Here is a 72,089-nt window from a genome sequence, read left to right as displayed (position 1 = left end):
TGTGACTACACATATATTATAATACAAACATTTTCTAATAGAGTCACAAAGAAGCTGAAGCATATCCCAGCGAGCATCAGCAACAAGACTGGAACAATCTTTGGACAAGGCACCAGTCCATTGCAGTGAACACACAAACATCAGGGCCATTCAGAATTCAACAGAATTCCTCTTAATCTTCATGTCTCTGGACTATGGGAGGAAATCAGAGCAACCTGGAGGAAACCTACATGGACATGGGGAGAACATGTAAACACCACACATGGAGCACCTGGGACTTGAATCATAGTCTCATTGTTGCTACCTCAGCATCTATATTATCCATCCATCCATTTTCCAAATGGCTGAATCCGAATACAGGGTCACGGGGGTCTGCTGGAGCCAATCCCAGCCAACACAGGGCACAAGGCAGGAACCAATCCTGGGCAGGGTGCCAACCCACCGCAGGACACACACAAACACACCCACACACCAAGCACACACTAGGGCCAATTTAGAATCGCCAATCCACCTAACCTGCATGTCTTTGGATTGTGGGAGGAAACCGGAGCGCCCGGAGGAAACCCACGCAGACACGGGAGAACATGCAAACTCCACGCAGGGAGGACCTGGGAAGCGAACCCGGGTCTCCTAACTGCGAGGCAGCAGCGCTACCACTGCGCCACCGTGCCGCCCGCGCATCTATATTATATTATATTATATTATATTATATTATATTATATTATATTATATTATATTATATTATATTATATTATATTATATTATATTATAGGCACAGTGACACAGCAGTTAGCATTGATGCTTTAATGCTCCAGAATCTGTCCCCATGTCTTTGTGGCTGCTTATTCCTGAATTTCAGTTTTCTTATATAAGAGTCATAGTGACTATTAAAAGGCACCAAAAGAGTAAAAGTGGTTGTATACTGTATGTTAGTCTAATATTCAATTGACTGTGGGACCCCCTTGCATCCAGTGTTGCTGGGAATGGACTGTAGACCTAGCAACCCTTAACTGGATTTATCTGATTTGTCAATGGGGTTGAGTATACTTTTGGCCATATAATCATTTGCCAGTTGATTGTTTTGTTCTGTCTTGCTTTCCTCTCTAGCCATCTGACAATAGCAGACATCATCATGTTAGCCATTGCATTTTACCATTTTAAACATTAGGAAATTAGAAACTGGGTGTTGTTCTGTTTTACCACTTTTACAATTCAAAATCTTCTTTTATTATTTATAAGGTGCATTGAGCTGCACTCATGTATTAAAAAGTGCAATATAAGTAAATGGTGTTGTTGTTAATCTAGAATAATAGATGGATGATTGTATTATATTATATTATATTATATTATATTATATTATATTATATTATATTATATTATCCATCTATCCATTATCTAACCTGCTATATCCTAACTACAGGGTCATGGGGGTTTGCTGGAGCCAATCCCAGCCAGCACAGGGTGCAAGACAGGTAAAACAAACCCCGGGCAGGGCTGCAGCCCATTGCAGTATATTATATTATATTATATTATATTATATTATATTATATTATATTATATTATATTATATTATATTATATGGAAGCAAAGGGTTTGTCCTATAAATGGTTCGCAGATGGGTCATAAATAGAAAAAAGACCAAAAAAACTTAAATAAAGGCTGTTTAGAGGTTTTGATTGGATGGAATGTTTGCTTTAAAGCTGTCTTAAGACATCAAGGACACTTGTTTTTGCCAAGTTCCAAGAATTGTGCAATTTTATGTCATCCGGTGTACACTGGGATTTATTTTCTGTTTAAGATTACATTACTTTCACTGTGATGGTATGAAAAGTGGCAAATCCGGTCTTGCGAACCTTATGAACATAATTGCAAAAAGGCAAATAAAAGTTTAACTTGCTGTGTTTTTGGCACAATCTGTAATAGAGCCTAGGGCTGCTAAGACTTTTTTTAATATTGATCTAAAACTCAAAGAAATGTACAACATAATAGAACAGAACATATTTCAACATGGGATGTAAAAATAATAGCTATAATTACACAATTTGAGGTTGAAAGTGCAGCTAATGAAGCGTCCGTGTGTGCCTTCATAAACCAGCTTAAACCATTTCAGTGCCATGGAGGTCAGAACCTTTCCTGGCAGCATCAGGTATAAGCCAACAACTCGACTCACTTATACAGTACATGTCTCAAAACATCTATCTTTGGAATGTAGGGGGGGAAACCAGAGGACCTGGACAAAGACTCCCATAATAACATGGACAATGTGTTAACTTCATACAGACTGTGATCAGGCCAGGCTGAAGGTCAGTGCTGCTACCTCAAAGTTCCATATCCCTGACTACTGTACTACCCTGCCACCATTTTGTAAAAGACACTTGGGAGTTCTGGTTCTAGAGAAGACCTAGCCAGACAATGTAAAGACATGATTCAAAAAGACTGGAGAATATTCATTTATAGCAAATACTACATGTCAATTTTAAAGTGTATAACACACAGAAATCCTCTGTGTATTTTTTTTTCACAATAACAAATAAATATCAAATGGTAATGACCTGAGAGAAAATCAGAGAAAGAACGAAGCAGTTGAATCTTTCAGCCTTATCAAGCTGAAACTTTGAAGAGACCTAATTACATTTTTGAAGTTGTAACTTACCTTATGTATAAAAGAGGAATTCCTTACCAATAGAAATTCACCAGGCTAATACAGTGGAGCACTTTAAAAAACTACTAAAATATCATTTTAACATGGCTTTCTCATAGCTTCATTTTAGTGTAACCCTGATATTCTGTTTATGCATTTAATTTTCTTTTTTTTCATGGCTCCTAAATCAGTACTAACCCCTACTTTGTCTGCTGTTCTTTTTCTGGTTTTCTGTGGTGGAGATCAGCACCACCACCACCTGATCAAGGCACCATGCAGTCCTTACATTGATGGATTGAAGGCCAGTGGTCCACATGTCCATCATCATCTAATTCTTCTATGTGAAGCCTGAAAACCATGAGGACTGATTGAGATCATTTATGTTTGGTAAAGTGCCTAGAGGGGGCTGGGCTGTCTCCTGACCTTGGAACCCCTGCAGATTTTGTTGTTTTTTCTGTCCTCACCTGGCCATTAGTCTTTACTTTTTTTCTATGTTAATTAGTATTGCCTAATTTTATTTTTATATTTTGTCTTTTTTTCTCTTTCTTATCATGTGAAACACTTTGAGCTACATCATTTGTATGAAAACATGTTATATAAATAAATATTGTTGTTGTTTTTGCAACCCCATGGAAATACAACCCATTTATTCAGTGATACACCACGATAGGGAAGCATTGCATGACAGCTCAATAAAAGTATGGTGTTAGGATATTCAGTATCAGTGCTAAGTCTGCATTAAAGAGCCTTTGCCTTTTCTTTTTAAACAATTATTTTTATAATTTTCTATCTTGTGCCCAATGTAGTATATGAAATTACCTTTATGGTAAGTGTTGCAAGCCTTTTACCCATTTGAGGGTCTTGCAGTGTTTATACCCTTGAGTGCAGTCATGTACATGTCCAACCTAAACTTACCAGTTTAGCGATGAGGCTTGAAGGTTATCACCTGTGTTCCAGTTGTTGTTGTTTACTGTTTAATCAGGTGTTTGCATTTTCTGTTTAAGCCTGTTCCAGTTGAGGCTTTGCACCACGTGTCAGGGGAGAGCTATGCTCTCTTACAGAGCACCTTGATTTTCACGCAATTATCTAAGAGCCACCATGCTAAAGTTGAAAAAGCCAACAAGGAAGCCTATGTGTGCTCCTTCCACTGTGTTGAAAAGGGACTTAGTTTTTTTTAGAAGTACAGAATCCTTATGCAGAAAGAACAGGTATGTATGTAGAGAAATAACTATACAAACTGCATCTCTGTTGTTGGTCATTTGCACTAAAACATAAGTAACATAATAGTTATAATTTGTTACTAACCCTCACCTATTCTGTTTCTCTTCTCGGTACTCAAAGATGGAACTTAGTGCCACTGCCCACCTACCAAGTTGTTTTGCCTGTATAAGGTAAACTCATCCCTGATGGAGGATCGCAGGAATTGTGGGGTACAGGGGTCCTTTCATCGGATTGACTGGCCCAGCATTGTTCTGTTCTGTGTATTGTATTGTATTGACCCCCTTGTTTTTGACACCCACTTCACACCCAGCCTACCTGGAAAGGGGTCTCTTTTTGAACTGCCTTTCCCAGGGTTTCTTCCATTTTTTCCCTACAAGGGTTTTTTTGGGAGTTTTTCCTTGTCTTCTTAGAGAGTCAAGTCTGGCAATGCAGGTTGTTCCTCCTAGACTATAGAATTAAAAGGCAAACCTGCCGTGAAGTTTTACTCAGCTACAATGTAAAGGATAATGGCAGACAGACTCCTAAATGCAATCTAAACTCTGCTTAACTCCTTTTAATACAAGGTAACTATGCCATGTAATTTAAATTAGAGGATAATCTCATTACTGATTTTATCTTCATTTTTCAATACTTTTGCACATTTTTGAAATAAAATTAATTAAATGATTTACCATTCTTTTGGGATCTGATGATTTCTGCAGTTTTTATCTCTTATTTCAGTTCATATTTTGCTGCTTCTTGCTATACCATAGGCATCATTTTCAGAATGCATGTGGCCTTGTGTGGCGTCAAATTATAATTTTATATAAAGCAGGTGGCAAACCGAGTTCATTCATAAGACAGAGAAAGACACTACCCGTCAAGAGTAATACTGAAAGAAAGAAAGAAAGAAAGAAAGAAAGAAAGAAAGAAAGAAAGAAAGAAAGAAAGAAAGGAAAAGTTGTTTCCTGGAAATTTCTTTATTGTGAGATGGAAAATTTGGTAAGGATCTAGGAAGCAATCAAAAAAAGTCTTTGTTTTCCCGGTGACTACATCCCACCAAATGTAAATGGAAAATCTTTTGAGTTCTGTATTTGGAGATCTCTGGTTTTTAGGGAGGTGCTTTGGCTGGACATGAAACCCATTAGCTAGGGAAAGGAAAACTTTAGTGTTTGGAAAGAATAAAATCTAATAAAAACTTTAGTGCCTAGCAGAGAAAACAAACAGAGACAAACAGTGATTTATCAGGGAAAAAAATGGTGTTTGGCCAGGAGGCATACAAGAAGAAATGAAGGAAGGATCTGAAGTTTGGTGTGAAGGAAAATAAAAAAAAACATTTTTAAATTTTGGTGGAAGACTATTGCATAGGAGAAAAATCAAGGTGTGTGTATGCTAGACAATCTTCAGAAACTAATGAGAAAAAGAACATTAGGGAGCTTTTGTGTTTAGTAAGGAAAAAGAGTTAAGGAAAAAATGGTAAAGAACAAATGAAAAGTTACCATTTGCAGGAAGAAAAGAGCAAGGGGACCTTTAGAGCTTGAATAAAAAAAATAAGATTGACTGTACTGGTGCTTAGTGGGGGCTTTTATTGAGTAAATCTCACATTAACCTCAGTGCATGAAGCATAAGGAGAGTCTCGGTGTGTTTGGGTTTGCAAAGCACCAAAGAACACTGGCATGAAAAATGCAGGCATCACTTGAGAATGAAAAATGCTGACATTACATGGTTTGAGGAAAGGACACAAAACTGTTTTAGTGTTTAATAATGTCCAAATGAGAAAAGGCTCTGACATTGCTCCTGATTGGACTTTCTCAAGGAATTTTGTGTCTCTCTTTGCCCAAACACACCATGTATAACAGAATAATGGCTTCTGACTGTGACATATTCTGATATTAAATTTTGATTGCCTACTTACTTTGATTTTGAACAATTATTTGGTTCAAACTCCAACGCTGAAATGTCAGTTGAAATTTGTGTAGTGTCTATATTTTTCTTCTACAACACAAATGATTTAGTGTCCATTAAAGAATAATCTCCATTATTCCCCACAGAATATTTATTTTGTGAAAATACGTTTTAAGATTGTGAAGGAGACTATTACATTGCAAATACCTGTAGTTTCATTGAGTGTGTAAAAGTGATTTCAAACTCCAGTGCTCTTTTGATAGTAAGATAAGTCAAAACAACTACATTCTCAATTATCTCTGTCCACCTAGCGTTTTCACATATACCTGTATAAATAAATATCTCAGCCTCCAAAAAATGTCAGAAAACATATATGACATCAAATTTTATCCACAATAGGCATGCAGGTATCAGTAGAAAAACCCTCTAAGAGATGGCACTGCTGCTGGCCAGGGGGTTTATTGCAACAGTGTAGCAACCTGTAAATGATTTTACTTTTGCACATGTAGTGTTCAAACTGTGCAAAATTTCAATACACAAAGCACATCATAAATAAACTTCTAAATGTATACTATATTGGTTTTGCTTATGGTTTTCTTCCAAGAAGGGTGACCATTCAAGAAATGAGACATTGTAATTAGCAGGAACCAACTAAGGAACTACTACATAATAAGCACAAACCAGTCAGAGTGCAATTAGAGTCTGCATTTTGTTGTCATCCATCCACACTGCAAAACCAAGCTGCCATTTTCAGAAGGTTATGACTCCGGAGATTTTGAGGGTTAAAAATGCTAGGATAATGTGGATAACAGGTGAAAACAGAGGCTAATATGAACAAAAATGTAATAGCTTGGATGTAGCCTTAGTACACTTTTTTACTCATCTAACTCCAGTTTACTAAATGATTGTAGTCTGGCCAGTTGTGTCCTAGTCCACTAGGTGATTGAAGCAAAGTGACTACTAAAAATATTACAAGTCAAGTCAAGTCAACTTGGGGAGCATGCACTGGTACACCCACTACATGACAAAACAACTCGGGATCCCGTTGGCAACCCCCAAGGCAGACACGTGGTCCACTCCCACCCTCCAGAAATGACCCTCTATCTGCCAACAATCAGGATCTTACGAGCCGGATCACCCTTGGAGAAATGCACTACACGGCCATACTGCCGTAATTGATGCTCTCTCACAATGCAGGTAATGTGCCTAATTCAGGAATCCATTAACAACCGCTCATCCGACAACGGTACCCATGGATTTACCAGAAAGACAAAGTACCAAAGGAGTCCAGTCTTTGTCTCAGGTCACTGGATAGCATCCATGTCTCGCAACCATATAGCAAGACAGGAAGCACTAAGACTCTAAAGACATGGACCTTCGTCCTTTTGCATTGATATCAGGAGCGCCAAATACCACTTTCCAGTGACCTCATGACCCCCCATTCTCTCCCAATCCGTCTACTGACTTCATAGGAAGAGTCACCAGAGACATGAATGTCACTGCCAAGGTAAGTTAACCTCTCAACAAGGTCGACCCTCTCTTCGCAAACAGACACACTGCTGATGGCTGTGCCCAAGAGGTCATTAAAGGCCTGGATCTTGGTTTTTATCCAGGACACTCGCAAGCCCAGACACTCAGACTCCTCGCTCAGTCTTTCGAGCGTCCCAATCAGAGCCTCCATTGACTCCACCAAGATCACAGCATCATCAGCAAAGTCAAGATCCGTGAAACTTTCTTCACTAACAGATGCCCCACAGCCGCTGGACCCCACGACCCTGCCCAACACCCAGACCATATAAGCATTGAACAGAGTAGCAGCAAGAACACACCCCTGATGAACCACAGAATCAACTGGGAAAAACACAGAGGTTCTGCCTCCACTCTGCACAGCACTCATAGTACCAGTGTACAGGCCAGTCATGATATCCAGCAACCTCGAGGGGACCTTTTTGAGGCAGCCCATAAAAATATTAAATAAAGAGAAATTACTTTTTGATAGTCCCATAGCAGGGCGGCATGGTGGCACAGTGGGTAGCACTGATGCTTCTCAGTTAGGAGACCCGGGTTCGCTTCCCAGGGCCTACATGCATGGAGTTTGCATGTTTGCGTGCATGGGTTTCCTCCGGGTATTCCGGTTTCCTCCCACAGTCCAAAGACATGCAGGTTAGGTGCATTGGTGATTCTAAATAGTCCTGGGTTTGTGTGTGTCTGTGTGCGTGCGCCCTGCGGTGGGCTGGTGCCCTGCCCAGGGTTTACTTCCTGTGTTTGCTGGGATTGGCTCCGTGAACCTGTAGTTAGGATATAGTGGGTTAAATAATGGATGGATGTATGGATAGTCCCATAGCAGAATTAAGCCACTTCAGGCTGCAGAGAAATGATCATGTTTAAGTTTTTGTTAAAATGGCCCTGGTATGAGCAATCCCATGAGATGCCCCAAAAGTAGCTGGAAAATGAAATCACTAGAAGGTTAAGCCAATGTAGACCAAATTCCAGCTCATGCTCTACGTCAGACTTTCAATAGATTTTTTTTTTGTTTCTGTTTCATAAAAGAATGCATTAAGCTTCTTTTAAAATATTAAATGTAGAAGAAGAGAGAAAGAAAAGTAAAACATTCTGTGCAACAGAAGAGTGTATGACAAAGAGAAGCCTGTAGAAGAATAGTGAATGTACATAAATAGAAACTTCAGCTACCTCAAATGCACTAAAAATAAACCTCTCCAACACAATAGAAGATCCACAGACTGAAGGTCCTGTGATCAAGAAGATCATCTGCATGGAATCCTAGAATTTAGTTCAGTATTAATTAGAGCTTATTGTTTTATTCCGGCTTCAGCTAGTAAACATGGTTTTCTTTTGATTTCTGATGTGGATTCAGCATAACATTTCCTGATGATATTGCTAGTTGGCAATTAGAACAGTGTGGAAAGATGTAGGACTAAACAACAAATATGGCAAACATTATACAAATCAAAATTATATTTAATTCATTTAGTGATGGCCTGTGTAGTATGGTATAAGAGAACACACAGACATGAACTGCCTCTACCATCTGACCAGGTCCAGACCCTGTCCCTTAGGACATCAACACTATGACAATTTAAAGATGACTTGCATGGATTGTATTATTGATTTTTGATAGGGAAAATTGTTTTACTTTTTTATAAATTAAATAAGAATTTTCTTAATATCTTACAGTTCTGCGCATACAACCTGTATCAATTCATGCTGTGTACTGGCAGTAGCCTGGGCGCCACTTGATGGCCCATTGCTATTTTCTCTGCTCCTGTTTTTTTCCTTTTATTTGTGACTCCCACAGAGAGACCAACATAAGAAGAACTTTTTGCAGTTGTCCGCTTCAGTCAGTAATATCACAAGTTCACAATTACTGAAATTTCATTTTCTGTGTTCTCTCATGGTTAGTTATAAAGATGTCACTCAGGAACATGGCCAACTTTACACACTTATTAGGTCATGATTATTATAACAATGCCATATATGGTTATGATGGGCGGTGACAGGGAGTGGGTAAATGTATGTGCACAAGTTCATAATTTTAAATTGATTTGAGACTTGCAAAGGAACTTGGAACGGCACAAGGTACATGTGCGGTTTTATAAATCTAATTATTTTTTTGGGCATGCTCCATTTTTGCCTTTCAGCCGTAAAGTTTTATATAGAAAATGTTATACAGGAATTGGCTCCAGCAGACCCCCGTGACCCTGTAGTTAGGATATAGCGGGTTGGATAATGGATGGATGGATGTTATACAGGATGCCCAAGGTCTCAGAACACATATTAGACCCTCACTACACAAGTCACAAATTCAGACCCAGAACAGGCTGAGGCACAAAACAGTCTCAATTGGTGAATCTAAAATTAGGAATATCAGAAATCCTGGCTATGAAACACAGCAGTTAAAGTAAATTGCTTGCTTGAATCTAGAGCCTCTTTGGAGAAACAAGCAGGGAAGCCACTTGAAAAGAACGAGCACATACTGTACATCTCACAGGCACCACAGTCAGATATCAGACCAGAATACAGGGATGGGGGTATTACTACGAAGTGCTCACCTGTGTAGTCCTAATACTATCCGTAAAGTGGAGCATGGTGGTGGTAGCATCATGCTATGGGAGTGCTCTTCAGCAGCAAGGATAGGGTGACTGTTCAAAATTAAGGGAAGGATGAGTGCAGCCAAATACAGAGAAGTCATTGAAGAAAACATGCTCCAGAATGCATGTGACCATAGAAGGAAATTATAGTTCATCTTTCAACAACAAGAACAACAACATTTATTTATATAGCACATTTTCATGCAAATAATGCAGCTTAAAGTCAAACATGACAATGACCAACAGCATACACCCGATACAACACTGAAGTGGCTTCAGAACTAGTCTCTGACTGTCATTCAGTTGCCCAGTCAAGTCCAGACTTAAACCCCGTAGGACATCTGTGGAGAGACTTGAAGATGGCCATTTGCAGATGCTTCCCATCTAAACTAACAGAGGTTGAGAAGATCTGCCAGGCAGAATGAGATAAACGTCTTAAATGCAGGAGTGCAAAGTTTATAGAGACCTACACAGGAAGACTCAAAGCTGTAATTGCTACCAAAGGGGCTTCTAAAAAGTAATGAATTAAGCATCTGAATGCTTACAAGAAGGAGACATTGCCATTTTTTGATACTTAATAGAGTTTCAAACCACTCTGAAAATGTGTCTTCACTTTGTCATTATGGGATATTGAGTATAGATTGATGGTTAAAATTAAATGTACAACACAATAAACTGTGCAGAAAATGAAGGGGTCTGAAAACTGTCTGAATCCACTGTACATTAGATATAGCCTAAAAATAAAGATTGAGGAATAAAGTACCCATTATTTTAATAACATAATGCATCCAGTGCAAGGACCAGGCCCCCTCGGCCCCCCTGTAAACTCTCCTTGATGTACACACACATAGAACATGACTCCTGTTAATGTGTGGCATCACAACAAGCCATTTTAAGATATTGTTGCATGATGAGGCCACAAAAAAACTCAGGAAATGCTGAAAAAGTAATAATAACCAAGAATATAAGATCTAAACAAAAGAATAACACATTATTAATTATTGAATTATGACACCTTAATTATTGTGTGATATCAATTATGGTGTCTCAGGGATTTAGTGTTGTGCAATTTTCTCATTGTAATTTTGAAAATGAAATTGTCATTTATATCAATCACATTCTGCTGTATTTATCAATACCGTAAATTCCCATTTGCTTCACACATGTATTGTTTAATTACAAAAAATATAACTGAATGTCTATAAACTGAGAAACAATATAAAATTTCTTTACCTGTATGGAAATACATTATTGTGAACTCTGAACACAGCAAGTATGAATTTCAATTTTGCTGAGCCTACACCAACAAACTGTTCTGCAGGACAGATCTGGCCCATTATAAGAAACTTTCAGTCCGTTGAATAGCACTAAATTAGCATGTGTTAAATTGCAGATTCTGTCTTGTGTGGCAGAGGCATGGAGTTTTTCTTTGTAGTTAGCTGCCATTTTAACACTGATCTATCATTTAACTCATGCATTTCACTCTCTTAAAGCTGCTTAGAAATACAGAAGAATTTTTGCAGTCTGTTAACCTATGAGATCTAGAAAAGCTCTTCACTTGTATTGAACACAAATCTGTACTATAATACTCTGCTGTTAGGATATTCCAGACCTTGTCTGCAGGCCTCAGCCCAGACACCAACAAATTCCCCTCTTTGCCCAAATTTGTTAAAGGACTAGTGAGGGAGATAGCCAGAGAAGGAAGACACATGTTGAAACAGAAACAAATCAGTTCGTCATTACTAATGCTGTATATCATTTCTAGGGATTAGATGTAGAGTAAGCAAAGATACATAAAACATATCCACATTCAAACAAGCATGTACAGTCAGCCCAAATTAATCGACAGGTTAGGCATCCGTGAGTTTGACTAACTGCTGTTTGAAAATATTTTTAAAAGATGCAGAATATTCTCAAAAAAAAAACCATTTGAAATTCAGTGCTACCCACCTTATAACATTGCTGAGTCAAGGCATATCCAAGTCCAGAAAAACCTTGGCCCAGCTATTTCAGCACTTAGTGTTTGCTTCACGCACATAATGTTCTTTATGCTTTTATATAATTCCCAAGCATCTGTGGTTTCTGCACTTTTACAGAGGGGTTCTGGAACCATATAACCACAGATAAGGTAGGCTGACCTGTATAACCAGAAACATGATAGCAAAAGATTAAAAAACACAATAAAACAGAAGCAGTGATGAAAAGGCTTGATAACTGCAGCTCTAAAGGATAGTCAGGGTTACTTTAAAGAATGAAGCAAATGAACTTTACCTTGATCGACTATTACAGTATTAAACTGGATGTTAGCACATATAAAAAAGAAATGGACGAAGTACCTTAAAATGTAATGACAGGAATGTGCAATTGCAAATATCAAATAGTTAATAAGAGGATTAAATCTAAATCTAGGAAGCATGGCCAATGTTGCCATTTGACTTTATTTTAAGTTTGGTTTGCTTGCTTAATTTTATCATGCTTAACATTTATGGAGCTTTTTAAGGAGAGATAAACACATTAATCCAAAGCTTTACATTAATCTTTATGTTGTCATACATATGTGCTTGGGGAGTGCCTACACAGCTCTAACATGGTTAGACAGCTATGTGCAGTGTCAGGGCAAAAGTGATTGCTAACAACGTTTGTTCTTCTCCCCACAGACCAGAGAAGGAGTCCCAGGAAGGACCCTAACGCCATTGCCTCGACCACCCAAGGAGCTACTTATACAGTGGCATTTGGCACCCATTTGGACCACACTTGCATAGCGAATGCAGTTTCATGATGGAAAAAACTTATTTTTCAAGACAGAAAACACATGGGACATGAGATGCCCATTTTTTTACTACTGTCAGTTTTTCAAATTAAATGGGGTAACTGGCTGCTTCCCAACTCTTTATTGGCAGAGCTACATGTATAAATCTTTAGGTCTAAATATATTTGATACAAATCTCAATATAAAATGTTGGATTTTATATGTTATGTTTCTGTTTTGTGCTGGGTGGCATGGTGGCACAGTGGGTAGCGCTGTTGCCTTGTAGTTAGGAGACCCAGGTTTGCTCCCCCCTTGGAGTTTGTATGTTTTCCATGTGTCTGAGTGGGTTTCCTCCGGGTGCTCTGGTTTCCTCCCACAGTCCAAAGACATGCAGGTTAGGTGCATTGGCGATCCTAAATTGTCCCTAGTGTGTGCTTGGTGTGTGTGTGTGGGTGTGCCCTGCAGTGGACTGGCGCCTTGTCCAGTGTTTGTTTCCTGCCTTGAACCCTGTGTTGTCTGGGGTTGGCCCCAGCAGACCCCCGTGACCCTGTAGTTAGGATATAGCGGGCTGGATAATGGATGGATGGATGTTTTGTGCTTAAAAGAGTGCTACATTTGATTACAATGAATTCAATACCATTCCCTTTATCTAATTTTACTATTTTAAGTAATTTCTGAGCCATTTAGATTCTTGTTCCTTGGACAGAATAAGTAAAATGGATCGGAGTCATTTCTATCAAAGCATTGGACAGCTTCAGCTGAATTAAATTAAATGTCTACATATACTTAACTGAGGTATTAAAGATGGTCTGTCTTTGGTTTGTCTTGAATTAGCTGATGGGTTACAGTGCAGCTAATTAAAGGCATTAGAAAACCCACAGGCTTTTGGATGCCAAAATCCAGAACTGTTTCACCAAGTCATCTGAGAGCCTTCAGGAATATGCAGTGGGCAGCAAAGCAAAGATCTCCCACTTTATGGCTGATCCAATTGGCACTTCTGATAGAAACACATTCCTTACACACAGTTTGTTCTTTACACAAATGCCCAGGAAAGTGTTGGCTTTGTGTTGAGCTGTTCTTTCTGTTCTAGAGTAGGCTGGTAAAAGTTAAGGCAAAAGATATATTTCTTTTGAGACACAAAAGTCAGTTTTCTATCACAGAAAAGTAAATTCATTTTTAAAATTACACGCACTAAAATATTACATAACACTGGAAACTTTTGAGTCCATTTTCACTTGAACACATAGGTACCATATTTGATTGTGATACATTACTTGTAGTCAAAATCCACCACAAGGCTGATGGCAAGCAAGAAAAATATATGGCATCTGATATGCGTTAGGGTAAAATCCTCTAAAAGTGCAAGGCTAATGAATTTCTATGATAAAATAACAGATTATAACAGGCTCTGAAGGAACCCCATAATTTTAAAAAGTCAAAGAAAAGTTTTCTAAAAGCAGCAATGTCCTACGACATGTGAATCTACAAAAAAATAACACAGCACCCTTTGGCTTTGGCATCCACTGATTCCAGTAAGCAAGTTCAGTAAATGGATATATGGATGAAGAGATGTGTAACTCACACATTTTTTCTGTATTAAGATTCAGAATTGCATGGAATGGTGCAGCAGGATGTTCAGAAACACCATTGGGTTACAAATATTTTATTTGTAAAAATGAAAAGATGTCAGTGCTGAATACACACCTGTGTGGTTGGTTCTGGAAAGAAAATCTCATAAGAAGTCTTCTCTGTATATGCTCTGTTCTGTTCTCCGGTCATTGATATTTATTACCAGTTTGCAAGTTATCAGTGCTTCAATCACTTAAAATACAGAATCAATGCAGAAAACATTTTATGGAATAGGTACTGCTGTCTGTTGCCCCATTACGGGAGAACTTTCTGTTTGTGTCCTTCCTCAACTATGGATGTTGGAAGGTACTACGCACCTCAACGTTCAGTGATGTTTATATTGGTAACTAGGAGGTTCACCCCCTGCTCACTTCGCTTGGCAATCCCCCCTGGCCTGCTCTACGCGCCACCCACTTCACATCTCTGCCACTCGTGTTATGAAGAGGGGGGTTGAATGCACCCCCAAGGAGATGCCGTCACTCTTAAACGGTGATACAATGGGAAACAAATACATTTTTTTTCTACCTCCTCTTTGCTCAGTCAGCTGCTGGTTTGCTATTGCTGCCATGCCGTGTGATTTTCAAACATTTAAAAGCCTGTACACCTGCTGTCCTACTCTTAGTCTTTTATTTGCGGCCCTGGCTGTGGTTAAATCTCTTGGCACAAAGTCTCATCTCACAGGATGTGAGTTCTTGATATTTTTTAGTTTATAATTTAAAAACAAAATAAGAATCTGAAAATCTAACAACATCACATTAAAGTCCAATAAATTCTGAAAAGAATGATACCATACATATATATGTAGGTTTTAAAATAAGCCCGATTTAAAGTGTGGCAAAAAAAGTCACATAAAAACGTCACATAAAATCGTTGCACAAAATTGTTGCACTTTTAGCCTTAGGATTTTATATATAGAGTAGATATGTTTGTACCTTTTGATCAGCTCTGTTGTAAATATGGAGTTCCTTCAACAAATATATTTTGCTATGTACCAATTAGGAAGTTTGAAAAGAATTTGCCATTGATGCCCAGACTCACAAATATTTAACAAGTAAGGAGAACAATATTGACAAGGTTTCCAAACTTATCAAATATTGTCACCATTAGACCAGGAAAGAATATCTCATGTAAGGAGTGGAATTTGATCATTTGCAGCATTCATTCTACCTCTAATTGTACAAAACACCATTTAACTCTGCTGAAACGTATTCTCTGGTCACACCCCTCAAAATTAAAACTAATCTAAAATATGTCAGAAATTGGACGCTAATTGTAAAAAATGCTGACAGCTCTGTCCTCACTCAGGCATTTGTTTTGGGATTGTGCAAAGATTACTTCTAATATAATAGATAGTGTAGGGTTTACGATCATTGTAAATCCCTTCTACAGCAGTCTTTGGAGTTATTTTATATGAGTTTAGAGTATCTGGTGATAAACTGACCATTTCCTACACTACAGTTTTAGCCAATTGACTAATTCTATTCAATTGGAAAAATCCTAATGTCCTCTGAAACTCAAAAGGAAAATTATCTTTAATATTTTCCAAAATTAGAAACAATCAATCTTTCTTTTCATGAAACGGTACATAGCTTCTTTAGAATATGGTAATATTTAATAAATGTTATCCTAACATGAGTCTGCTAATCTCCTCTGTCTCTACAGAACTCATATTCCCTTAATAAATACAAGGTTTTATAACACAAAGGGCCTCATATTTTATTAATAACTAGCAGTCCCCTGTGGCTTTGCCCGTGTAGTAGTGAAACAGGACAGTGAGGAGGGCCCCACCCAGCTCCCTACTCCTGATGTCACACTTCCCTCTCGCCTCAGCCCGCAGCCTCTGTCTCAGATTAGTAGGAATATATCGCTCCTGCAAGCAAACTATGATGTTTGGTACAATGAGACAAGTCGTAAAATCAAAAGGAATGTTCATGCAAATTATAGAAAAAAACTCTAAAATCTAAAGCCATTAAGTAAATTTCTCATTCACTAGCTAAGCAGAGTTAAGGTACACCCCCTGAGGCTGGTGTGTGAGTGAGTGAGTGCTTGTTGTGAGAAGGACAGAAAGTTGAACTCTGTGGCCAAGGTAGCCTGCTGGATCAATTCATTTGTGATGTTGAGCTCTTGATTGAGTCCATAATCAAGCTTCATGACCCAGTGGTCTGTGAGTTTTTGCTTGAAAAACAGATAGCTCTTAGCATGTCATAAATATAGCTTAGGTCTCTGTTTTTTGAGTGAGGGAGGGGATTTTAGTGTTGTTAATGATTACAAATCTTGATTGTTTCTGTGATATTTGCGCCCAATTGTATGCCTAATTGAACAGACATTTCAAATCTTGTAGTTTTGTTATAATGAAACTTACACCTGACAGGCACAGATTTGGAGCAGATACAACTTAATTAAAAAATAATTAGGAATTGCAAAAATAAGGAAATACAGATAAATTTAATGCAGTCCCTTCACAAAACAACTACAAAGTAAAAAGTCCATCCATCCATTATCCAACCCGATATATCCCAACCACAGAGTCACAGGGGTCTGCTGCAGCCAATCCCAGCCAACACAGGGCGCAAGACAGGAAACAAACCCTGGGCAAGGCACCAGCCCTCCGCAGGGCACACACAAACACACACACCAAGCACACACTAGGGACAATTTAGGATCACCAATGCACCTAACTTGCATGTCTTTGGACTGTGGGAGGAAACCGGAGCACCCAGAGGAAATCCACAAAGACATGGGGAGAACATGCAAACTCCACACAGGGAGGACCCGGGGGGCGAATATGGGTCTCGTAACTGCGAGGCAGCAGCGCTACCACTGCGCTGCCCAAGTGAAAAGTCATGATAAGCAAATCAATACTAATAAAAGGCAAAGCCCTCACTGACTCACTAACTCACTCACTCACTCACTGACTCACTCACTGACTCACTGACTCATCACTAATTCTCCAACTTCCCGTGTAGGTAGAAGGCTGAAATTTGGCAGGCTCATTCCTTACAGCTTACTTACAAAAGTTGGGCAGGTTTCATTTCGAAATTCTACACGTAATGGTCATAACTGGAACCTATTTTTTCATCCATATACTATAATAGACTTCTGCTCGATAGCCATGGGAGGCGTAACTCCGTAATTTAGTGCCTGCCCATATAAGGTTGTCTGTCAGCGGTAATCCAATAGAAACACTGCCGCTAAATATTCACGGGTGAAGGACTGTGCTTATGCAGATGAAGATGAGATGGTCAGGGTGGTGTTTGGCACAAACTCAGCAAAACTGCGAGAGAAACTTTTAAGTGCCAGGTCTTAGCTAACATTAAATACAGCCGTGGACATCGCACGAGATGGTACCAGCACAGCTGGGAACCTTTGATGCATGTACACCGAGCGGCTCACGTGAACTGACGCAGTGCACAGACAAAAAAGCAACAGTTCCAAAGAGTGCTGAACAAAAACCGAATTAAACAATTGAGAAGGCAGCAAAAAAATATGAAGCGTGTGACACATACAAACATATTCATAAGTGCAGCTACTGTAGAAACAAAGCACACGGTGGAAAAAGTCAAGTGTCCCGCTAAAGGAAGACAGTGTAACAAAAAAACGAATCGATGAATGAAACCTGTTATCTTTACAATGATTGACAAACACGGAATGTAACTTGAACACAACACATCCTACAAATACGAACCTGATTGAAAGAAATAATGATAATGAAATCCTTGATGACAGCAACACTCATAACACTCACAAAACAACTGCTGTATATTGACAATCATGTTACATTATTTTTAAAATGTTCCCTTTTCTTTTTCATAACTTCTTTAACACACTACTTCTCCACTGCGAAGCGATCTTCGTACTCTCAAATAGACAAACCAAACACCGTGGCGCAAAGGAAGAGACTTCGCCTCTAGCGCTGACGACCGAACTTCGATTACCGAGAGGGGGTGCACTAAGTATGTACGCCTGATGACCCCAAAATTAGGGCTAAACACGTGTCGCGTACTCTTTGCATTATTTCACAGTAAAACTATTTCAATATATATATACATACATATATATACACACACATACATATATATCAGCGCTTCCCGATTCATTTTACCCTCGCATCCCCTTGGTTTGAGACGTATGAAAAAATATGTGGTTAACGCAGAAAGACAGATTACCAATTGAAGCTTTATGAATAATGGATACTTTATTCGCCATCAATGATTGTTTTGGTAAAGCCATACTCAGTGTAATCATTAGATGAACGGTAAAAAGTAAGAGCGAGGGGAGGGTGACTTATTGAGGCACGCAGGCGAAACCACAATAGCACGCGGGCTCGACGTATTGCGCGTTAACTCGATCTGAATTGCGTGATCACATTCGAAAAAATATATCTTTTCAAGTTCTATTTAGTTGACACAAATATCTTTGGTTGGAATGTAAGGCGAATTTACTCTTTACATTTCTATAGTGAAGAAAAATTTATGCAATGATGCCTACATTTAACTTACATTCCTACCAAAGATATTTCTATCGACTAAATAAAAATTCCTTCTATTTAAAATTTAAATAGAACTTGAACAGATACGATAGTTCATAATATCCACGCAGACTTGCACGTAAGAGCGGGAGTCATCCGTTTTAACAAGCAGTGCATTGCACTGATACGAAATAGCCTGTCCATTTAATTATTTAGGAATGGATAAATAAATTAAGATTTTGTACAAATAATGTTTTTATTTTTCTTCCTTGATGGATTCTGGCACCCCAGCAACAGTTGCTCGCACTTAAAGAGTGTATATATATATATATATATATATATATATACACTCACCTAAAGGATTATTAGGAACACCTGATAAATTTCTCATTAATGCAATTATCTAATCAACCAATCACATGGCAGTTGCTTCAATGCATTTAGGGGTGTGGTACTGATCAAGACAATCTCTTGAACTCCAAACTGAATGTCGGAATGGGAAAGAAAGGTGATTTAAGCAATTTTGAGCGTGGCATGGTTGTTGATGCCAGACAGGCCAGTCGGAGTATTTCACAATCTGCTCAGTTACTGGGATTTTCACGCACAACCATTTCTAGGGTTTACAAAGAATGGTGTGAAAAGGGAAAAACATCCAGTATGCGGCAGTCCTGTGGGCGAAAATGCCTTGTTGATGCTAGAGGTCAGAGGAGAATGGGCCGACTGATTGAAGCTGATAGAAGAGCAACTTTGACTGAAATAACCACTCGTTACAACCAAGGTATGCAGCAAAGCATTTGTGAAGCCACAACACGCACAACCTTGATGGGCTACAACAGCAGAAGACCCCACCGGGTACCACTCATCTCCACTACAAATAGGAAAAAGAGGCTACAATTTGCACGAACTCACCAAAATTGGACAGTTAAAGACTGGAAAAATGTTGCCTGGTCTGATGAGTCTCGATTTCTGTTGAGACATTCAAATGGTAGAGTCAGAATTTGGTGTAAACAGAATGAGAACATGGATCCATCATGCCTTGTTACCACTGTGCAGGCTGGTGGTGGTGGTGTAATGGTGTGGGGGATGTTTTCTTGGCACACTTTAGGCCCCTTAGTGCCAATTGGGCATCGTTTAAATGCCACGGGCTACCTGAGCATTGTTTCTGACCATGTCCATCCCTTCATGACCACCATGTACCCATCCTCTGATAGCTACTTCCAGCAGGATAATGCACCATGTCACAAAGCTCGAATCATTTCAAATTGGTTTCTTGAACATGACAATGAGTTCACTGTACTAAAATGGCCCCCACAGTCACCAGATCTCAACCCAATAGAGCATCTTTGGGATGTGGTGGAACGGGAGCTTCGTGCCCTGGATGTGCATCCCACAAAGATGCTATCCTATCAATATGGGCCAACATTTCTAAAGAATGCTTTCAGCACCTTGTTGAATCAATGCCACGTAGAATTAAGGCAGTTCTGAAGACGAAAGGGGTCAAACACTGTAGTAGTATGGTGTTCCTAATAATCCTTTAGGTGAGTGTATATATATATATATATATATATATATATATATATATATATATGTATGTGTGTATATGTATATATGTAGATATGTATGTATATGTATATATATGTTTACATATGTGTGTGTATGTGTATATATATATATGTATTTGTGTGTATATATGTGTGTGTATGTATGTATGTGTGTATGTATATTGTAGCGACCCGTGGTTGAGTCTTAAAGTGTTTAGATCCGTACTCTGCCGTGCACCTCTCCCAAGCTGTAGGCTAGCGGCAGCTAGCGAGCACTCGTGTCCCATACACCGCACGACTCCGAGTGTCTCGGTAATAATTGCTTCGATAGAAATCTTAGCAATACACAGCTCTGTCCTGTTGTATCTCTTTATTAGAGCAGATAGTCAGCAAAAACAAAGCTTAACTCATTTGCTTAGCCATTGCCAAGGTCATTAATGAAGCCATCTTTCTTATCGATGCTAACTATTTACATTCAAATAACCCCCGGACGGCAACAACCCAACCCACCCCACCAGTTGAGCACAGACACATACAATAATTACAACAGGAAACACAATTAGATTACTTGGTTAATTTAACGCAACAATAAGCTTTTACATAAATTACCCACAATTCTATTTACATAAATTACCCATAATGCAACACGCCGCCAGCGCTGCTGCCGGGTCGCTACAATATGTATGTGTGTATATGTAGATATGTATATATATATATGTATATATATATGTGGATGTATGTGTATATATGTATATATATATATGTATGTATATATGTGTGTGTGTATATATATATATATATATATATATATATATAAATATGTGTATATGTGGATATGTATATATGTATATATGTATGGATATGTATATATATATGTTTATATGTGTGTGTATGTGTGTGTGTATATGTATATATATATATATATATATATATATATATATATATATATGACAGCAACACTTATAACAATGACAAAACAATTACATTGACAATCATGTTACGTTATTTTAAAAATTTTTCCTTTTCTTTTTCATTACTTCTTTTACACACTACTTCTCCGCTGCGAAGCGCTGGTATTTTGCTAGTGTAAAATAAATCAATCATAGACACACAGAAAGGTTTGGGGCAGCCACCCATATATTATACCTGGCTTCAAAAGGTTTTTAGTATTCACACTGATGTGCACAGTTTGAGTTCTCAGTATGAACTGATTTCTTAAGACAAAATGGCATCTTTATAGACCAGGTCCTGGAAATGATGTCATCTTGGATGCTTCCAGATGGTGCCGGAACCGAAAGCGGAATCTTTCAGGGCGCCAAAACCAGAAATGACGTCTTTGAAGAGAAATTAGGCAGGTTTTCCCAGATTTGGTTTGCAGAGAAAACAGAGGAAGGTTTAATGCACCCCGCCACCCCCTGGCCTGGCGTGGAATTACCTTCTTTCGGTCCACTCAGCTTCCTCCTATTCGCACATGTATGACACAAAATGAAAAGACAAAGACATCTGCAAAAGCCGCATAATTTATTGGCTATCTGTGAGATGTGCATATTAAAGATACAGTATGAATGACAGCACGATAGGCACCTTATTCTGTTTTGCACTGTTCAGGGCAAATGTAAGCACCTTATATTTGTGATTGATAATTTGTATCCTTTTTTTCGTCATTATTCAGTTCCCATTCTATGTGCCATATTTAGTGTAAAAATGTTATTAAGGAAAAATATTCACTTCCTGTTAATAAACTTGAAAGCAGCATAGAGAATTTCTAATAAACCCATTCTGTTTTTTCCAGGAGATTACTTGAGTGCACTGTTAATCCACTTAATTTTACCTCTGAAAGCATGCAATTTGAAACTGACCGGTTACTCAATAGGTAGAAAACTCCAAAGCCAGTCCCAGGCGGTAGGAGCGAGTTAACAGTGACATAGCTAATACCTGATCTCAAGGAAGCTGCTCACCAGTGACTTCACTAGGATGCCCTTTTCAGAGTTGCGCATGCTGTGTATAGTTTGCCTTGCTTACGTAAATTACTTCAGATGTGTGTATTTTTTTTTTGTAATCTTTGATGCACTTCATCTCACAACAACACATATGCAAACGCAATGAGTTGCAAGGTCAGATTACTAACTGCATATGACTATGACTAAGCAGCATTGAAGAAAATTCTTCTAGGAATGTGTAATATTAAATCTTCTGTTTGTTGTATATTTGTTTTGGAGTGGAGTTTTCCTAATCATGACATTTTTATATTAAGAATCAGCAGAAGGCCTTATAAGGCGTAAGACTGACCCATTGATTTGGCCTAATAAGAGCAACAGTTGAACTACAGAAAGTGTTGAACTTGTATTCCTACAGGGCTAGGTGAGGGCTAGGTGCTGTCACGGAGCAGCAGACTGCTCTTTGATTAAATGGCAACCCAAAAACTTACATGAGTCAGCAGTCTATATTAATTAAAAATATATAACACAAAATAATTGATTGTATACAGTGGTGTGAAAAACTATTTGCCCCCTTCCTGATTTCTTATTCTTTTGCATGTTTGTCACACAAAATGTTTCTGATCATCAAACACATTTAACCATTAGTCAAATATAACACAAGTAAACACAAAATGCAGTTTTTAAATGATGGTTTTTATTATTTAGGGAGAAAAAAATCCAAACCTACATGGCCCTGTGTGAAAAAGTAATTGCCCCCTTGTTAAAAATTAACCTAACTGTGGTGTATCACACCTGAGTTCAATTTCCGTAGCCACCCCCAGGCCTGATTACTGCCACACCTGTTTCAATCAAGAAATCACTTAAATAGGAGCTGCCTGACACAGAGAAGTAGACCAAAAGCACCTCAAAAGCTAGACATCATGCCAAGATCCAAAGAAATTCAGGAACAAATGAGAACAGAAGTAATTGAGATCTATCAGTCTAGTAAAGGTTATAAAGCCATTTCTAAAGCTTTGGGACTCCAGCGAACCACAGTGAGAGCCATTATCCACAAATGGCAAAAACATGGAACAGTGGTGAACCTTCCCAGGAGTGGCCGGCCGACCAAAATTACCCCAAGAGCGCAGAGATGACTCATCCAAGAGGTCACAAAAGACCCCAGGACAACGTCTAAAGAACTGCAGGCCTCACTTGCCTCAATTAAGGTCAGTGTTCACGACTCCACCATAAGAAAGAGACTGGGCAAAAGCGGCCTGCATGGCAGATTTCCAAGGCGCAAACCACTGTTAAGCAAAAGAACATTAGGGCTCGTCTCAATTTTGCTAAGAAACATCTCAATGATTGCCAAGACTTTTGGGAAAATACCTTGTGGACTGATGAGACAAAAGTTGAACTTTTTGGATGGCAAATGTCCCGTTACATCTGGCATAAAAGGAACACAGCATTTCAAAAAAAAGAACATCATACCAACAGTAAAATATGGTGGTGGTAGTGTGATGGTCTGGGGTTGTTTTGCTGCTTCAGGACCTGGAAGGCTTGCTGTGATAGATGGAACCATGAATTCTACTGTCTACCAAAAAATCCTGAAGGAGAATGTCCGGCCATCTGTTCGTCAACTCAAGCTGAAGCGATCTTGGGTGCTGCAACAGGACAATGACCCAAAACACACCAGCAAATCCACCTCTGAATGGCTGAAGAAGAACAAAATGAAGACTTTGGAGTGGCCTAGTCAAAGTCCTGACCTGAATCCAATTGAGATGCTATGGCATGACCTTAAAAAGGCGGTTCATGCTAGAAAACCCTCAAATAAAGCTGAATTACAACAATTCTGCAAAGATGAGTGGGCCAAAATTCCTCCAGAGTGCTGTAAAAGACTCATTGCAAGTTATCGCAAACGCTTGATTGCAGTTATTGCTGCTAAGGGTGGCCCAACCCGTTATTAGGTTCAGGGGCAATTACTTTTTCACACAGGGCCATGTAGGTTTGGATTTTTTCTCCTAAATAATAAAACCATCATTTAAAAACTGCATTTTGTGTTTACTTGTGTTATATTTGACTAATGGTTAAATGTGTTTGATGATCAGAAACATTTTGTGTGACAAACATGCAAAAGAATAAGAAATCAGGAAGGGGGCAAATAGTTTTTCACACCACTGTAAATGTTCACCCTCTTCAAGTCAGTAGTTATTAGAAGCACTGTATGGCTGCCATTACAACTATTAACTTGTGTGCACAGGTCATCCTGACACTGCCATTTTTCTTCAATACACAGGCTCTGTCATGCTGTATGACAACTGCAAGTTAACAGCCTTTTAAAGTCCAGCCCCAGATTTTCTATTGCATTTATATCTGGACTCTAACTCTATCATTCCGGGAACATTAAAATAGTTGTTTTTAAACCATATCTGGGTTGTTTTGGCTTTATGCTGGGAGATGTCAACTGGCTGTGAAACAAGTTTTCTTTTAAACTGTATCAGGGTTTTCTTCAGGATTTCCTTTATTGTGTTGCATTAATTTTATTCTCTACACTCACAATCCTCTCCAGGCATGCTGCAGAGAAGCATCTTCACGACACTATGCTGCCACCACCATGATTCATAGTGAAGGTGGTGTGTTTTTGATAATGTGCAGTGTTTGGCTTACACTGTGATGGCCAAAAAGCTCAATTCTGATCTCATCAGTTAATAGAACCTTCTTCCAGTTGTCCTCAGTGGCTGCCATGTGCCTTCTGGCAAACTCCACCAGACAATGTTCTGTGCATTTATTTTAACCATAGCTTTCACTTTAGTGTGATGGGTGAAACACCCAAGCAACAGTTGTTGCCTGCACATTCTCTCCAGACTCACCCATACTAGCTTGTAATATCTTTAGGGTTCTCCTAGGTCTCTTAGTCGTCTCATCTTCTTCACATCACTCGCTTTTTGTGCATAGGCTGATTTACAGCTCTACCATACTCTTCTTAATGACTGAACTCCACAGAATATTCAGTGACTTGGATATCTTCGTAACTCCATCTCCTGACTTTTGTCTTCATTGTGCAGGTTATGCCACCATACTGACTCGCCACAAGTTGGACCTTTCAGTTTAGGTGCCTTTATACCGCAAACAAAAATGAAACTTCTTTGTCTATAGACCGGTGATCTCCATTGAATTAATTCTGTGACTTCTAGAACAAATTGGCTCCACCAGTGGTGACTGAGATGTGTTGTGTTAAAGTGGTGAGGGGTGGCATGGTGGTGCAGTGGCAGTGCTGTCTCACAGTAAGAAGACAAGGATTCGTGTCCCCTGGTCCTCCCTGTGTGGAATTTGCATGTTTCCCCCTGTGTATGGTTTCCTCCTATTGTCCAAAGACATGCAGGTTAGGTGGATTGTTCACACTAAATTAACCCTAGTATGTGTGTGATGTGTGTGTGTTCACCCTGTGACGGAATGGAGTTTGCTTGGGGTTTGCTCCCGCCTTATGCCCTATGCAAGCTGGGATAGGTTCCAGCCCCTCCGCGACCCTGGTCTGGATTAAGTGGGTTAGAACATGACATATTAAAGGGATTAAATACTTATGTGATCAATTATTCAAATTTTATATTTGTAATCAATTTTGGCCACTTTCCACAGATCTGATTACACTTTGACTTTAGAGTTTTTTTCTGCTGATCAGTGTCAGAAAGCCAAATTAAATCCACTTTGATTCAATGTTGTATAACAATAAAGTGTGAAAACTTCCAGGGGGTGAATACTTTTTACTGGCTCTGTAAGAGTGGGCATAATGGACCCTAGTGAAATGAGCTGAGCTGTGCTACTTCCATGGTAGGGCAGGAAGGACATACAAAAGGGATAAGAAGAAGACTAGAAAGAAAATATTATACTTTTAAGTAGGGAGTAAGTAGGGCAGCAAACTCCATCCAAAATGCCCCTTCGTGTCCATGCTCTGTATAGTTTGCTCATTTATGTCCTTATCAGTGGAGACCTTTCTGTAAAACTCCAGTTTAAGTTAGCTCTGAATCAGAGTTAGAAATGTGCTCAATGAATGGCACCTCCAGCTTTGATTAGCCTCTGCCTAGTAACCAATGCTGCTGGGCTTCTTAATTTTATACCACTGCCACCCTGCAGGCTTTTCTCAATAACAACCCTCTTTTCAATATCCATAGTTTTGTATCCATCTTGTATTGACTTACAACTTTGTAGAGCACTATGTGAAGGCACCTCGTATACAGTATAATAAAGACTGAATGTCTGATTCAATAATTGGTGCTGATTTGATAAAGTCTAAATGCAAAAATCACTGAACTGTCCCCTCTTGACTCACAGTGTGGCACGTCTCCTGGTTCACTGAGCTAACACTTTTGTTAAAAGCACTTCCTAGCCAGCTGTGATTTACGTAGACAATAGCTGACGGCATCTACAGTGTGTTTACAGTAAATATTTTATCAGTGACGGCTAAGTACCAGTAAATAGCACCTAGCATGACAGCACGAATTCTAAAGAGTATCAGATCAGTGTCGCTAAAGAAAGAACATGTTACGTGAAACCCAAAGAGGAAACAACCTTCAAAGCAAGGCACTCATTTAGGATGTAGGTGTGTAAACTCTGGGAGGAGTCACTGAAGACGCACTGGTGTGACTCGTTTTAGTCTTGGAACGGAAAAATAAAAAAAACACAAATAGACAGGGGTCTTCAGCAGGGCAGACTGCATGGGTCAGCCTTTGTTTGAAGACATGGACAAGATCTGTAAGAAGGAGTTCAAGAGAAAGCCCAGAACAGATCCCCTCAAACACATAGAGAGTTATAAATACGTTGACCTGACAGACACTAGTGCTGGTTTCAAATCAGATTTGGACCACGGACCACTGTTGCTCCAAGCTTAGAGTAGGGCAACCTGAAATCGTCAGTGACACCTTAACTAATATTGGCTAGGCCTGAAGCAACAGGAACTGCCCCCCTCTGAGCAGGGTGATGGAATTCTTTTCCTGAAACAGAGACAAATTAAAACATGCTACACTCAAGCATTGGCTAACACCAGCGTTACATTTTTTTTTTAAATTTAGTTATTTATAGCTCCTTCTCTGAGAGTGGTGCTCTCATTCTGCCATTGTAGACATTTCTGAAACGGATGATTTTCTTTTTTATAAAATGTTTTGTGGACCTTAGCAAAAAACATTACTAACAACTTTACCCTTCTTTACTTTCAAATATTGTGTGTGGCTGATTTTATTTAGCTGCCATTTAAAGAAAAAACAAACGAAAATAAGCAGTCTGAGTCTTAAATCAAGTCAAGTACAATTAAGACAAAGGAAGTTATTTAGCAGCAACAATTGATTGCTAAGTAAGTACATAGTTGGAATGAAAACCTGCAGCCATGTTAGCCCCACTAGATCAGAGTTGGAAACCCCTGTTAAAGGGGCACCATTGAAAGTATTCTGACCAGATGCATTACTGTCTGGTGTGGGAACTGTAGGTCTTAAGAAAATGGTTAGTGCGCACTGCAGAAAGCATAATTTTGACTTCTCTGCGTTCCATCATGAATATATTCACAAAAAGCTGCAACTGTAAAGCATCCAGCATTGTGTGGGGGAATCCCTCGCACCCCTCCTACAATCTCTTTCTCCAACAGACTCAGCAACAGCTTCTTTCCAAAGGCAGTCAGGCTCCTGAACACAATGGTACCCCGTGCTATTCTAAGTGGCACCTTATCTAATTTCTCTTCTGCAGTCCTTTGCATTTCTTGTCTAGTGTAGGTCTCATACCATCACTGACTGCTGTTTGTCAAAATGGTGTTAATTTGCGCAGATGTTGCTCCTTATTCTACATTCTACAAAAATTACCCATCCCTTGTTATTGTTATTGTGTCATATTTATTGTCTAAACATTGATCTGTGACCCTGGGAAATGTAATTTCTTACCACTTTATAATATACCAAGGTATGTGTACAGATGGTATGACAATAAAGCCCTCTTGACTTAACTTGATTTGTTTTTTCATGTTCTGCAGTTGAACCATTATCTCATGGGACTACTAATTTGATGGAATGACAATGAAAGTAGTGTGAAAGAAGAACCCAAGTACGAAAAGGAAGAAGGGGCATCCTGGGATACAAATTACAATGAGAAGTTGTCACACACGTGCGTATGGGAGGCAGCTACAGGGGTTAAATAAGAATAGTACCATGCCAGACCAGGGGGTGGCGAGCTGCGCTAACTCCCTATCTTCGTCCTCTGCAGACTATCCTCGGGAAATCCCACTAGGTGCCAGCGCCATTGATGATAGTGCCATTACAATACTGCTATTACTGCTGCCTGACAAATAAGAAGACAAGGGATCACATCCCAGATACTCCCTGTATGGAGTCTGGACCACTTTGGACAGTGCTAAAACACCTTATTTCTATCTCTGTGAGTGTGTTCACTTTGTGATGGACTGATGCCTTGTCCAGGGACTGTTCCTGCCTTACACTCAATGCTTGCTGAAACAGGCTCCAGCAACCCTGTGTCCCTGCTCTGGATAAGCAGGTTTAGAATATAGATGTTGGGATAATAATGTTATAGTATACCATGTTGTTTTGGGAAGTGATGGAACATAGATAGAGAAACATGGGTTCAAATCCCTGCTCAATCAATGTCGGTGGATGTTCTCTTTGTGTCTATGTGAGTTTGCTTCAGGTACTGTGGTCTATAATTTCCTGTGCTAAAGTCATGCATATTAAGTGAATTGGTGATATCGACTGGCCCTTGCATGAGCAGCCGAAGAGTGTTTTATCTAAGGTTTCTTCCTTCACCCAGTTATAGCTGTTAGAATGGGCTCTTACTTATTAAGAACTTTTTGAAGAAACAAATTCAGAAAATTGATGGGTGGATGGATAATGCTGTAAGAAGACTGTCGCCTAAAGAAGGGCTGTGGTATTATGATAATGACAGAAATAAATCATTCTGACGTGGTTAACTGTTTTCCATATATGCCATACAAAGCCAAATTATACTGAAAGTCTGCATGGAGCTGGAATATATGCAAATGTTTTGGCAATAGTATAGTGGATGTCACTTGGTGCAGCTCATAAACGTTCTTTGTATTTGAATATGAAAGAGCATTCTACATAAAAAAAAAAAAAAAAACTTGGAAGGAAGACATTCCACAAGGAAAGAGCAACATGGGCATGCACACATACAGTCCCAGCAACAAAATAAGATCCACTGGGATGGCATGACACACACAAAAATGTACACACTGTCAGAGGCCAGTCAGACGATAAGTTACCTAGATCTGACAGTCCACACCCACTGGGGTCATGGAGGAACTGTCCTTAGCACAGGCACTTACTCTGGAGCTCGCTGTTACTGATTTTGAAGTTTAGCTCCATAGGCAGTCTCATTAAACATGCTGGCATGTAACCTTATTAGACCATTTTATGGTATCATGTGACCTTAAGAGTAAAAGCACTACCGTATATCTTATCCAATTGCCCAGATTATCACAGAATCCTGGTTACATGGACTCAACTTTTTCTCCTTTGTTTTCTGTGTAATTAGGTAGGTCAAATGCACTGTCATTCAGTGGCATAATAACATACAGTTTACACACTCTTGTCAGGTTCATGCTGACCAAAATCTTCCAGAATACCTGTCATCCGCTCAGCCAAACCCAGCAGCAGAAGTTGCTGTGGAGCAGTAAACAATCCTCAGATGTGGAGAGCGGAATGATGTAACAAAGCATGCCCTAACAAATACCTGATGAAAACATACCAAGGCGGGTCATTGCCAAAAATACAAAGGAAACAACTATAATGAAACATTTGTCTAATTCATACCAACAACTACAAGGCCAAAATAAACAAAGAGTGTGCAATATTCACAGTGCACCCAAAGCTCAATAACTCCTAACACACAATCCAGGCTTTGCAAGTCTTATTGTATAAATGAAGAAGCAATCCAGGCATATTTGAAACTAGTAATGGATGGGAAATGAATATATGTGAAGGTGGCTGTGTCCCAAAAATAAAACATTTTGATCTCACACAGAAAGCCTTACAAATTCTTCTAAATGGTCCGGGTAGGCCACATTCTAAGAGATATTCTCCTGCTGACTCGTTTGTCCTGTTTTCTTCAACTTGATGCATTGGTTGTCAAAATGCCCGAATGATGCTAGTACATAATTGTAAGTACAGTTCACAAAACTTCACTTCTTTTTAACTGACTCTTATCCTTTTTAAAATGACTCATTTCATAGGCTTGGTTCAGTCTCTGAAACAGGGAAAGCACATGGGCGGCACATGAATCTTTACATCTTCATCTTAATAATGTTAGGAATACCGCAATGCATTTCTTTTTACAAATCCACAATGCATTTGTTTAATACATCTATAAGGAAACTGGCTTTTAATTGCACAAAAATAAACAAATAATACTTCAATGTATGGCTAATATGGGTGTAGGAGAAAGTCCTGCCAAGCCTACCTTTTGTTTTTTTTTAACAGACAATTGGAATACTTGACAGAAACAAAGCATATGATATAATTTACCTACACTTTCAAAAAGCCTTTGATACAGTCCCACATCAAAGATCAATTCTGAAACTAGAAGCTGTAGGCATCTGAAAACTGGGTCTGAAATTGATTAACCAGCAGGAGACAAAGAGCACAGATAAGAGGAGAATGCACCACATGGAATGAGGACATTAGTGGATTCCCTCAGGGTCTGTCCTGGACTGTTACTTTTTCTGATTTACAGTAATGATTTTGACTCTGGTATAGTTAGTAAACTGTGAAATTCACAGATGACACTAAAATCGGAGAAATGGCAGACACTGAGGAATCTTGGACAAGCTTCAGAACTGGGTGAGTACTTAAATATTTAATGTACAAAAGTGCAAAGTAATACATATAGGCAAAAGGAATGTCAGTTATAAATACAAAATGGGGAATACTGTCATACAGGAAACAACCTCTGAAAAGGATAAAGGGGTTTATGTTGACAGAACGTTTCCATTGTCTATTGTGCAGAAGCAATTAAAAAGGCATATCAAATGTTAGGTTATATCATAAAAACTTGAATATTAATCAAGGGATGTTATGCTTAGACCATATAATGCAGTAGTAAGACCACATCTGGAGTATTGTGTGCAGTCCTGGTCACTGCGGTACAAAAAAACATAGCAGCACCGTGTGCAGACAGGAGCAATCAGGTGCACCCTAGGAACAATGGATATGTCTTACACTGACAGAATCAGAACATTAAACCTGTTTAGTCTCAAGCAAAGGAGACTGTACGTGGACTAATGCAGGCCTTCAAAATCCTCAAAGGCACTGACAAATTAGATCTAGCAGAATTCTTTCAGCTTAACGGTGAATCACATACTAAAGGACATTATTGGAAATAAAGGGGACATCAATTTAAGACTGAAGCCAGGAAGCACTTCTTTACACAAAGAATTGTGGGACTTTAGAACAAACTATTGAGACATGGAATTACCGTATATACTTGCATTTAACTTCTCCCACAGATAACTCAGGGCTTGATTTTACAGTATAATTTCCGACATTTTATAATCTCAGTCGTATAAGTCAAATGTGAAAAACTCACGCTATTGGTCCAAGACCTTATGATATGCTAACACCCACCTGAGAGAGAAACCACTGAGCACACTGCCGTTTTTTCTATGTATGGTGCCTACGTGACCAAATGGTAATACCTGAACTATTCTGAAGTCATGTTTGTACTGTTTTGTATTTTTTGTATCTCACACCTTCATACATCTTTATCGTAAGAGCATCCATTATCTACAATGGAGCATTCGATCAGAAGAAAATATGAAGCTGGTTTTAAATTAAAAGTTGCTGAAGTGGCGAAAGAAATTGGTAAGTGCACTGCTGCTGCAATAAAATTCGATGTGTCTGAGAAATTGGTGCGAGATTGGAGGAAGCAAGAAGATTTAAAAAAAAATATTAAGTGTCGTATTTTTGAACAGGAGTATAAGGTAGGGTCTGATTTTATGATCAATTTTTTTGGGTTTCAAGACCCGACTTATATGTGAGTATATATTTAACCTGGACAACCTTTAAGAAGTAGCTGGATGAGGTTTAGGACAGCTTAACAATTAGCTAAACAAATGATGGAATGGATGGTCTCCTCTCATTTGTCAAATTTTTTATGTTTGACAGTGCTCTTAGAAAAAACAGAAAATCAACAGTTTAGGAAATGTCTGCTGAGGCAGAATGGAATTAAAGAACAAGTTTAATTAACAACAAGAATCGGCTTCTCATTAAGAAACTGGTTGGAGTAAAATTGGTTGGAGTTTGAAGCCCCAATTTAGCTGGTCATCTGTTGGCTCATTTTACATCTCAATTCTGCTTGGCTGTCATTTAATGAAGAAAGGAATAAATTCAGAGGGCTGAATCCTTAAAAACAGGGCTATTAAAATGAAGAGAAAACTAATTTAATTAACAGTGGAAACTGGTCACTGATTAGGAACAGGGTTAGAATGAAAACCTGCAGCCACTGCGGTCCTCCAGGCCCGAAGTTTGACATCCCTGCTCTGTTTCTTTCTTTTCAGCCATTCCTTGGTAGATTTACTTTTATATTTATCATTGTCATAGTTCAAAATCCACTTTGGCTAACCTTCAGTCTTCTGACAGAGAGACTCATGTTATCCTCAATCATCTTCTGGTACAATGAAGAATTCGTAGTGGATTCTATAAGAGTGAGCTGCTCAGGCCCTGATGCGGAAAAACAGCCCAATCCATAACAGTTTGAGCACCATGCTTTACCATGGATATCAGGTTCTTCCGTCCTGTTTGTTTTTTGCTAAACATGTCTTCTGATAACGTGGCTAAATAATAATATTTCTGACTCATCCAAAGTACATTGCTCATAGTAGAACTTTAGGCTTGCTCTGATGTTTGTTCTGGACATATAAGGTTTCCTTCTGGTGTACCTCTCATGTATGTCTAATATGTGCATCTTCTTTCTAACATCAGCACTGGAAGAGCTACCTGTAGGTCCAGTGATGAAATTCTGGGGTTCTTAGAGACTTCGTTCAGCATCTTGTGTTCTTCTCTTGTGCTACACCTGCTGGAGCAGCTAAGCTTAGAAAAGTTAGCAGTGGTTTGAGATCTTCTCCACTTGTAGATGATCTACAGGGTAAGGGAATGGCTGATTTCCAGTTGTTTGGTAATCTTTTTAAATCTCCTCCCAGACTCATGGGTATCTATAACCTTCTTTCTGAAGACCTCAGAAGGCTCTTTAAGTCCAGGTATGGTGATAACATACATTTCAACAACAAAGAGCAAATCTAACTAAATGCTTAAATAAAGCGGCATCAGACAAGATCCTCTCTCTGATCATTTGCACCTGACGGTTATGGTTCTGGTACACCAGATTCTAATTTTTGATATTTGAGGTAGTGATTTACTTTTTTCACATGTGAAATTTGCATTTATATTTATTTAAATTATACAACATACTACAAAGTGGAAATGTGGTATGATTTTTTCTGTATTATTGCACCTTTATCTACAGACACTGTTTAAATAAACATCAAATCCTGATATGTCCACATATGTTAAAAAAGAAAAAAAATTCCATGTGGGGTACATATTTTTTACATGATTGTTCAAGTGTGACAACGGTGCCTCATTACGTTCAACCAGACTGTTGCTGAAGACTTGGACATGTGCATTCGTGAATTGGTTGCCCTAGAAACCTAAGAAACAACTAGCTGAAATACCCAGCGTTGCCTGGGAGGAAATTAAAGTTTTCTTTGTTTGAGAAAAACATAATTAAAAAAAACACAACTTTAAAAATAAAAATAAATTAACAAACAATAAACCTGGTTTCGCTTCCCTGGTCCTCTCTGCGTGGAGTTTGCATGTTGTCTCCATGTCTGCATGGGTTTTTTGCGGTGGGCTGGCGCCTTGCCCGGGATTTGTTTCCTGCCTTGCGCCCTGTGTTGGCTGGGATTGGCTCCAGCAGACCCCCATGACCCTGCAGTTAGGATATAGGGGGTTGGATAATGGATGGATGGATAAAGACTCACTAATGTGCTTGTCTTGCGGTGTTATATGTATGGTATCATCCAGTTGACGCTTGGAACCGGCCAGCTGTATTTCATTTGAAAAGCAACAGGGGCATGGTGGTGCTCAAACATAAAGAATGCTGGCAGTCACCTCCCGTTCGCCCTCGTGTTTTTTTTTAATTGTTTGAGAAAAACATTATTAAAAAAATACAACATTAAAAATAAAAATAAGAAACAGACTCGCTAATGTCCTTGTCTTGAGGTCTTGTATGTATGTTATCATCTAGTTGATGCTCGGAACCAGCCAACTCTATTTACTTTAAAAAGCAACAGGGGTGCAGTGCTGCTCAAAAATAAAGAATGCTGGCAGTAGTCTGGTATATACTAACAGTGTAAGCCAGTGCTGTTAAAAGCACAGGATCCTAGAAAGTATTTAAATCATCAGAACTACTCTGGGCATCTCTCTGCTAGAAGGATTCATGTTGCTGAAGTGCTCACATCATTTGTGCATTAGCAGCTAAGCAACTGTCTTTCTTAAAAGGTTTACTTTTGCCGGTGTGCTGGCCTCGCTTGCGTATCCTCAGAGTTGGAGCCCTCACCCCGACTCTACATCTCACTTCTGGGCCGGTCAGACACACACACTTCCACGCATAGAACTCTATTTAATTTCAAAAGCAACAGGGGCGCTGTGGCGCTCAAACTTAAAGAATGCTGGCAGTCGCCTCCAGTTCAACCCTCTTTTTTAGATCACTATAGCAACACATATAAAGTTCAAATCCTTGATGTTTGTCTATAGAGTAATCAATGGGTCAGCCCCTATATATGTGGAAACACTTGTCGGGTACCATGTTCCTTCTTGCCGTCTCAGGTTTTGTTGATGAATGACATCTGACGATGTCACCTGTGCATGGGATCAAATCTCAGTCCAAGCTGCCTACCTACATCCAAATTTCTGACTCCCACAGTGTGTTTAAGAAATGTTTGAAGACTCTCTTGTTCTGTGAATCTTGGTCTAAGTGACAATGGCTTTAATAGGTTCTTGTCACCCAGGAAGCGTAACTAGTCTGTACTTTGTTCTAAGGTCTTCACTTGTGATGATCAATTTTGTAACCTTGTCCTGTAACACTGTCCCTGAGACTGATTTTAATATGAATATGTTATGTTCTATAAGTTGCTTTGAAAATATAAATGTATATATTACTCTCTAATGCATGCTGTCAGCAGGACAGCCCATGGTTCTCCAGATTCCTTTAAGTCTCATTGAGAATACAATGCCCTTTTGTAGTTGTCTCTATCACTGGCCATGTACTGGCGACCTAAAAATTTTAAAGTCCACTTTATAGACAAGATTTGGACTACTTTGTATATCAGTGACAGCCATCCTATTTATCCTCTGTGGGGGGATTTTTTATAGAAGACCCAGACTACTCTTTTTAAGCCCTGGCAGCACCTGTTAGTTGATCACCCTATGACATACATCAAAGCAGAATGATTTAGCTATCAAAACACATTAGTGGGTAGTAAATTTACATTCTTCTATAATGTTACACATATAGTGCAACACTTTTTTAATTCCTCCAATTACTGCATATATAACAACACACTAGGCAAATCTCAAGAGATCTACTTAACAAAATGGAATAAAAATACCATGAAGTTCAAAATGGCACTGAAATTTTGATAATTTTCAGAGCAGTGATATTGCTCTTCGATATGATGGGCATATGTCTTTGCCATATGTTATCAGCCAGTTAGTGAAAGGTTTCACTTAAGTGTGCAAATCCTTCTGAAAACCATACACCTTCCAATACTTAAGATAAATAAAGCGATGCCAATATAGTCATTTTTATTTTGCATCTCCTTTTGCCACAGCAGATACCATATGGCCAGTCTCACATGAAATCTGTTCTACCCTAGAAATGCTGCAGATGTAAATCCGCAGACAGATTGTTCAAGCAGAACTCAGAGAGAATAAGCAGCACAGTCAATGGATTTGTTACCGCTTTACCTGTGCCGAATTTGGGGAGAATCAAAAAACTTTTTTTTTGTTTAATTATTCTATTAGGCATATGTATTATTCTAATATCTGAAAACATTTACTTTTGAAGGTGGACTAATATTCAGAAGAGCTTCTCTTTTTTATCATCATGCCTAGAAGAGTTTCAGCTTGTAAGAGCCATTTTCCTAGTTCTATAAAATGTATGAATATTTACTAGATGATAATGCATAAAATATGGGAGGTTCCTAAAACCCCCGTGAATAGAATTGAGTTGTTATTTTCCTTTCATTTCTTAACAGTTTTTGAGTAAACAATGTTCTTTAGTAAGTGTTTAGCCTTACCTTGTGTAAGGTACAGAGGCATACGGTTTTTTAACCATGTCCTTGAAAGAATTCTCTTTTGTGCTCGCGTTCATGCTTATGCACGTCACTGAGCCTGGCGCATATCTAAGTGCCAACGGCCTAAGGGTCTTTTGAGTGTGAAGTAACTCGTAAATTAAAAGATCTAAGTTTTGAACCGTATGTTTAAAGCATACAGAAGAAGAAATAAATAACCTTTAAGTACAGAAGTAACCAAAGCTTCATAAGAAAAACTAAGTTTATAGAAGATACATTTTTCCCTTTTTTTTGCCTTTATTCTTTGTGTGTAACTATTTTTCTTTTTATTCTTGTATGGAATATTTGCCTTTAACTTTCACTAAATATTTTTAAAACGAACTTTTGGACTGAGAGATTTCTTTGACACACGTCTTACCCGTGCCTGACTTCACCTTATGCAAAGGCGGCTACACAGCTTATTACTGAATTGAACAGATTACAATATGCAGGCTTTTGTGGCAGCTAAAGCCCCTTCAGTGAAAGCTTGCATATCATAATCTGTTCAGTTAGCCAAAAAAAGTGTAATTTTGCCTGACCTCTCATTGCATCCATTATTGCTAACATGGTACAATATCCTGCTACTACAGCTTATTACTGAAAAAGAAATAAAGTTAAAAAAGCAATAGAGTTGTTTGTTGTTTACTTTAAGGCACTATGTTAGATAGATAGATAGATAGATAGATAGATAGATAGATAGATAGATAGATAGATAGATAGATAGATAGATAGATAGATAGATAGATAGATAGATAGATAGATAGATAGATAGATAGATTAGCTGGGTCGATCACAGTGCTTATAGTACTTCTGTCTCTCTTACATTTTAGATCTTCTGTCCCTGTATTTGAGTCTTTCAAAAAATGACAATATGGCATTTGAACCTGACTCTCCAAGCTCTTTCCAGTGTCATTACTTCACTCCTGGCAGAATGGTGTCAGGACAACAACTTCACCCTCAATGTTAAAAACTAAGGAGATGATTGTTGATTTCTGCAAACAGGCAACAGAGCACAGCCCCATCTACATCGGAAGTGAGGCTGTGGAGCAGGTCAGCAGCTTTAGGTTCTTCGGAGTCACCCTTACTGATGAACTTAAATGGTAAAATTACACTGCAGAAGTAGTCAAGAAAGCCCAACAATGCCTATACTTCCTCAGGAGACTGAGTAAGACTCAAATGTCCCCCAACACCCTGTGCAGATTCTACAGGTGTACTGTGGAATCCATCCTGACAGGATGCATCGCAAACTGGTACAGCAACTGCTCAGTTCAGGACTGCAGTGCTCTGCAGCGTGTGGTGAATACAGTACAGCAAGATCACGGGCACACAGCTCCCTGCGATCCATGACATCCACACTACACACTGTCTCAGGAAAGTGAACCGTATCAGGCGGGACCCCCGCATCCCAGCACTGTCACTTTTCACCCTCCTCCCATCTGGGAAGCAACTAAAGTCCACTCCGACACACACCTCCAGGTTCAGAAACAGTTTCTACCCAACTGCAGTCAGACTCATGAACAATCAGTAACCTTGTGTCACCTCCACCGCTACCTATACACTACTGCACATATACTTCTGCCACTGTCTCTATTTATTCCTAGGATTCTGGTTTTATTTATTATTTTATTTATATTTGTATTCTTTTTTTATTGTGTGTTTCTTTTTTTTTGTCTATGATCACTGTCTGTGAGGGCACATGCAAGCAAGCATTTCATTGTACATGGTACTTGTACTTGTACACATGAAAATAAAGAATTGAATTGAATTATGAACATTTATTTTATACCTTATATAGCACATAATGAGAACACACATTTTGAAAGGTGCTATATAAAACAAGAATGACATTTTTAATAATTCTGTAGCATGCACATACTAGAAGACATCTAATGCATGTAGAGAGGATAATAACCCTGCTGAATGATACAAAAAATAAACATAAGATCAGTGGGTGACACTAATGCTACCTCCATAATGCTACCAACCCTTTTTCTAGGAAAGTCCCCCAAAAAAAGAAATCTATCGATGCTGCCTTTATCTCCTGGCTGCAGACTTCTAACAGATTTTTATTGTGCTCTGACCTTGAAATACGGGCTGTAACACAACTGTGATTCTAATGGTAAGGTATTAAAAGTACACAATGAAGACATTGAATGTACTGGCGGTTGTAAAAGCAGGTGGGAGGCTTTTGTGATAACCAGTGTGAACTAATTTTTGGCTGATTTTTCTTGTTGTTTTCTTTGCTACTAATAGATATTTGGTAATGCGTTTCTTATGCAATATTAGTTGACATAAATTTCCATCTAGGTTTCAAAAAGTTATTCCATGACTTTCCAAACTGTAGTAATTGATTTCACTTTCTATACTGTTTGTCAGTGGCATGATAGTGCAGTAGTGCCTTACAATGTGCTGTCATGTACAATGTAGGCTGCTGTAATATTACAATTTCACCTCAGAATCTAAGCTTCACAAACTGTGGTCTAAACATTAAGTAGTCCATTACCCAGGAAACCATGGTAGAATCAGCCCTCATTGATTCTAGCTTCTCCACCAGCAGTTTTGGTTGTATGATGTTAAATGCACTAGATAAGTCAAAAACAATAACCCAGTTTCTCCAGATGAGAGTACGCTCTATTCAATTTTGCATGCTAAAAAAGTAATATTTTACTATAAAAGGAATGATGTTGAACATATGAAAAAAATCTGAAAAAAAATTTATAAGAAGACAAAGTTGAGATTTGTAATAAACATTTTAATAAGTTAAATTCCTTAGGGAAAGTTATTTTGTACAATGCCTGTACACCACTGTACACTAACTATTAATGCGGAAATGCCACTGGTCTTCAGAAATTTATTCCACTATCTCTGCCATCCTTGGTGTCTGACCAGTCAATTTTGCAAAGAGATGATAGTTCCCAGTTAGGACAACCAGGGAATGGTCATTAGCCTCTGAGTTTGGTCTTACTCAGTTAGAGTTTCAAATGATACATTTTGCTTTGCAATTCACAGCCTGCCAGACTATTTGTTCCCCTTCTCTCCATTGTCACCAAGCTTTTGGTCTTTGTTATATACTGCATATTTGCAATTTGGTGTTTGGAGTATCTTAGACTTGATATATTAATTGATTATTCTGTATCTGGTGATTTGTTCAGTCTTCAGGTGTATGTAGAGAGTGTTATAAAATATAAATGTATTAGCATAAACTGTGAGATTGTGGGTGTTATCTTTAGTATACATTATGATGGACTGGTGCACTGCCAAAAGTTAGATCTTGACCCTGCAATTGATGTTGAGCTTGTGGAATGTCCCATCCTATATTAATGACTTTGGCATGGTAAAGAGATGCTTTTCTCAGGCAATCGTTCTCATTCGCACCTAGGACTATGGGTACAAGTGACCAAAGCAAGATTCACAGGACTGTGCTACTTGAAGTAGGACCTCAAAGTAGAACTACTGAACTCAGGATTCAGAGAAGGTGAATTTGAGGTGTTTGGCCATATAGTAAGAATTACTTTGAGAGGTGGACTAACCTTGATCGACTGGGAGGAGATTCGTTGCTAACCAAATGGACTAGATAGAATGAATGATCTCCTCTCATTTGTCAGAGCTGTTTTGTTCTTATTTCATCTGACATGTGAAGACTAGGCAATTGCCCAAGGTGAAGTTTTGGGGACTATTCCAGGGAAAAAGGGAGATCTAGTCTGGCTTTATTATTACTACACCATCAACAGCAGAAGAAGTTAGAAAAAGGAATAATATGAATATGAATTTAAGGTACATTTAATTTTTCATTGTTGAATTGTGGAAAACTATCACACCTTATCTGACTCCTGTCAATGACAAAAATTTCAGGAAATGATTGTGTTTCTAGGAAAACGCAAGGAAGAGTTAGAATGTGCATTTTGAGACTTTGTGGGCGTACTGGAATGATTGCATTTTTGTTTAAACAGGCACAATGTTACCTCTCATTTGGCTCAGTAGGAGCTTACATCTGTCATGAGTACTGATACATTGTGACAAGGGCTATCTGCTATAACAGAACATCTTCTTCCTCACACACTCCCTCCCACTTGCTCTAGCGGCTTCTTATTATACATAGTTATAGATTGCAGCACAAAATGATCCCAAATCTACAAAAACTAGCAAGTCAGCAAAGAGCTTATCAGACATCTGGCAAAAAGTCTACAGCTGTGTCATCTGTCCTGGAGACGTGCAAAAAGATATTTAGGTAATGAGTACACTAAAGACCAGAAGCTCAGTGTTTAACAGAAGTGTGTTTTCTGTGACTGTATGGTTCCTGGAGTCATTTTATTGTTTTTGTGATAATGAATACCCAGCTAAAAATTGTGCAAATGTTCTCACCACATTTAATCTGATTTTCGTTATCTCTTCATAGTGTTAGACATCATTACATATATTCTACTGAATATCTTTTTATAAAGCATATTTCAAAATATCAACCCAAAGTTTAGTTAGCTTGATTGGGTAGATGGAAAAAAGATGGATAAAATGCAGAAGTTAAAGTGGCTTTTATGAAACAAAAGGCCACAGTGGTGCATGCAGTAGCTTTGTTTGGACCTGGAAGAGGAAGAGGCACCACTCTGTTTAATAGACATGTTAGATCACATTTTAGTGACAAACTAAAATGGTAATCAATAGCCTAAGTTAAAAAGGTAGGGAACTTACAGAAGATTGCTATCTACTTGTGACATTTGTAATGAAGCATTTTTAAACACAATCAAACTCAGCATTGAGGTTAGAATCAGGTAAGGTCATGGTCAGCTTCTGGAAGGTAGCTAACTTATAAATGCATAAAGAAAGTTTAAGTTTTCAGTTTAAGTGGTAAGCTGAACAGCACACTCCTCTATGTATTTCCACATAACATGAAAAGAAATGAGGAGCTTTTTGAGCTGTAGAACCAGAGTGCATTAAATTATTTCTTAGGTTCTTTGATGTGATCTGGCTACCTGTTTTATTATAAGATATTTCATAAGCATCCTGCTCCCTTTCCTAGCCGAGGAGTGAAGTTTACTGGAGTCAACACTCTATTCTACATGTCAGACCTTCTTGTCATTCCATCCCGCAGAGTGAGGCTCATTCACTTCCATGACATTCTCACTCTGATCTCACTCTGTAGTTCATTCAAGAAAACCGTGTCTTTCACAGTCACTTTCAGACCATTTAGACATAGTCTCTCAGAATCAATGCCATGTACACGTCTGTTCCCGTCGATGAGAATCATATTAAAGTGAGAAGACTTTCTAGAGATGACAGTCATAATTAAAAAATCTGTTATAATTTACATTATGCTGACCTGCCTACCACTTGCAATGTACCCACCTTTTGGATATGTTGACTTGTAGTGGATTCAGTTATTACTTTATCTTGTTACATATTCCACACTAACACATGAAGCTACCTACCTGCAGCTTAGCACTATTGCACATTTGTAAATCCAAAATTAGAAACAAACTTGTTTTCTATCCGAATTTCTAACATTTTGCAGCTCATAAATGAATCAGCAGTATAAATTCAGCAAGTCTGTGATTCTGTTCAAACATATTGTGCCCTGGAGGATATTTCAGATCTAGCTAGCTTGCGTAACGTTGATTTGTAATTTTTTTCTAATCTACTTAATTTGCTGTCTTTTCCGCTAAGTTTACACTGAGTTGTAAATGTATTTAGAAAGTCAGATGGGTAGCACTTCAGTGTCACCGTGAACCAACACAAAAAAGAAGTGTCTAAAGACATAAGGAAGGGAAACTGTTGTCTTGTGCCAGAGAACTCCTTTACTTGAAAGTGTTCTGCAAGACAGTGAAAGGCAGGAAATGATTTTGGAAGGCAACAGAAGATAAGGTGATGACCAGAAGGCAGTCAAGGAGTTGTAACTGGGATGATCAGTACATGATCAGTAAACAAATCAAAACACAAAAGCGTAGTATAAACACGTAAGCACTACAGTTGATTTCTTTTTAAGGAACACTAACTAATGAAATGTAAGCTCTTTCTGTTTTTTTTTATGGAAACTTGGATGAACTAGGAAATGCATGGAGTGACCTTTATACCAACTTCTTTATGACATCACTGGCTGCACGCTTCTGGATCATTTCCTAATCAACATGGGTTGCGTCAGCAGCAAAGAAATTTTAGAATCTAAATGTTCCTAAAACTAAGCATGAACATGAAAACGCCCATTGAGTTTCTGATAGTGAAGAAGTCTATAGTGGGCAACATTGGACAATAGCAAACAATATTAAAAACATACATTAAATACAAATCTCACATTACTTGTGTCACATGCCAAGTCATCTAGTCATAAAATCACAATGTCCCAAACACAGTTTTACTAAAATATTGTTAAATATAGCCATTTCCAAAAATGTTTTTGGGAATGAAAATGAAGTGCACTTAAAACATGACCAAGAATTTGAACTGAATACTCATTGACTAAAATTATGCTTCATATGATATCAACATTGCAAAGTGCATTGAGAGATGAATATGACTAAAGATTAAAATTTAAAGAAAACATTTAAGTGAAAACAATATCAGGGAGAGAATATACCTTGGACTTGTGCATATCTGAGATGTTTCAAAAAGCAGAAGGGCAACCTACCTATCCTGCTTCACAGCCATCTACTAAATATCCCAATTGTGGTTACAGCTGAAGGTGGGTCTGCAATTCAAATGCTCAGTCACATCTGAGCACATTCAATTTTCAATTACAATGGCGTTTTCTGGAAGTGGTTTATTTTTAGTAAAAGCTCATGTGTGTTAGACATTGTGAGCAGACTTGATATGTGGGTTATGTGATTCATGCAATATGAAATTTTTTTCATGGATGTTTTTAATATTGTTTGTAGTTGTCCAGCGTTGGTCACAACAGGATGACTTAACATGTGGATTATGTGACACAAGTAACATGAGATCTTTCCATGGACATTTTTAATATTGTTTGCTGTTGTCAAGGATTGGTCACCATAGAAGTCTATTCTATCAGAAAATCTCTGAAAACGTGAGATTAAAATTTTTTCTCACCATCACAACAAACTATGTAAGGTTCATAATATGCTGTATAAAAATATCATTTTTGCAAAGAATGCTCCTTTAACTACACTCACATCCACTCTTTTTTTTTTTTTACTGTTAAACAGGCCACACATTTTCAGTTTTATCCAGCACTATTTTACTTGGAAAACATTTTAAAAATCTAAGTATAATTTAGAGGCAATATTCCATAATGTATTCTGCATGGTGGTACTGCAGATGGACATGGTTTCATAACTGTTCATGTTGTTAGTCATTTGCTCAAAAGTAAAAGCTTGGCAATCCTTATGAAGTACTACTGAGCCATGTCTATTCTGTTTCTCTCCATAGTTTCTTGCTGCAGTATTTGACTCAGGATTATCAGGGTATTCTGCTGGTCCATGGAAAGTGACACCAGTGGTAACCTTGGAGTTGAACAATAAAATAATTGAAGCTATTTCTTGTTACACTGTCCAGCACATACATATGCAACATGCCCAGGAGGTTGAGTGTGAACAGCTGGACAAGGTCATCATAACCGTGACATTGCCTGTTATTGCCATGAGTGAGTCTCTACTAGGATTATTGCAAGTAAAAGAATAAGACCAGGAGATAATTACGCAAAATGAGAATCACAGTTATTAATAAAAATTCTTTATATTTATATAGCACCTTTCGCACTACTAAAAGCACTTTGCAAACTCCATGCAGTGAGGACCCAGGACATGAAGCAATATTCTCTTTACTGTAAAGAAGCAGCACTACTGCTGCGCCACCTGCATTAGGCAAGGCAGGGTAAACCTAAAAGAAGGAAAAGATACACAAGCAAAAAAAATACTGGGAAATACCACAAGTTCAAAAATGAAAAAGGTCAACAGAACTGAAATAAAACACCTGCTTGATAAGCATACTACTGTATCTACCGCTAAAGAATTTGAGAGGTAACACTACATGAAGTCATCATAATATTTTTAACGAAACTTGTGCAAACATCACTGAAGCTCTGATCGTGGTCACATGATGTGCCTCTGTGTCACAAAAACAAATGACATGAACATAAAATAAATAATGAAAATAAATCCCCAAAAGCCTTTAAAGACAATGTGTAATGGCATACTTATAACCAGTTATGAACCCTCCAAGGTTTACTATGTCTAGGAATTTGGTTTCCTCTCTTCCGGTTTCAACACAATGTTAATGCACTTTATATTGTTAAAATTTGTTTATGTAATTATTGCAGTTCTTTCTGTTTCATGATGTCTTAAATGCAATTTTTGTGGGTTTAAGTATATAGTTGTTTCATAGTTTCATAATTTACTGTTAGTCTATTTTGCATACAGGTTAATGCATGCAAAAAGTGCTTTGAGCACTTTCAGTCTTTCTCTCTGCCAGAATAACATCTATTGAATTACATTGAATTAAATTGAATGTGCAAGTTCTACTACTCCATATTGGTACCTACTGTTTAAAAGTATTATTTCAGCAATTTCTATTTAGTTTGAGGCAAAAGGAACTGGAGTCCATCCTGGCCTTATCTGATGTAGATATCATGTATCATTTCTAGATGGGATGTCAATCCATTACAGGGTCCTCAGGCTTAAATCCTAACACTCTCCCTGACACCGTATATTTTACTCTTCCATTGTCCTGGGCTTTGATCACTTCACTGTAGCTGCCCTGTACAATGCAGCGCTCACACAGTGAGATTCAGACCTTTTAATTGTTGATCTCCACTTAAGCCTGTCTTTAAGCTGTTTACAGACACTTGCTAAGCACTGTGTAATCTTTCACCGCCTTCTCTGAACATCAGACAGAAGGCTTAACAGCCACTTAACCTCGCTTCAGTGTAGCTGTAAACTTGCCTTTATCCTCACAGCTTTGCGTTTTGTCCATACTTTTACTTGCCGACAGCTTTCCTAAAGGACAGGCAACCACAGGGCTGTAAAGCTGAACTTTCAGAACAGGAGGCTTAATGGTATTTAGGTAAAACCAAAGTAAAGAGTGTATTTTCAGAGCTCTCAAAAACAAATAGAAGAGCTGCTCAAAGAGCACCTAGACAAGGCTTCTCTACTTGGGAGAAACTAGATTCATGTTCCTAGCATTTTGAAGTGGACAAACATGTCACTTTAGACAATTGTCAGTGCTTCTCTAAAGGACTGTGGAGTAACTCAGATACTGAATGGCCATCATTCAAAAAAAGAGAAAGGCATTAGGACGTTATTGTGAAACCTCAATCCTATGTTTTCTGTGTCTCTAGTGTCCATTGATGGAGAAGGTCAAAGGCTAATCATCATCCTTGAGCTTGACAAACTCTGTCAGGGGCATTACATCAGTCACATTTTGGATGAACATGTTTTTGAATGAATGTGTGCAGATAAAATGGTGCATAGCAAAAATGTTAAATAACCTTTAAATAACACTCCAAAAAGTCACACCTTGAGTAATATATATTGATTTACTACTTGGAGAGATGCTCTATTGTATTAACAGGCAATTGTAAAACGTTGTCTTCATTCATACTGTTTTCTATTAAGATATTAATTTATGCAATGATAATCTCAGACTATATGTGATGTATCCAACCTTTACGCTCATGCTGAATCATATACTAATAATCCATGGACCTGTGGACTCACTAAAGTTTATAATATATTGACAATAAAAGTTTATATTAAATAAAGAAAGACTGATTAAAACAAAAGATAAGGTTATAGCATAGAAATAGGTACCATCCTGTATTAAACAATTTATTAATTCAGACTCATGATATGGGTGTTGTAATCATGACCAACATGGCTGTCTCGGATTAGTGCGAATATATCACTCTTGCAAGTGAACTATGATTCTTAACGCCATGAGAGGACTCACAAAATCAACCAGAATGTTCAAGCAAATTATTGGAAAAAACCCAATCTAAATCCGTTAAGTATTTCTCTCGTTTGCTAGCTAAGTGGAGGTAAGGTACACACCCCAAGGCTTACATGTGAGTGAGGATGGGCCCCTCCACCCCCACCTCTGCCCGATGCGCCTCTCTTTGATTCGCTCAAATAAATCACTTCTGCAAGCGAACTATGATAAATAGCACAATGAGAGAAGTTGCAAATTCAACAGGAGTGTTCAAGCAAACTATAGGAAAAAAAACGATCTAAATCTGTTAAGTAGTTCTCTAGTGAAAAGCGGACAGACATACAGACAGACAGACGTACGTTGGATTTTATGCATATAGAGATTATTAGGCATGAGCTGATACACTTAATCCACATAATTTGCATTGCGATACAGAGTTTGTAGTACAATATTTCTACAATATAGTGCATCTTTGGTATAACAGACAAATAATCATATTTTTGGAAGAACGGTGAAAACAATGAAATGGATTATCTTAAAATTAATTAAACACATCAAATAGGTATTGAAAACAATACAAACCTATAAAATGTTCATTGCTTCTCTTTGACCCAAATACATATTAGATTTTTGATGAGTTTTGCAATTGCAGATTTGAATGCAAAATGAAACTCATCTCTTTTGCTTATCCCTAAATAACTTAACATCTAACTCTGTTCTAAAAGTTGAAAGGCACCTACCTTTTATAAAGGAATATGTCATCTAAGAATAAGATTTTTTTTTAATGTTACTTAACCCATGTAGTTTGTAGTGATAGTGGAGAAACAAAAATTCTGTGGAGAACAGGGACCTAAAGGTGATCAGCACTGGACAACTGCAAAAAACATCAAAAATGTCTAAAAAAATCATGCTACTCGTGTCACAGATGTCAAGTCATCCAGTGATATGCTCACAACATGCAAAATGAATTAATCCATCCATCCATTATCCAACCCGCTCTATCCTAACTACAGGGTCACGGAGGTCTGCTGGAGCCAATCCCAGCCAACACAGGGTGCAAGGCAGGAAACAAACCCAGGGCAGGGCACCAGCCCACCACATAAAATGAATGAATTTGTTGCTAGTATATTGTTGAATATAAAAACTCCAGAAAATGAAAGCAGACTATAAACAGTAAGTCCCATCACACGGAGTTACGCTTTTAGCAAGTTAGAGACTGTTATGGTGGACAGCACAGTGGTGCAGTAATGCCATTGCTACCTCTCAGTAAAGAGACTGGGGTTCTGTTCCAAGTGCTTATCATGTTCGCCCCGTGTCCATGTAGGTTTCCTCCCAATGCGCTGCCTTCTTCTCACAGTCCAAAGCAATGCAGGTTAGGTGGATTGGCAATGTTAAATCGGCCCTAGTGAGTGTGTATTTGTGTTCACCCTGTGATGGATTGGCACCCTGTCCAGATGTTGTTCCTGCCTTGTACTTGATGATTGCTGGGATAGTCTCCAGATGCCCTACACAGGGTTGGGGGGATTGGATGAAAGGAAGAATGGAGGTTGTTATGTTACCTATAAAATAATACATTAAGTAATAATAAATCCATTCATCCATCCATCTATTATCCAACCCGCTATGTCCTAACTACAGGGTCACGGGGGTCTTCTGGAGCCAATCCCAGCCAACACAGGGCGCAAGGCAGGAAACAAACCCCGGGCAGGGCGCCAGCCCACCGCAGATAATGAATACATTAATCCATAATTCATTCATTCATTTTTCTGAAACTGCTTATTTCACTTTTAGTGTCACAGGTGCCACAGCCTATCTCAGGAGAATTTAGTGTCGCCCTAACACAACTGTCTGTCTTTCACTAACTTATTTTGGATTCTGGATCCATATAGTGCAGTCAATCAAACTAGGGTGCGCATCTTTGGGGTGTGTGATGAAATGTGAAGTGTTCTGAAAAAACAAAAACACCCAAATATGGAAAAGACATGCAACCTCCACCAAGGAGTGTTCCTGTCAATCCCAATAATCACTGGAACACTTCCGCACCCACAATTAGTCAATAATTGCAAAAATTAAATGTAAATCATTCTAAGAATATAGCTCAGCTAATATAACAATGCATTTTTTTTCTTATACAATGATCAATGTTAAAAAGAGGACCTATTTTATATGAAAACAGACAAGGGGTGATTATCACCTTCCCATACTCAATTATTCCTGAACGTCTATTCTTTTGTAGCATTGTGTTCCCATGCACTTCAAATTTCCAATTACAGCCTATTCCCTGTTTGCTCTTCTTCATTCAGCAGTCCATAATAAGCAGTGACCTCTGAACCCTGCCTTCGTGCAGGATGCTATCACATAAGATGTCATGTCTGATGAGCAGTGATGCATAAACTGATTTCCGTGCATTGTTCCTCTCGCAAAATGTGGAGGCTCTGATCCACGACTGTTGTTTGTTTCAACCAAATAATGAATTGGAGATGATTTCTTGACTGAACTTTAATTTGAATTCTCTGCTTAATTAGTGGGTTAGTTTCTCATTTTGTGGAGTTGAACAATAAAAAAATGGAATCAATGAGCATTTAATATGAAGCAAGAGATTCATCCTGCTAAGTATATAAAGTCTCAAATGCACAGGTGCAACTTGAGCCTTATTAAGAATATTGGCATTTTTTTAAGTTCTAATGGGCACACGTTAAAAAAACAAAGTCAAAGAGTTTTATTCAAAAAGCGGAAAGTCACTAAGCACTAATTGCAATTAATATGATTCTAACTTTAGCAGAATAAAAAATCCAAACTCCCCACCCGACACCCGATAAGAAGGTAACTGCAGCAGCTTCCTCTTTTTATTTCTGGTATAAGAAATGATTACATTTTGTGGAGTAGCACTGTGGTTAGTTCTACTGCTTTAACAGCTTCAGAGTCTTGGGTTCAAGTGCCAGACCAGTCAGAGTCTGTGTGGACTTTGCACCGTCTTCCTAAGTGGTGGGTTTTTCTCATCTCCCAAACACAAGTGCATACATTTATCTGGTGATTCTGTATTAGTAATGGTATGTGATAAACTGGTGCCCTGCGCAGTTGACTTGTGATTGGCCCTTAGTGTTGTTGAAAAAAGGTTCTGAATGTTAGGGTGGTTGGATGAAAAGTTTATCCTCCTTAGAATCAAAATATATGATCATGCAAACAATTTAACACATAATGTAGGTCTGTAAAATCAAGTTAGGAGAGTGAGTTTCAAAATCTGCTCACAACTTATTTGATAAATCTGAATCCAGCTTCATCTTTTAAATCATATTGTGTTAAATTAGTCACTGTCACCCTGTTTTCTGTCTATAGAATTTGGGGCACACCTTGGTGACCAATTTACTGTTTTTAAACACATAGTGGTTTTGTTCCTTAGTAGTGACTTGGATAGGCATACAGAAGCAAAATAAATTAATCTAATAGTAATTTTATTCAATAACTTGCTTGCTAGCAGAACATGTTTGAATAGTTTTGTTTTAAAAGTCCCAGTAGAAGAGGCACTGGAACAAATAAGCAAATGCTCTAAACTGGAGCTTCTACAGTGACTAAAAAAAGTATTCACCCCTTTAGAAGGGTTTATTGTTATACAACATTGAATCACAATGAATTTAATTGGCCTTTTTTTGACAGCAACCAGTAGAAAAACATTCTTTAATGATGTCATGCACATGCACTTGGGAAGTAGCATAAGGGTTCTGGTGGTGGTAATTACCTTTCAAACCAGGGGCTGGTGTTGTGTTCTATTACCTTTTTGAAGATTGATGGCCGTTCCACCATTGACATCACTTCTATTTTTCTGCCCTCTTGCACCCACCCCTTCTTAACTGAAATCCATGTGACTGGAGGTAAGAACATTTTAAATCAGTATTGTATTGGACTCCCATCTGAAAAGATGTCATTTTCACTGTTTTATAAAGGATCATTTTGCCTTTATTTCCAAGGAGGTGCCCCAAACCTTTTCCTGCATTTGCTTCTTTTCTTATAATGTTAAAATGAAAACAGGTCTCTGCCAAGTGGTCTAAATTAAATACAAATATAAAACACCAAATAACTGATCACATAACTATTCACCCCTTTTAATATGACACACCTAAATCATCACTGGCGGTATAGCAAACTGGTTTTTAGAAGTCACAGAATTAGTTCAATGGAGGTCACCCATCTGGAATTTCAATTGATTGTAATATAAATGCACCTTATGTGAAAGGTCCATATGGTGGCCTAGCCTACACATGGAAGACAAAAGAATGCTCTACACAACTCCAAGAAAAGGTGATTAAAATTACAAGTCAGGGAATGGAGGCAACAAAGTGTTTAAGTCACGGAATATCCCTTGTAAAGAATGAAAAGAATATGGCACAGCTGTAAGTCTGTGAGAGCAGGCCATTCAACAAAACTGGTGTGATCATGCAAGAAGAAGTTGAGTGAATGACACCAAGAGGCATATGAAAAGCATAAAGGAGTAACAAGCTACATTTCTTCATACTGGAAAGACTGAGCAGACAACTGTTGGGTAAGTGCTTCACCAGTCACAGCTTTATGGGAGAAAACCACTTTTAGAAAATGGGCATGGCATCTCAGCTAGAAAGCCAGAAACCATATGGGAGACTCTGGAGTCAGCTGGAAGAAGGTTCTGTGGTCTGATGAGACCAAACCTTATTGTTTAATAATTTCATTCAGGTTTTTTTTTTACGTTTGTTTGGCTCCATAGTCAACTATTTCATGCCTTACAATTATTTTATAAACATTTTTTGGTATTCTGAAACTGCAGCGTTTTGTCAAAGTTTTCCACTGCCTTCTAGTTAATATTATATTTTTCTTGAAGTTGTTCCAATGTTTTAAAACAATTAGTCAAACAACTGTATTCTTTACTAAACAGTAAACTTTTTTTTATGAAAAAAAGGGATTTATAGAGTGCTTTACAGAGCTGATATGATTTCACCACAGCGTGAACTTTTTAATTTCTTCATTACAGGTAACAATATTCTTTCCAATATTTTCCTCTTCAAATGTCACGTTCCTTTTTGTAGGTATATTTTCATTTTCCTTGTGCCAGATAATATTTCTAGAACCCTGGTCCTTTACCATCCAAGTAACAATAAATAAAGAAAAAGAAATTGAGTGCGAATGTTCCCTTGTTTCCCTCCAACACCTCTCCCTTAATGAAACGGTCTGCAGTCACTTGTTTCGGTGACGGATTGCCATTTTACCGTGTCATGACAGCGGGGGCCTTCTGTATTTTATTAGAGAGAATGCAATGTGGCCTGTATAATTTCGGGTGCACAGCGCGAACGCAGATCTTGGCCTTCAAATGCTCTTTTCACACTACAGTGGCTGCTCTGTCATGATGGGGACCACACAGGCAACACTGATTAAGGGACTATGGACTTGCACTCAAAATGTCTGTTTTCATTCTTAAGACACAACCAAGTGCCATTCGTGAAGTTTGGATGCTGCTCTTTGATTAAAAAAAAAATTAAAAGCCTAGCAGCATGTGTTTAAATTAAACGCTGTAGATGTTTATTTCCCCAGCAGATTCGATAGCATAAAGATTAACTATGAAATAGGAAGAGGAAGAAATGAAAGCAGAACAATTGTTTAACACAAAATTACTTCACACAATGTTGCAACATTTTTCAATGTAGGATTTCTTAAGGAAGGTATGTGGCTGAGGCCAGGTCAGAGCCAACTGAAATGACTGCTGTTTCAAAGCTTCTAACATTTTATGGGCCTGTGAAGCAGCCAGCAGGCAGCAATACACACAAGGCAGGAATCCTCCTTGATTCATTTAAACAAAACTGTCATTCAGCCACACTTAACATTTACAAGCAGACATGTCATACTTTAATGGCCGGTTTATACTTCACACTCAGAACGCATACACTCATGCATCATGGCTGCCATATATTCCCAGCATTCATTTGACTCATCCTGTGAGCTTGTCATCAGAAATTAATGTGACATGCGCACGAGTTTCAGACCTATAATATTATAACAACACTGACAAGTTATGTCAGCCTGAGGATGAGTTACAACAACTTTGAACTGGAATCTCATCATGTAATTGAACAACTTCAGCGCCATATGCAAGGGAGCCTATAAAAATCTCAAGCCTGCAAAGTTGCAAATGAATTCCAACTAGTGTGGCAACAGTGAGCTGTCCTTTTATCCATCCATTATCCTACCCACTTAATTATACCTAAAACAACAATGTAAAGAACAAAGAATCCATTTTGCACTCCACGCCAGCACTACTTTGGTGTCAGAATGCAATGAGTGTTGCAGAAACTTAAAATGGACTTTCTAAGCTCTTTTGAGGTGCTGATGGAACTTATCAGTGCTGAGTTCTGGAATCTGGAGTGCCATTTGCATCATCAGTACCTCTGCAGCTCCTCCAGTGGTTCTCCATCTGCTAAAATCCATTGATCTTTATGTGCAGCCAGTGATGATGCTATGGGTTCATATAGCTGCTGTGGCACAAAATGCTGACCATGAGAGAAAGGTGTGCATCACAAGGTGCCTCGCAGCTTACTGTGAATGGGGCTGACCACTGTCTACCGCCAAAAGCACCTAACATACCATGTAAGCTTTAGAACAGGACCATGGAGCAATAGAAGAAAGTGGTCTGGTCTGATGAATCATATTTTCTTTTAAATCACGTGAATGGCTGGGTTCATGTGCATTATTTACCTGGGGAAGAGATGGCATGAGGATACATTATGGGAAGAAGGCAAGCCAGTAGAGGCAGTGTGATGTTCTGGGCAATGTTATTCTAGGAAACCTTGGGTCCTGGAATTCATGTCAATGTTACTTTGACATGTACCATTGACCTAAAGATTGTAGCAGACCACATACATCCCTTCATGGCAGTAGCTTCTATCCGCTACACTGCAAAAATTATTCAGGAATAGTTCGATGAACTTGGCAAAGTGTTCATTAGCACTGACTTGACCTCCAAATTCCCCATATCTCAATATAATTGATCATCTGTGGGATGTTGTGGCTGACTGATGTAATTTCACCATACTATCTTGCCTAATGGGAAAATAAAGATAAAATACAAAATGAGTGATAACACTGGGTCTTCAAAAATACCTGTATTTTACGACTGGTGTAGCATGATTTCTTACTGGCTACTGCTGCTACATCATGGATGCAGAGAACTGAGTTCACAGCTGAGTGATTGTCTTTGTAAAGTGTGTACTTTGTTCACACATCAGTGTGAGTTTTCCTTGGGGAATTTAGCTTCCTCACACTTCCCAAAGATTTACCATACATGCTAATTTGTGATTGTAATTAGCTCAATTTGTGATCAACCGGTGTTCTGCGTGGAGTAAACTCCTACCCTCCTTCAATTCCTGTAACTGAAAAAAGTGACTTCAGAAAATATAGGGATATATAATTTTGTTTTAAACCTGGGATGACACACCTAATTTAGGGTAATTTTAAAATATAACTTGGTGTTGCAGTCGTCTGCTTTTTCCTCACAATTCTAGACTCCTGGATTAAAATCTAAACCCCAGCATTCTCTGTGTAGAGTCTACATGTTCTCCTTGTGTGTCCATGGGTTCTCCGCTGGAGACATGGGTCTTGTCCCTACACCACGAAGATGTGTTAGGTTACAGTAGTTGTCAACTTAACATTGGGCCAAAGTTGAGAGTGTGTCCTGAAAATGATTAGCATCTTGCTTGCGACCGTTTTCTGCCTTGTTGTTCAAGGCACTAATAAAGTAGAATGGACAGGCCCAATAATGGAATAATTAGGTGTAGTTCTGTCAACCTTTTTCAATCTATTTTCAATTAGAGAAGATCATGTAGAAAAGTATTGATCTCTCTGAGATGCCAGTTTCAATATTTCATATTTTCAATATTTAGGAAAAATATCCTCACATAATAACTTATCTTCTATGGATTAATCAATTTTCTATCTATCTGCACCTCCTGCAGCTGGTAATTATTGCCTGTTACCTAAACAGGGTGGCACATTGTGTTTGTGTCATCTATAAATACACTAAAAATAACCTACCACGACAAAAATATAAACAAATAAAATGAGGAAGCCAGTCATTTCTGTGGTCAGCAAATTCTGCTTTTTATATTGTGGCAGTACCAATTTTTAAGATATTCCCCAAAATCCCCCTCTATGTGCATTACCCTACGTACAGTAAATTTGTAAGGCTACTCCACTATTCTCACACCAGTCTTATTGTGAAGTTATGCCTTTGAATATGTTCTTTTTCATTGTGCCTGAGAGTGGCAACACGCTACACTCATGTCAGACATTTCACTGTACTCTGTGCACATGCATGTAATGCTATCCCAAAGTTTTTTCTACTTGGTCACCTATCTAGTTCTGTATCTCTCCCTATGTAAAAGTCATTTCTTAGGCCAGTTTAAGAAGCTGTCCCATAGGGAATATTTTATTTGAGGTTAAAACCCCTCTCTTGTATTGTTTTCCACTACAACTGTTGTAATGGTGTTATGTCTGATTTTCTGGGGTACAATTTTTCTGATTTCAGTACATTTCTCTTTTAAAAGTTTATTACTCCATATACTGTGGAGCCTGTTATTAGTGTTTAGCCTATTATTAGTGATTTGCTTCACAAAAAGAATGACAAAACTCTATTAGAGAAATTTGCTTCATTGACCAAGGAAGAATGGTTTATATATATATATATATATATATATATATATATATATATATATATATATATATATATATACAGTATATATATATATACTGTATATATACAGTATATACATATATATATATATACACCTTATTTGTGATTGTGTATCAGTGCCAATATGGTGAGTATAATTCCCATCAGGCAGAAGAACTGCACTGTGGGTGATGGTAGGACACCCTGATCAACACACAATTCACACAGTTCAACTAGTAATTGGCTTGACAGATCAAATCTGTTGTCTAATAGTACATCTTTTTGTCTCATCATGAGGTGTGTTTAGCCGTGGTGCAAGAGACTCAGTACCTCAGTTAGTTTTCATCTGGATCTTTTGCTAAAAACAAAATTTAGGGTTCTAAAAGAAGTTTCAGGTGCTCACAAACCCTTAGGCAACAATGTTCCTTTCATTCTACACCCCAAAAAACTGTTAACAACCCCACCAAAAACTCTTTTTAAGGGTTTCCCAATTAGGAAGTTGAACGTGAAGCAGATTTTAGCATTAAGTTCATAATATTGTATGTGAAGTGGAATCTGCCTGCTATGATTTGCTATGAATTATATTTTGTGATGTTATATTTTACATAACCTTGCGGAGTGAGATTTGCTGCTTGTTGGTCAAGTGGGCAAATCATTGTGTGTAATTTCACTGTGCTGTGTACATGTGACAATAAATCTGAAATGAACTAATGACACTGCATTTTTAATTAATAAACAGCCTTGTATTTTAAAAAGCCAACACTTTTGTCAACCTGTAAAACAGACAATTTGCTTTTCCTTTTCAAAAGTAATTCTAAACAAACAGCATCCCTTTTGTAAATGAACTAAAACTGTTTCATGAGCCTAAGAACATACATATATTTACAAATTAGAGAGAGACCACTCAGTCCAGTAGGCTTGTTTGTTATTGTAATAGCTAAGCTATCTATAGATCTACTGTATGAAAGTCTATGACTTGTATGCATCAGATTCTCATAACACTTAGTGTGAAGAATTCCTGAGGTTCTTTGACTTGTCTTTAATAATCATTTCCAAAACAAGTGCTCCATAATGGACTAAGGTTTTGTCCATTATTGGTTCTGGCCTTGTATTCAGTGCTGTCTTGATCAACTCTGGCTCTCTATGGCCCTTAAAACTGAATTAAGGTGGCTCAGTAAATGGATGGATTGAGTAAGGTTACCATGACCTCTTTTTCAAGGTGTTATATCAATTTTCAAGAGATTCCCGTCCAATGACCTCGAAAAAGTGCAAGTTGTATATTAATTCAGAATTAATTTACAGGCACTTCAGAACAACATGTAAACTTGGCAAATAGTCTACACTCAAACCAGAAAATGAAGGGAAGATTAAAGGAGACACTAACTGTTATGCCAAAGAGTAGCCCAGTTGCAATTTATACTATACTAGCAAAATACCCGCGCTTCGCAGTAGCGAAGTACTTCCTTAAAATTTTCATTAAGAAGAAAATTAAACCTTTTTAAACTGAGGGAAAATATACCAATAATTATTTGTTAAGGATCTCTTTGTATACCACATTGTCAGTTTGGCCCTCCGGTTGTAATATGACCAAGCTGTGCGCTGAGCTTACTCTTGAGCATGCAACGTACAGTTGGCTATGTGAAAAGTAATTTTGTCTCAAATCTCACAGTCTGGATTGCTGCTGTCATAATCGGTTTGAGTTTCATGGTTTGTTACAATTACGACAGTATTTGCAGGACTTGTGTTGAAGTGACATTCGGCATCTGTCAAGCGTTGTAAGCATACAACCGGTTTCATCGATAACTTCACATCCAGCTTTTGAGAGTTTAAACATTCATAAAATCAAAGTGTCCACTACTGAAATCGTCACCTGTGAATCTAAGATGTTTAAGAGCATTGGTGGTTGTCAAAAGGTGTAAAATATTTGGTCATTTTGGTACACTTGAAAGCGACAGCCGAACAATTCAGTGGCAACCATCAACTCACATGCAGAACCATAGGTGAAGAGCTTAAGCATTTCACTCTTATAGTGCTCCTGTGTAGTATAATTATCTTCTGTACCGTCATCAGTCCACACCTTGAACCTGTCCCAGTCATTCAATACATAAGACACAATGTTCATCTGGATATCAAGAGTGACCCAGATATGGTCGTGCAATATGTAACAAAGATGGCATGGAAACCACTCGGTAAGTGATAGTTCTTTGATCGATAGTGATCATCTCGATAGACATGGTAATGGGGGTACGGTTGGAACGATAAAGGAAATGGGTACCTGAGCAATGTAAAGTAAGTGTAAAATACCTATACAATAACTATAATTGTAATAAACAAACAATAAAACAGCGGAGAAGCCATGGATTAAACAAAAAGGCTGTAGTTATCAGTAGGGAGACGTGAATCCGTGGCGGCAAGGAAGGGAATGTAGAGACTGGGCGACGGACGGCCTTATATAGGCAGGCAGCCAACAACGTGGGAGGCGTTGGAATGGGGGACCCAACGCCACCTCACATGGTGACCGAGCTGCAGGCTATGGACGTATATATGTATGTAAGTAGGATTCAGTTAGCATTGGGAACCTGTGTACCACATTTCTTGAAGATGGGCCCATAAGTAACAAAGACTGTTGAAAAGTTCAATATGGCGGCCGACAGTGGCGTTATACCACCGAAATAAGTATGTACATTGGTTTCGGTTAGCTCAGGGAAGCCACCTACCAAATTTCGTGAAGATGGGGCCGTAAATAAGAAAGTTCAACATGGCGGACGTTGTTGACTATTACGCGTAGAATTTCGAAATGAAACCTGCTTAATTGTTGTAAGTAAGCTGTAAGGAATGGGCCTGCCTAATTTCAGCCTTCTACCTACACAGGAAGTTGGAGAATTAGTGACGTTTGGAAAATTAAATATGGCGGCCAACAGTGGTGTCATACCAACGAAATAAGTACGGACATCGGTTTCCGTTAAAAGTTCAATATGGCGGCTGACAGTGGCATCATACCAACGAAATGAGTACCAAATTTCAGCCTTCTACCTACACGGGAAGTTGGAGAATTAGTGACGTTGGAAAGTTCAATATCGCGGCTGACAGTGGCACCACAAGCCGCCTACCAAATTTCGTGAAGATGGGGATATGAATAAGAAAGTTCAATATGGTGGACGTTGTTGATCGTTATGACCGTTATGCCTAGAATTTCGAAATGAAACCTGCTTAACTTTTGTAAGTAAGCTGTAAGGAATGGGCCTGCCAAATTTCAGTCTTCTACCCACACGGGAAGTTGGAGAATTAGTGATGTTTGGAAAATTAAATATGGCTACCGACAGTGGCATCATACCACTGAAATAAGTCTGTACATCGGTTTTGGTTAGCGCAGGGAAGCCACCTACCAAATTTTGTGAGGATGGGGTCAGCCTTCTACCTACACGGGAAGTTTGAAAATTGGTGACGTTGGAAAATTCAATATGGCGGCCGACAGTGGCATCATACCATCGAAATAAGTACATCGGTTTTGGTTAGCGCAGGGAAGCCGCCTACCAAATTTCGTGAAGATGGGGCCATAAATAAGAAAGTTCGACATAGCGGACGTTGTCGACCGTTATGACCATTACGTGTAGAATTTCGAAATGAAACCTACTTACCTTTTGTAAGTAAGCTGTAAGGAATAAGCCTGCCAAATTTCAGCTTTCTACCTACATGGGAAGTTGGAGAATTAGTGATGAGTCAGTGAGTCAGTCAGTCAGTGAGTCAGTCAGTCTGTCAGTCAGTCAGTGAGGGCTTTGCCTTTTATTATTATAGATACATAATAAAATACTACTGTCTGTGTGTGTGTAATTTATATAACCACAATAATAATTTTCACATGTATTTTACACTTTTCTCACTATTCAAGGCACTTTGCATAGTTAATGGGGTGGTACTTAAGCCACCACTAATGTGTCGCATCCACTTGGATAATGCCACAGTAGCCATTTTTTGGCTCACCACATATTAGCTATTAGGTGGTGAAGTGGTGAGAGAGATAGCCAGTTAGCGACAGAGGATAATTAGGGGGCCAGAAAGACTCGGTCATGGAGGGCAATTTAGAGTGGACATCGGGATACACTCTGCTCTTTATGAAGGATGCCCAGGGATCTCTTATGACCACAGATAGTCTGCACTTTGGTTTTATGTTTCATCTGAAGGACGGCACCATTTTTACATCACCACAATGGGGCACTGGAATCCACATTCAAACCACAAGTTTAGTGCCCCCTGCTGATTTCACCAACAGCTCTTCTAGCAGCAACCCAAGCTTTTCAATAGATGGTCTCCCATCCAAGTACTAACCTGGTCCAACCATACTTAGCTTCTGCTGGATGTCCTGTTCTGAAGTGAAGCGCATGTGATTTATGCGTCTGGTCCTTCTGATTTGTCACTTTGGCTTTGGTTTGATTCATCAGTTTGGCTTTAATATGGATTATTACACAATAACAAAGGTTTCAATAATAACAAAGTGCATAACTTACTGAGCGATGTTGGGTCCCCAAATAGTAACGAGGTACAACCTGATTTGCCTTCAAAGACGAGAAGTGTACGCAAGAATGTGAATAATGCATCCAAAAAGGTCAATGAGGGACCATCTATGATTGGTGAGAGTGAAAAAGCAAACAGAAGGTGAGAAACGAGTCTCAAGATGACAGTCTGAGCCTGAGAAGCCAGTTAAACAGGATCAAGAGAGGAGTTGTTAGGCAAGACAGGCTGAAACACACGATGATACTGAGGAAAGGCGTAGGAGAAATCCTGAGGGTTCACACAGGGCAGCAGAAGTAGAGACTTGTGAGGACACTGAAAAGAGGTTTTTATTAGAATGCTTCAGGTACTCATAGCATGTGAGAGTTTGAGACACACAAAGATGCTGAGGAAAGGTGTATGAGGAATTATAAGAATAGTTAGAGTAATTCAATTATATTTTAATTAACCTGTCATAGAAGTGAATATAATGGAACATAATCCCAAGGTGACTATAGTTTGTGAAAGAACCAATAATTGTAATAGTGTAGTAAACAATGTGTTTCATTCAGTTTTCATTCAATGTTCAGTTTGTTTTTAAATGTTGCCACAGTTACCATGCATAAGAGGATAAAAAGGAAAAAAACCTGTTGAGTTTAACGCAAAAATCCTGTCTTATGTTACTTACCAGTACCTGGGAAATAACTTCAGTTGTACATTTGTAATATAAAATTTGACCTTTCAGTGTACATTTCAATGCAAACAGGTGCATAAAAAGTCTATGTCAAAGTTCATAATACCAACAGGCCCCTCCCCTTCAATAAGGTTCTATGATGTTTCATGTTGCAGTCAATCCAACCACTCCCCCATTATGTTCATTCTCATTTTATATGAGCATATAACAACAACAACAACAACATTTTAAAGTCACAAGTCAGAAGCAGGCTTACTCTGGCAGGATAGCTCATTAGATGACATCAAGTGTAAAACTGGATAGATGAAACATTAATGCTGGGTGTGTATCTGAACCATATGACTCAGTTTGGGCTGTTTAGTACCTAAAAATAAATGAAGGATAAACATGTTAAATAAAGGTGGCTTCTTCCTGCATAACCTGCTCTCTCTCTCTCTCTCTCTCTCTCTCTCTCTGGCTCCCTTCCCTGACTTGTTGGTTCTCTTGTGTCATTCCATCATTACAACATTTCTAACATCCTATTGAGATTCTTCAATCCCACAGTCTACTTGGTTTCCTGTCTGGATTTTGATGATATAATTCAGTGCAAACAAGGAGATGGGAGCAAACACTTTGAAGCATTTGCCTGTTTGGGCAATTTGCTCAGCAACTGCGGTGCACATTACTGTAAGAGGGAGTTGTCAGTGTTAGGATTTGGCGGCAGCAATTGAAGTCCACTGAACCTGCCACATAATATTCAGCTGGCTGAACAAATATGAAAACATATCCACAACTTAATCTCATGTTGATAATCTTTTGGATTATGATTTGAATGACTTCTCTTCATCTTCAATTTATTTCCATTAATTTCAATCATTTAAGATGTTGACAGGTATAAACTTGAACTTCATCTTTAACTTTATTGTCATATGGACCCAGTACAATGAAAATCTTATTCTGCGAGCCCTCCAACAATAAACAAGAATACACTGCACCAGACAAGAATACACAACAACAAAAGATAACACTCAGGTGCAAAAGAAATACAAAAACAAAGAGAAGAGTGAACATGAAAACAAAATAAATGATTCAATGTAAACTCTGCACATACTGTATATGGTTTCAAGATAGCCTGACATCCTCCAGACACAAGTGCTGAGGGGAGGGTCAGTGAAAGGATTTTATTTACAAGGCTAATGGTATAAAGGAGATAACTGTCTTTTAGCCTTGATGTTCGAGCTGATATGCTCTTATAGTGTCTCCCTGATTTTAACAGTATGAACAGTTCATGTTATGGGTGGGTTGTGTCCTTAGTAATGTATTAAGGACTAACTGTTCTCTGCGGCTCTGCCCATGTAGTAGTGAAACAGGACAAACCTTAAAAATCAATAAACAAACTGGTATCGCTAGTTAAACAGAGGCAAGGTATGCAGTAAAACATGGTGAGAGTCAGAGCGGTTTGAACAGAGACTAACATGTGACTGAAGAGGGCCCTGTAGTGCTCCACACTCTTTTCATTCTTCCCTCTCCACTCGGCCTCTGTCTCGGATTAGTGTAAATATATCACTCCTGCAAGTGAACTATGATTTTTAGCGCGATGAGAGAAATTGCAAAATCAACCAGAATGTTCAAGAAAAAAAAAAAAACAATAAAACAATTTAAATCCGTTAAGTAGTTCTCTTGTTCGCTAGCCTAGCAGATGCAAGGAGTGCACTGAGGCTGGCGCGTGAGTGAGGAGGGCCCTGTCCCCCTCCCTGATGCCCACTTCGTTTCTCTCAGATTTGCACAAATAAATTGGTACCACAAGCACAGGGAAACAGGAAATGTTCAATTGATGTTCAATGCACAAATAAAGATATTGCAAAATACATTTATTGATGAAATGCATTGTACAGGATATGCAATCAATGATTGTAATCAATATTTATTCAATATTCATTTTTATGTTTTGAAGAAAACACCATGAATGTGTTGTCCATTTCTTCGTACACATTTTGACAGCCTGTTGTGGAAATTGCGTGGCTTAACATGTCAAGAGAAATGCCAGCGATTTCCTCTTCAATCCTCCATTTTGGTTCAACAGTGGTTGGCTTTTAAGATGTCCCCACAGAAAAAAAATCACAAAAAGTGAGATCAGGGGATCTCGGAGACCATGGAATGTTACTGTTGCGTGAAATGACACTCCTTTCAAGCAATTGTCAAATAGGTGCCATCGATTGTCGGGCAGTATGCGAAGTGGCTCCACCTGGGGACTTCTTTTTTAAGGTTGAAAACATTTCTTCGAAAACCCATGTTGTAATCACATGAGAAGAAGGAACACAAGCATAATGTCCTAACTGGTAAAGACGCCAAACTTCCATTAGCGTAGCAGTCACACTATCACCATTCTAATAAAAGGCTTTCACAGCGAATGATCGTTGCCCACCACTTCACTGCTCCATTATAACTAATGGCAATGGTTTCTAAATGAGGTTGTATTGGTCCAACAACTACTGACACCTGTATTAGACAAGATTGAATTCATTCATTCATTCATTCATTTTCTGTAAACATTTTGCCTGATAAATGGAAATTCCAGGCTCTGCCAGGCTTGTGGATTGGTAAAATACCTCATTAATTTCCAGGACCTCTTCCCAGTCAGTTTTAATAATACTTTTCCCAAGAGAGAACCTATGTCGGGCATATACTGTATAGTTTTTAGAAATAATGGTCTAGCGACTGCATGATAGAGTCACCAGTCATACTGTATGTGTGCTCCAACTGTATGAACATGCTTAGTCTGATTGACTTGTCACAATGTGGGTTCTTAGATTTATTTATAGCCTGGACAGACAATTTTTACCCAGTGATGTTTTTTGAGACTTCTCACACTGCAGCACAGCTGAAATTTCTGATATGACAAAATTCTTCTGATTCCAAAAAAGCCCAATTGTAAGATGCAATCAGGCTTTGAAGATTTTGCCAGACTGATGAGCTTATTACTCTGTCGTGAAGATTATGTCTAATTGGTCTAAATAGGAATCGCATTTCATCTGGTTGAATTTTCAATATCATTGTTCACCACAAAATATTTGTGACCATAGGTGAGAATAAGAATGAAGAATGATTTCAAATTGACAGCTTTATGTAACATTTTTGGCCTATACAATGCTCACAATGCTGACACCACTACACAAGTTGGTGAAAAGCTTTGACCAGAACAGTCCATTCAGTCCACTAAAGCTCAACAATCCTGCCCACCTAATTTCTTCAAAACAAAATAAAGTCAAGTTCTGAATATCCATACTGTCCCACTGTCCACCATAATACTTGGTAACTTTTTCCCTGCGTCTACTATTCTCTATGTGAAGAAAAACTTCCTACCATTTGTGTTAAACTTACCCTGAACCAGTTTCCTAGTGTGCCCGGGTGTCCTTATTGAACTCGTTTTAAAGTAACAACCTTAATCCACTGTAATAATTCCTTTCATAATTTTAAACTCTTCAATTATGTCACCTCTTCTTCTTCAATCTTTCCTCATAAGTCATATCCCACAGGTAAGGCCTCACCAGTTCATTATTAAGCTTGAGGATAATCTCCTCTGACTTGTACTCTACACGTCATGCTATAAAACCTAACATTCTGTTAGACTTCCTAATGGATTTTGTACACTACCTTGAGGTTGATATGACTATGACTCCTAGGTCTTTCTCATAATGGGTACTTTCAAATTTCAGACATTCCATTGGTATTCAAACATAACATTTTTACTTCCTTCATGTAATATGTAACATTTACTTACATTATATTTCATCTTCTACAAATCTGCTCAAGCCTGTAAACTATCCATGCCCCTCTGTCATGATTCAACAGACTCTAGATTATCTGCCAATCCACTTAGCTTAGATTCATTTGCAAATTTAACCAGCTTGTTGTTTATATTCTTATCTAAATCATTTATATATATTAAAAATAACAGCGGCCCTAGCACTGAACCTTGAGGGAGACCATTCTTAACATCAGTCAATTCTGATAAGGTTCCTCACACCATCACCCTCAGCTTCCTGTGTCTAATTTTTGCACCCGTCTGCACACTACATCTGACCTTTATTTCTTGTAGCTTGATGCCCAACCTTTCATGTGGAGTGTATCAAATGCTTTCTGAAAGTCAAGATAAATAACATCATATGCACTAATCTGTATGTATCCTCTTTTTCTTCCTCATAGAATTCCAGCATGTTAGTAAAACATGACCTCCCTCTTCTGAACCCACGTTGATTGCTCAATAAAATTCCTGTTCTTGGCATGTGTTGCTCAATTTTATCCTTAATAATTCCTTCCATTAATTTACCTGAGATGCATGCTAAGTTGCCTGGCCTACAGATGCTTGGATTCACCCAATCATCCTTTTTATATAACAGAACTAGGGGGCTTCGCCCCCTGCTCGCTTCGCTTGCCAATCCCGAATGCCAAGCACAACACACCATTGTGAAGAGCGGGGCTGAATCCACCCCTAGGAGACGCGGCCGCTCTTCCAAAACCCTTCTTTAACGGTGATACAATGGGAAACAAATTCCTTTTTTTTACCTGCTCTTTGCTTGATCGGCTGCTGGCTTGCTGCTTTTGCCGTGCCACATGATCTGCACTTCGCTCGTTTACCCCTTCCCACCCCATCCCCCACCAACGCAATGCGCCGTTCTGAAGAGGGGGGCTGAAAGCTCCCCAAGAAGACGCTTTCGTCCTTCCGAAACCCCTCTTTAATGGTGATACAATGGGAAGCAAATAACAGTTGTTTTTTACTTGCACTTTGCTTGATCAGGTACTGGCTTGTTGCTGCTCCTGTGCGGTGTGATCTGCATTTCGTGCCGCATTTCAAACATTTTAAAGTCAGTGCATTGTCTCTCTGCTCCCCCAGACATTCTCAAACATTATTCGATCTCTTTTCACTGTTCCATTATTTCACGAATAATATTTTACGTTTGTTTGTGCTAATGCAATCTTTTCTCTACTGTTATGCACCATTGTGAAGAGGGGGGCTGAACACACCCCAAGGAGACGCTTTCTCTCCTCTGAAACCACAGACAGGCTCAAACACTTTTTGATCTCTTTTTGCTGTTCCGTTATTTCACTGAGTAATATTTTCCGTTTGTTTGCACTAATGTGAGCTTTACTCTCATTTTCTTGAGACTTTTGAATTTTCCTACTTCCATTATCTCTAACCTGCTCTGCATGTGTATCAAGGACTTTCTTCCAAAGGTTGTAAGTATGACGTGACCTGCCCGTCCGCAGAAAGTGAAAGTGTCTCTCTGTCTCTGTCTCTCAAAAGATCACGTCTCATCGCAGTCTTGTCCCAAGTTTTTTCTTTTATAATAGAGAGATAATATTTACCATTTGAAAGTCCTTTGAAATATCCCCAGTGCACAGTGACTTCCTATAAATACGCATTAAAGATTTATATATATACTCATCATACTATATCTTGTCCCGATGATTTTTTTGATTTCAGCCTATTTAATCTAAGCTGCACTTCTCTCTCTACAATTTCCAAATTACTCAATACCTCCTCAGTAGTCTATATTACTGCTGGAAGGTTATCCACAGAGTTCTGAAATATGTAAGCTTAGAGCATTGTTGTTGAAAGTCTTGTGAGAAATCCAATTTATTTTAGAAATACTAAGAAAAGCAGTGACCTATAATGGCTAGTCAAAATTATCCCTTTGTGAGTCTGTATTTACAATGAAGCTGGTATTTGAACAAAGAGGATTTTGCACATTTTGTACAGAAAGGAGCTTTAATAGACTTTTTTATCATTAGGATGCATATTGTTGCTTTCTCCCAGAAGAGCCGCAATCCAGAGCTATGCAAGAGGGACCTAGCTGACCTTTACTTCTGCTTAAACCAGAATAGAGAAATGGTGCCTTTTGTCGCTTTTGTTTTCAGATGCCTGTTCTCAACCTGTCAAAATATTTCTCTGAATGTGCAGGGTGACAACCACAAGACCTCTACAGTAATTTTCAGAGATCTAACTTAATTGCATAAGTCTTAAATTATCTTTAATTGCCCTGTGTTGGCTTATAGTGGGCCACTAATAATCAGTGTATGGAGAGAAAGACCCTTACTCTTTTCCAGGTGCTTAATAATAGTAACAGCCTGCACACTGCCATAGCTCAAAGTGCCAAAGGTTACCCCTTTCGTAACCACAGTGTTTTAACACTACTAGTCTTATTTTACTGAATGGCTCTGACAGCAATGAAAATAGATGAAGGAACACATTCTTCGACAATACCCTTACATGTTTTAATATCTTTAGTCTATTTAAAACAGTTTACAACAAAACAATACTATATAAGCATCTAAATGTACTTACTTAGCAGATGCTTTTATCCAAAGTGACTTACAAAAGAGATCAACATAGTCGAATAAGAATCACAAGACAAAGTTACAAAATTGACCATCACAAGTGAAAAGCTCTGAATCCAACAGAACAACATGAGACTGGTTACTCTTTTCTTACCTACAAAAGCACCTCACGTGAAAAACAAATTAGAAAAATACTCACAGAACAAGAGAATCTACAAATCCTTCTTAAACACTGAGGGAGTTAATACAATACAATACAATACAATTTATTTTTGTATAGCCCAAACTCACGCAAGAAGTGCCGCAATGGGCTTTAACAACCCCCCAACCTTGACTCTCTAAGAAGACAAGAAAAAACTCCCCAAAAAAAAACCCTTGTAGGGAAAAATGGAAGAAACTTTGGGAAGGCAATTCAAAGAGAGACCCCTTTCCAGGTAGGTTGGGCGTGCAGTGGGTGTCAAAAAGAATGGGGTCAATACAATACAGTACAATACACAGAACAGAATAAATTCTCAATACAGTATAAAAATAAAAATTTTAGAAGTACAGAGTAGAATTTAACAGTAGATGATATCACATAATGTGATTTCAATCAATCAATCAATCAACATTTATTTATATAGCACATATTCATACAAAAAAAATGTAGCTCAAAGTGCTTTACAAAATGAATAGAGAAATAGAATACACAATAAAAGATAAACATAAGTCAACATTAATTAACATAGAATAAGAGTAAGGTCCGATGGCCAGGGTGGACAGAAAAACAAAAAAACTCCAAAGGCTGGAGAAAAAAATAAAATCTGTAGGGGTTCCAGACCAAGAGACCGCCCAGTCCCCTCTGGGCATTCTACCTAACATAAATCAAACAGTCCTCTTTGTATTTAGTGTTTTCATGGAAGGACCTGATGATGATGGTCACGTAGACTTCTGGCTTTCAGTCCATCAATGTTGGTGCATCATGATGCTTTGAGTAGGTGGTGGTGGCGCAGGCCGCCACCACAAAGAAACCGGAAAAAGAAACAGAAGAGAGAGTAGGGGTTTTAGATTTGGATTTGCTTAGAGTCCTGGAGATCACATTCAACCCTCTTTCCTACAATGCGATACATACGATTAATGATTTAGATGGAGGTGGAACGCACTAGGTACTATACATAAAAAGAGCCTGAATTGAGATTTGATGCCATGTAGAGGCATCAAACACCATCAGACACCATTCATTAGCAGACCTTAGTGGACCAGAAGTAGCATAGTTATCTTATAAGTTACTCTATATACATGCTGTAGCTCCTGATCCATTGATGACAAGTTGATGCATGCTCTTACCAGGAGGTAGTGAAGTGACTTAAAAAGGAGAGTGACATGCGTCCATCTGAGCTAGTTGAAAACAAGATGTTCCACCACATTTTGAATTATATGCTGTGGGTTGGAAGCTCCTGCATGTACCGCTGCCTGTTGGGAGTTGACTGGAAGACCAATGACTGGACCAGAAGTTGTGTTGCAACTTATGTAAGGTCTTATGTAAGGAAAGAGATGGTCAGTTGAGTAGTATCAGCATAACAGTTTTATCCAAATCCATGGGACTTGGTGATAATGCTTACTGAGATGCTGTACAAGGAGAAGAAGAGAAGTCCTGGCACTAATCTTTTGTACACCCCTATGTTTGCTTGATGCAGCTTTGACATCTTTCCTGTTCGGAATACACAGTAGGTTCTCCCTGCAGGGTAAGATTAAAACTATCTGAGAGAAGTCCCATTGATTGGTCAGAAAGGGTGGCAAAGATGATCTGATGATTAACTGTCAGGGACAGAAGAAAGATTAAGGAGGATGAGAATGGATGACATGGTGGTAGCTATAGCCAGCTTTAGAGTGTCAACAACAATCAAGGAGCCATCTCAGAGGAATGAACTAGTTATTATCGAGCAATATATTCTGAGGTAGGAGAGAAGAAGCTTGGTTAAAGATAGTACGTAAAGAGAGTGCCTACTTGAGATGGGTTGAGAATTGGCTTTTTAAAAGGTGGAGTTAATATGATTTGTTTGAACATCGTGGAAAAATTGGCAGTGTTGAGCAAGGTGCTGATAATGTGTGTGAGAGCAGAAATGAGTAACTGAGAAAAAGCCTGGAGGATGTGTTAGGGGATGGGGTCAAGTGGAATGGTAGTGGGGTGCCTAGAGAGGAATAGAGAGCATGACAATGTACACACCTCCACAATGACTTTCCAGCAAAGTTTCACAATTGTAAAATATTGTGAACTGTCCCATTTTTCTAATATCCAATAACCTATTGCCTGACATTCCCACTTCTGTACAAAGGCTTTCTAAGTTTGATTAATTCAGTTACAATCTCTTCATTTTTTTTTCTATTCTTTTGTGGAATGTAAAACATGAGACATCAGATCTTCTGTTTCTGAGGTTCAAAATGCCATTATTCTTTACTCCTTGAAGCTGCATTATAAGTATTGCACTTCCAGCTGAGCAGTCATTGGTTGCATTCACACAGAGCCTTCTGCAAAGACAACCCTGTTTTATCTTGTCTTGGTGTGTTGCAGACTAGTTGGTCTGAGTCCCTGGATATGTCACAGTACCCAAGTTGAAGTCATGGAAGTGCATCATGCTTGTCCCTGACTTGCTAAGATTATGGAAATGAAGTCTGCAACTAAAAATAGCTGGAAATGTCTTATTACGTGACATGGCATTTACTGATCAACCAGAAAACAAAGATGAAGACATTTACTAATCTTAAATACAAACACCCAAGACCAAGAACTCCCTTGACTAACCAGGTGCTGAAATCTATGTTTTAAATCCCCTAACCAGTTGCTCCAAGTTTGAAGGTAATTAGCAACACATTTGAAGCATAAATTCTGTTCTCTTTGGTAACCATATAGTATTTATATCACAAGCCCAGGCATTGCTCCATCCATTTATTGTTTCATGCACTCAGGCATCGAGAGTGCCTCATGGGAGATGCTTTGTATAAAAATGCGGAGAACGTTTTGGGTGTGACACCACAACAAATTTAATTTCCATATGCTTTTGAAGAGAGGAAAACACCCCGGAATACTCATGGCATCATTTCCATTCTGAATTTCATTAACCATGCCCCTTCCGGTTTCTAAACTATAAAACCTCTCACTAAACTGGAAGTCTATGTTCATTCTGGACCTCACCTCCCAAGCAGACCTAAAATAAATGTTCATAATGAAGTAATGACACTGGAAAGAGCCTGGAGAGTCAGGTTCAAATGCCATGTAGTCATTTTTTTACAAGACTCAAATACAGGGACAACAGATCTAAAATGTAAGAGAGACAGGAGTGGTATAAGCACTGTGATCGAACCAGCTAATCTATCTATCTATCTATCTATCTATCTATCTATCTATCTATCTATCTATCTATCTATCTATCTATCTATCTATCTATCTATCTATCTATCTATCTATTATTTTTTAAGATAATTTACATTATTTATCCCCTGTAACTCAAAAGCATTTATAGAGCAATGTACAGTAAGAACAGAACAAAAAGTAGTTCAGGGTTCAGGCTCCTGCTCTATGAGATCAGGCATTGGATGCCTGAGTTCAGAAAATGAATGGAAGGATGGATTCCACTCTTGCATGTCATACTTAAATATACCTGTTTAGCTTGAAGCTGAACAAAATAATTTCACAGTTCATAAGTGTTAATTACTGTGAATCTTCTTCTTCTTTCAGCTGCTCCCATTAGGGGTTACCACAGCAGTTCATCTTCTTCCATATCTTTCTGTCCTCTGCTTCTTGTTCTGTTACACTCATCACCTGCATGTCCTCTCTCACCACATCCATAAACCTTCTCTTAGGCCTTCCTCTTCCCTGGCAGCTCTATCCTTAGCATCCTTCTCCCAATATACTCAGCATCTCTCATCTGCACATATCCAAACCAATGCAATCTCACCTCTCTGACTTTGTCTCCCAACCATCCAACTTGAGCTGACCCTCTAATGTACTCATTTCTAATCCTATCCATTCTCGTCACTCCCAATACAAATCTTAGCATCTTTAACTCTGCCACCTCCAGCTCTGTTACCTGCTTTCTGGTCAGTGCCACCGTCTCCAGCCCATATAACACAGCTGGTCTCACTACCGTCCTGTAGACCTTCCCTTTCACTCTTGCTGATACCCGTCTGTCACAAATTACTCCTGACACTCTTCCCCACCCATTCCACCCTGACTGCACTCTTTTTCACCTCTCTTCCACAATCCCTATTACTCTGTACAGTTGATCCGAAGTATTTGAACTCATCCACCTTCACCAACTCTATTCCCTTCATCCTCACCATTCCACTGAACTCCCTCTCATTTACACACATGTATTCTGTCTTGTTCCTACTGACCTTCATTCTTCTCCTCTCTGGAACATATCTCCATCTCTCCAGGGTCTCCTCAACCTGCTCTGTACTTTTCGCTTGTCATTCTCAAACATCATAGTCAACAGGGACTCCTGTCTAATCTCGTCTGTCAACCTGTTCATCACCATTGCAAATAAGAAAGGGCACAGAGCCGATCCCTGATGTAATCCCACCTCCAACTTGAATGCATCTGTCACTCCTACTGCAGACCTCACCACTGTCACACTTCCCTCATACATATCCTGTACAACTCTTACATACTTCTCGAGGCACCCTGTCATATGCTTTCTCCAGGTCCACAAAGACGCAATGCAACTCCTTCTGGCCTTCTCTAAACTTCTCCATCAACAACCACAGAGCAAACATTGCATATGTGGTGCTCTTTCTTGGCATTACACCATACTGCTGCTAACTAATCATCACCTCACTTCTTAACCTAGCTTCCACTACTCTTTCCCATAACTTTATGCTGCGGCTCATCAATTTTATTCCCCTGTAGTTACTGCAGTCCTGCAAATCTCCCTTATTCTTAAATATCGGCACCAGTACACATTTTCCCCACTCCTCAGACATCCTCTTACTTTCCAAGATTCCATTTAACAATTTGGTTAAAAACTCCATTGTCATCTCTCCTAAATACCTCCATGCTACCATAGGTGTGTCATCTGGACCAACGGCCTTTCCATTTTTCATCCTCTTCATAGCTGTCCTAACTTCCTCCTTGCTAATCTGTTGCACTTCCTGATTCACTATCTCCACATCATCCAACCTCTTCTCTTTCTCTTAATTCATCAGCCTCTCAAAGTACTCTTTACATCTGCTTAACACACTCTCCTCACTTGTGAGTACGTTTCCATCTTCATCCTTTATCACCCTAACCTGCTGGACATCTTTCATAGCTTGGTCCCTCTGTCTAGCCAATCGGTACAGGTCCTTTTCTCCCTCCTTAGTGTCCAACCTCTCATACAACTCATCATGCGCCTTTTCTTTAGCCTTCACCACATCTCTTCACCTTGCGCCTTATCTCCTTGTACTCTTGTCTACTTTCTGCATCTCTCTGACTATCCCACTTCTTCTTTGCCATCCTC

The sequence above is a fragment of the Polypterus senegalus genome, chromosome 17, assembly GCF_016835505.1.
Source record: "Polypterus senegalus isolate Bchr_013 chromosome 17, ASM1683550v1, whole genome shotgun sequence".
In the NCBI taxonomy this organism is placed as follows: Eukaryota; Metazoa; Chordata; class Cladistia; order Polypteriformes; family Polypteridae; genus Polypterus; species Polypterus senegalus.
This window is presented reverse-complemented; position numbering follows the sequence as displayed.